Raw genomic sequence first — 60948 nt, 5'->3', positions numbered from 1 at the left:
TGATTCACTTTTTAGCTTCAGCTAGGCGAGTGAAGCGAAGTAACCTTTGGACCATCAGGCGCTCGATTCCAGGGATTTCTTTCCTTGCGCTGCAGAAGCTGCATCTCGAAACAACCGACCCGTTGTGATGGTGAACCGTACAGCACACATACACACACCTTAAGCCGAGCACGGAGCACAACAGTGCCGGCCATTGTGCTGGCTTGCAGGTGGCATTTGAAACTGGCTGGTCAGCACATACCAGGAGTTTGGTGTTTTGGTTTCAACCTGCTGCCAAAAAACCCTGCTTTGGTCTTTTGTCGTTCTGATTCGATTTTGTTCTCCCCCGTCTTCTCCTTTGTAGCCATGACGTCCGTGTGCTTCTAGTGGGGACGTGAAGTGGATCGAGGCTCCTCTCAGCTGTTCGCTGCCCGCAAACCTCGGGGGTTTCAGTAGCGCCGTGGCGCCGGCCGAGTGAACAGGGCGTGTAGTAATACTAGTGCAGTTACCGGGAGAGGTGTAGTTACCCAGCAGCTACAAGGCAGCAGCTATAGCGACGCACGATTGCAAACGGTACCGGTCCGTTCCCTAGTCCCTAGACCCGTCCCGAAGACCCGCCAGTGACAGCGGGCCAGACTTGCTAAACACTCGCGAACCGGACCGGACTCCGCTCCCCGCGATGGACGATCTGCTGCAGGCTGGCCATGTGGTGAAGGAACGATGGAAGGTGTGTCCTCCTGTCTCCAAAACACCGAATCCGACGACTGACACTGTGATACTTTTTTTTATTGTAGGTACTGAAGAAAATTGGTGGCGGCGGCTTCGGCGAAATATACGAGGGCCAGGATCTGATCACCCGGGAGCAGGTGGCGCTGAAGGTGGAGTCGGCCCGCCAGCCCAAGCAGGTCCTCAAGATGGAGGTCGCCGTACTCAAGAAGCTGCAAGGTAACTGGTAAACAAAAACTCGCACAAAACAGGCATCTCCTTTACCGGTTTCCCCCCGTTCGCCGATTTCGTTCCATAGGGAAGGAGCATATCTGCCGCTTCATCGGGTGCGGGCGAAACGATCGCTTCAATTACGTCGTGATGCAGCTGCAGGGGAAGAACCTGGCCGAACTAAGGCGCTCGCAGGCACGTGGTGCCTTCTCGCTCAGCACAACGCTGAGAATTGGCCTCCAAATACTGAAATCGATCGAGTCCATCCATTCGGTCGGCTTTCTTCATCGTGATATAAAACCAGTGAGTATTCCAGCAGTACCAGGAGCGACCCGGCTTTGGTGTATCGCTTGTTCTCGCGCGATTGCCTCTGTTAGTTACAAATCGGTTCAATTTTTAATTCAGAAAATCTAGAACTTGTTTACTCATAAGTATCTCCCCAAGTAACATTTCCAATCCTTTATAGATTTACACAAGTTTCATCAATGTGTTATCATTGTTGTACTAAGTCAAATTGCTCTTATTGAAGCCTTTTTTTGTGCAATTCAGTCTTTAATAATTTCATAACCGGCCATTAAAACTAAACTTGTTGTCAACTTGAAAACTTAGTCAGAGTCTGTGTCTGAAAACCAGTCATATAACATGTGTACTAAAACCATATAGACTTAACGTAGTCTTGTGAGGGAATGCTTACGATTTTTCGACACTTCGATCAAGCGTTCTGTTGTTTATATGCGAAATTAAATATAATGGCACCTAAAACTGCTTTTATATCATATTGTAGAACATAGGGTCGTTACAGTATCGTAATCATAACAACAAACAATTTCTATATTTGTGTAGCCTTACGTAAACATTTGGTGTTAATAGATTTATTGTGTACTTAAGAATGTTCTGCAAATTAGTTTAAGGTAACGAGAAGGCTATTTTCTAGTCTTGAAATGGTTTTAGAGGATGGTTTTAACAACGTTATGTATACCACATGTATGCATACCGCATTTAAAAGTTACTACTCTTGAGATAAAACTTAAAATGTTACTTGGGTCAGCTCGAACTTTTGACGGACATGCCTTTCCGCGAAAAGTTAAATAACCTATGGTCCGGGAATGAGTGTTACAATGTATGTGGTGTAAATGCATAGCATGGTTTATGTTTAATCGATACATTGCGAGACAATCAAAGGTTGTCTTACCTTAGATTGAAATACTTTTGATGTGTTCTAACTGTTTCCATTTCTATCGAAAATCGATAGGCTGTCATCATTTACGTTTGAATGAAAAGAAGATTTTATGTCTACGAATTTACTGATTGTCGGTGCTGAATGACACCTTTTGCAAAACGATCTGGATTGTTATCATCGAAAGGATTCGTTTTAAGTTGTTATTGTACATGGCATGTACTTAACATGGCGCTTCTTGTTAACCATTTTGCGACGCTTCCTGTGCCTGTGTCTTTCTCCCCGCAGAGTAACTTTGCCATAGGAAGACTACCGCTCACTAGTCGTAGGATCTACATGCTAGACTTCGGCTTAGCTAGGCAGTACACAACCGGAACGGGTGAGGTGCGATGTCCTCGAGCGGCGGCAGGATTCCGCGGTACCGTACGGTAAGTAACCCTCCGCGCCTACATCAACAGAGCTCACAGTAATGCCATTGCTCCCTCTCTTCCAGGTACGCTTCATTAAATGCGCACAAAAATCGGGAGATGGGCCGTCAGGACGATCTGTGGTCGTTGTTCTATATGCTTGTTGAGTTTGTTACCGGCCAGCTTCCATGGCGTAAAATTAAGGATAAGGAGCAGGTGGGTTGGCGTGGGACAACCTGTCCGATGCAACTTGATTTCCCGCCGGAAACTAAATATCATTTGCGTTTGCATTCCCCTTGCAGGTGGGAATGTTGAAAGAAAAGTATGATCATCGTTTGCTACTCAAGCACTTGCCTTCGGATTTCAAGTACTTCTTAGAGCATATTCAATCGCTAAACTATGCTGACAAGCCGGATTACGCAGTAAGCACGAACGAAGACACGAGGGATGAGCTGTGGGTTTTAACTAATGCTGGTGTTTCTTTTCTTTTCCCCACATCTTGTCTCCATCAGATGCTAATTTCGCTGTTCGAACGATGCATGAAGCGTCGCGGCGTGAAAGAAACGGACCCGTTCGACTGGGAAAACAACGCGGAGCAAACGTACAGCGCCGGTGGTGAAGCCAAAGCGATCAACGCAGCCGTACCAAAGAGTGAACTAATCAAAAAACATAAAGATATCGAAATGACCGAGGTAAGCGACGCAAAACGCAATATAGTTTGGTGTGCTATTTTAACACCACCCCTTTCTCCCACTTCTTCTAGGAGAAACGTAAGCCGATCGTGGATTCGGCCAAAGTCATGCACACCGAGCCGATAGAGTCGATGAAGCCGCTGCAGCAGAGCGCGGTCACAGCCGCTGCGGCCGCCGCAGCCAAGACGGCTCAGAACAACCACCACGATCCGAACGAGCCGAACGAGCTGAAGATCCAGCAGGAAACCAAGACGGACGCGGCCCTGCCGTCGATCGAGATGGTGGTCGTCAAGGTTAGTGAGGCGTGTCCGTTTTTCCTTTTCCAGTGGTCTCATGGGGGATTTCTACCACATCTCCAAGAAAAGCGTGCAGTACAGTGCGGGTTTTACTTCGACACACTTCCACTATCCGATCAGGACAACTATCTGATGTTGATTTAGAGAGATATTAAGAGAGCATTTATTCCTTCCTTTTATTTTAACTCAGGAAGGATGCAGTAAGTTAAATGCATCGTGCAAAAAGTTAAATGTAGAAACCTTTGATTCGTTTGAAATGATACTCATGTTAACATTTATAACGAAGAGGATCGTTATCTTAAACATTGCAGGATGATTGCAAGAGGTGTTTTTGGCAAAAAGGTGCACATTTAAAATATATTTAAATATATTTAACTGTATTTATATGCCGGTATTATAATACCGTATTTTAGATTTGACGACACTCATATGAAGATCACTGCTATGCAATGAGTAAAATGGGATTTTATATCAAAATTTCGCAGTTTTCTCTAACTATTCTGTTTATCTAGTCTATACAACCTCGGAATCTTGTAACACAATTTTGTGTTGTACTAAATCAATAATTCAATATTTGTTTTAAATCAACCCATGCCAGTAATTGTTTTGGAGATGGTGTTTTGAACCAAACCAACAAAACATTTATTCATAATTTTGTTATTTTTCTTATTGGCAATTCTCTTGTAATTAGCACATTAATGGTAGGATGATTATGATTTTCTAAAATTATAGAAGTTGATGAACTATTTGATGTTGTTTGAACGAGAGAAAGAGAGAGTATTTTTGTAACTCAGGAATATTGCAGTTAATTAAATACGTCGTGACAAATATGTAATGTAGAACCTTTGGATATCAAATTCAGATTTTCAAATGATGCCTGTGTTCACCTTCATAACATCCTTTTGTTATACATCATACATTGCAAATTGATTGCAAGGGATGTTTTTGACAAAAAGGGACACAATAAAGAGCACGCCAAATAGTGTCGTATTTTAGATTTGAGGATATGAACATTAATGCTATGTGATAATCAAAATTTTACGTTCTTTAAAATGTTCTTGGTCGAGAAAACTTTGATATCTTGTAACACAGTTTTGTGTTCAATGTTCAGTTTTTAAAAACATCTGCGAACATATCAATTATTATTTTGGTGATGGCGTTTTGATCCAAAACAATAACACTTTTATTTGCTATTTTGTTATTTTTCTGATCGGCAAATGTTGTAGGGTGAATATGATTTTCTATTAACTCTAGAAGTTGAAGTGAACCCGCACTGTCCAGTGCATCGCTGGCAATCGGAGATGCAAACCTGCGCGCATGCGTCCTGCGTCGGGTTTGCGTTCGGTTAAACGGGTCCTCGGACCATCCATTTCCGTTTTCTCGGATTATCGATGTGTTTTTTCTTTGTACTGAAAACGGTTTTATACAATATTTGTCTCTCTTTTTTCTTCTTTTCTTTTCTTTCTTCTCTGTTTGTTTATTTTTATTCTCCCCTTTATGTTCTTCCGATCTCCAATCATACATATAAAACTGCTTGTCAATGTAATTGTTGCGCGCCCGCATTAACTTGCCCTTTGAACGGAAAAAACAACTTGTTGTCTCTTTGCCTAACTTGTATTGTTGTTAATCGCTGCTTGCTGCTGCCCCTCAACACTATTTTTTCGTTATCCCCGGATGGTTTTCGATGGTGTTGTTGCTTCTTTCGCAATGCAATGTAAACAAACGGGTTTGATTGCGATCCTATTTCTCTTTCGTTTGGCTCTTAATGTTTCCCTCACTGTCGCTTATTTGCCTGCCCTATCCGCCCGCTTTCCGTTCGCTGCTTGTTCGCTGCAGGGTCTAATAAGTTTTCCTATTCACCAGAACGAGATACCGCTGGTGCGGGCCCACACGGAGGTGATGACGAAGCCGGTCAAGCACGGCAGCAACCGGCTACGAATACTGACCGCGCCGCCGGTTAACATCAAGGACTTCACCTCGTCGTCGGGCGACAAGCACCAGCAGCAGCAGCAGCAGCGCGATCAGCAGCAGCCGCATCACCACGCGCCGTTCCACCATGGCAGCAACGACCTCAGCAACGTGTCGATGGACCTGAAGGCGAAGCTGCTGAAGACGGAGGCGGACGACCTGTCCTACTCGCCGGCGGTGGACGGTGGTGGCGGGGGCGGCAACTTGCGCGATCTCGCCCAGCACTGCCATCAGTCGCAGACGACCAGCGCGTCGCAGAAGCACCAGCACCAGTCGCACCCGCTGCAGCAGCTGCGCGACCATCAGCATCAGCGCGACCACGACCAGCAGCAGACGCCGCAGCAGCACCAGCTCCACCAGCTGCAGGAGCAGCTGCAGCGCCAGAGCCACGCGCTCAACAAGAGCCTCCGGTCGCTGGGCAGCTCGACGACCGCCACCAGCAACAAGTACGCCGGCCGCAGCATGCACACCGACGCGGACAAGAGCTGCCGGGACTACTCGATCACGCAGCACGCCATCATCGACGACGATAACGCGAGCCAGCACCAGACGCCCAAGTACCAGGGCGCGCTCACGCTGGCCTCGCAGTGGAAGAGCCAGTTCGACGACTCGGACGACTCCACCGACGGCCTCTGGAAGGGCGAGCAACATTCCGAAAATGCATCGAAGAAGAACTACACTAACCTCAACAACAACAAGAGCAGCATGGCCGCTTCGACCGCCGGCGGCGTGGTCGGCGTCGTCGGCGGCGGGAATCAAGCTCCTCAGGCGTCCCCGCCGGCTCAGCAGCAGCCGCAACCGCCGGCATTTCCAGCCACCAACGCAAACAACGATCCGAAGGCCGAAGCCACCGCCCCCGCCGGAGGGCCCAAGACGAATGGAGTCGGGGGCGGGGAGGAAGCGCCACCGCCGCCGCCGCCCGAAGAGGCCGCGGCGCCGGCCAAGGAGGAGGACGCGGCTGGTGCGGCGAACGGTGTTAGTGGTGCTGGTGCTGGTACCGTGCCGCTGTTCGACAATTCCAAGGTGGTGGCGTCGGTTGCTCCGCCACCACCGCCGCCGGCCACCACCACCACCATCTCGGCGAGCATCATGGCAATACCGCTGGCCGGTGGAGCGGCCGGCTTAGGAACCGCGGACGCGACCGACGCCCTCATGGCCGATGTTACCGGCAATGGCACCGTCGCCACCGTTCCCTATCCACTCCAGTACGATGCCGACGCGGGCGACGAAGCCGGCGAGGAGGAAGAAGAGGAAGAAGTAGAGGAGGAAGAGGAGGAGGAGGAGGAGGAGGAAGAAGAGGACGAAGAGGAAGAGAACGGACCGAGGGGGGTGGGCGTGGTCGGGCTGGTTGGCGGGTACACGGCCGTCGCGGGCGCCCCGGTTGCGGCCGGTGGCAACGCGGAACTATCTAGTAATCTCAAATCTTAACTCACTCTCTCGTTCTCTCTCTACCCCCCCCCTCCTCCCTCCCTCTCACTCTTTCCCACTATCCCTCTTCCTTGCGGGTGTGCAATCTTAGTTCACCAACGCAGCAATAACACGCACGCACGGGTTGCACCGAAAGCCGAAAGCCCCAAAGGTGACATCCTCCACCACAAACGCTTGAACCTTTGTGCTCTCTAACCCGACACGGGCGGGGGGGGGGGGGGGGGGGGGGAACGTACCGGAACTCGTTGCGCAGTGTCCTTCCACTTTTGCAGTAGCTTCAATGTGTTTGAAACTACCCAAATCACACTTGGAACCACTTTGACCGTCGCTGTCAAAGTGTTCGATACGAATACGAAGCATCATAGACCGGAATTATTATTTATAATTAACAGATCGGCGTGGGTTCGAATCCCAACCGAGACCGGACCCTCGAGATGACTGACTACCCACGTACAACAGGGAAACAAGTCTCGTAAGCCCTTAACGGGGCAGGCATGACCAAGTGGTCGTTACGCCAAGAAGAAGAATTATCAGATACAATTTACAATCTTTTAATTATCGCTTTTTTAATCGCTTCAATCTGTGGTACTTGATAAACAGTTGATATAGTGAGGGGATATAGGAGGATAATGAAACGACTTCCAGGGCGAACCGCTAGCGTAACTAGAGAAGATGCAACCGAATGCATTAAACACAGGGAACCGAGGGAGGGAAATGGGAGTGGGGGGGGATAGGTTTGTTTTTTTGAATTGGTTTTCTCCGGTTTTTCTTGCCACCAAAAACCACTGCGCTGCGAAGACGGAACGGAAGTAATGGGGGGAAAAGGGGGGGAGGACAGCAGCAGCAGCAGCAGCAGCATTATTAAAGAGATAAGGATATAAAAGAAAAAAAAAGGGCGGCCAGTTGTGGACGTGGACGTCTACCGCATAAATAGGCTGAGCTTTAAAGCGGCTTGCTGGCAGTGCAATATCGTGCAAAACAAAGACCCCGGGTGGGGGGGGGGGGGGGGAAACACCCCGTCACAGGAGAAGAATCTTACCGCATAAAAACAAAACTAACGTATACACGCACGACGTGTGTGTGTCGCAGACAGACATTTACCACATTTAAGGGCTTTAGAAGAGGAGGAAGAGGTGGGGTTGGAACCGAACCGGGTCGGAAGGAAGGGGTGCGGTGTGTGCATGTGAATGTGTGTGCCTGAGTAATGCAAACCGAGGGATGCGTTTCGGTTTGGCTGCTGGGAGGACACGAGCAGGCCCCAGTGTTGGAATCTAGTGATGGAAAACTGTAGAATCTCCAGTTTAGGTTATATAGTGAGCGCGAATCGGAAAACACATACACACACATACACACGGGCCTAGTGTGTTGCTAACTTATGTTTCGACTGTTCGACGAAACTACGGAGTAAAGAGGGGGGCTGCGTGGGGGAGAGCTTATGCGTTGCGATATTGATATTGAATGCATTTTGATTTTTAAGTTGTTCTGCAGCATCTCCAGTACCAGGGCAGGAGAGTAAGAAAACCGAAAGCGAGAACAAAAAAGAAAAAAAAAACAGCGAGCTGGCCTCCCACAACACCACCAACCACCCAGCCGGCGATCGATTTCTTGTTATTGTTATTTATTATTACCATTACTATTAATACCACTGTGAATTTCATTTTTAAGAATCCTACTGCTTATGTCTTACGTTTCCTTACGGCGAAAGGGATCGATCGAATCGAGACGAGGGAATGTGGGGCACGATGGTAAAACGGATAACCAAAATCACGGACCAATCGGAAACCCCCCACCGCGAAACCGGTGGCTGATCAGAGGCTTAGAACTCCGGGGAGTAGAGGCCCGCTTTCTTCCGTGTAAATGGATCTCGCAGAGTAGAGTGGTAGATAGAGAAGGGGAAGGGCGGGTGTTTTATGTTTTTTATCTTAGATTTGTTTGTGCTTGAAAGGGAGGGAACAATGGGGGGGGGGGGGGGGGGGGTGGAAACGCAGGCACAACACACGAACAGACCACACACACACACACACAAACATACACAGTTGAGGCGGCGGAAATGCAGTCGGATGCATTGCCGGTTTAGCGCTTTGTTGACAGTCAAAAAAAAAACCGTTAAGAAAAATTAAGAGAAGAAAGCGGGGAGAAGGGAAATGGAAACCAAATACCAAGCCATGACAAGGACGAAAACGAAAAAAGGGAATGGGAAAGGAAAGAAATACTATCAGATGAATAATAAAATAAAATAAAGACGAATTAAAAACAAACAAGAAAATTCTACACATGCAATACAACAAAAAAGAAACCAAATCGTAAACGTAAACAAACCAAACGTATGCAAGAAACGAAAAACAAAAACAAAATAAAAAAACACTCTCACGGCGAACTAAATTGCAGAGATGATAAGAAAAATAAATCAATGATAGAGAGTACGGCCGTTGTGCGCTAGTGTGACTTAACAAACAAACAAACGTGGAAAACACGAGGCTACGCTCGGAACACATTTTTTGGAAAGAAATACGAACGCAAGCACTATTAGCGAATGGTTTCAAACAGCTAAAACTACAGCAGTAACTGGATGAACTACAACGACGGGTTTGTATGATTTGGTTGCTTTGACCGCTTACCGTATGTTAAGAGTTTTATATTCCAACGCAATGGATTATCAAGTTTCGTGTTTTTTCGTGATGTGCTTACTTGCACATTGTGTCTATTTTTCAATACAAAATGTCACATTTCATATGATGTTCGGATAAGGTGTAAAACGATGGCAAGCAAAACGAGTGTCACATAATAGAAAAGAACTGAAGAATGGAAAATAATTCACATAATTTACGCAACTCTTATTGGCTCTTAGTGCTTATGCTCTTATTGTTTAGCTCTTTTTCGGCAGTCTTATGCTGCTTCCATTTATATTGAGACACAAATTGTACAAATGTCAACGATTTTTCTTGTTAAACCGGAAAATGCTGGTATTGTGCATTTGAAAGTTTAGTCAAGGGTAGTTTTTTTACTAAAACTCTGAACTAAATAGTTGACCAAGTTCGGCAGCGTGATTATTTAAATTCAATCCGCTGTGGCCAAAACAGTGAACCAACACTTTTGCTTATTTGTTCGCACTTCCACTTTTTCGAGGAGTGAAGATGATGTAATATACTTCGTGTCCACTAAACTCGCCTAATAGGGATTTCTTTTAGTATTCTATCACTTATGAAAAAGGGTTACAAATTCATTGGATGCCTCGTTTCGGCCACGGACCGTGCTGCGGTCCAAACGGCAATAGGAAAGGAAAAATAACTAACTAATTTCGTGTTGGGCAAATAGTTAAGAAACACTTAGGAAAGATTAACATTGTTATATAGAAGCGGTAATCGAGGGCAGGCAGTCAACGAAAGGCTGGAAACTTCGATGAAACATGTCCGTGGCCATCATGGAGATTGTCACTTATTTGAAGCTAAATGGTAACGACTGGCCAAAAACACTGGTCTCTTTACGTCTCGTTTGAAGCACGTTACAAACAGGAGAGAAGTGTATGCCAAAGCTTCTATTCTTTCATTCAAGACTTATGGAAAGGCGTATGGAGAGCTATATAACATGCGTTGCTTTCTAGAAGTGGCGAACTTTATCAGAAACCATCGTACGTTAGGATACACTGGGTTTTGTGACACACCTAGCCACAGACAAACCGGTTAAATATCACCAATATACCCAACACTGCCAACCCTTTCAATGGCCCTAATTTACTATCAATACATTTAAAAAAATGACAAACCTTCAATGCAGGATCTATTCCTACCATTTTAAAGCCCGAACGAAGCACGGTTACTTGTGAAAGCCACGAAAAGAATCGAAAGAAAAAAAACATGTCACCAGAAACCGTTTTGTCGGTCATGACCTCAGCCGAGCTGCTGTAAGAACACCTTATATTTCACAGGCCGTTGAACTAGTTGTGTAAGGTACTAAACTGATGTAACTTTACATAAAAATGCCACTTCATTGATAGTTGTTTTCGCCAATGAAAATGTGTCCATTTTTTTTTTAAACACAAGCAATAGATCCGAAGTATTGAAAATAAATTCACTCCGCACCGTGCAAAACCGTTCCGAAAACTGATATCGTTAGGAACAATACATTTCTAGTTATCCTAGTATCCTTTCATTTCCCCCATACCGAGCTGGTTGCTACGCGACGATGAAACGCAGTGAGATTAGCGGTTTGTGTGTATGTGTGTGATGCGTACAAAGTAGCAGTTTTACATTGATTTCGATGTGGTACAGATTTTATTATAATATGCATATTTTTGTACACGTTTGAAAGCGCATCAATTCTAGTGTTTTCTTACCGGCGTGATCTTTGGAATAAAAATTGAAATATGGAAGCCCTTAACAGCATCTCGCAGAAGCCCAACGGGAGTCAAGGAAAATTTGTTCAATCGCAGCAAGCGTTGCGGTTGACCCTAGAAACACACTTCTGGCCAGTTCTGTCATTAGTGCATTAGTTGAGCTGTTGACCTGGAAGGCTAAAGATGCCGGCAAGAAATATGGAGTTTTTTTTATATTACCTTTACCTATCACTGAAACATTTATTTAAAATGGTTGGCGATCCGGTAAGTTTGCAACATATTTGAAAAGTGAACAAATTCTAACGGATATTGTTTGGGATCGAACCGTTCCAACAGACGAAGCCACCGGAAAACCGACACTGCTCCGATGAACCGGCAACAGCTCAACCACGGGACGGGGCGACTCCAAGCACTTCTCGTGCTACGAGTCCATCGCCATCTGCCCAGTCCCGGCCGTGCTCCCCTGCACCATTTGATGAGCATGAACCGACCACGGCCACGCACGATCTGCACTGCTTCCCTGAACCAATGGATGTGGACCAATCTTCCGTTGCATCGAGCTCATCGTCATCCATTGACCAGCCTAGCCACTGGGAGGAAACACCAGTGGGCCAGGAAACCTACTCTGTGTTTTCCCAACCCTGCTGCCCTGAACCAATGGATGTGGACCAATCGATCTCGGACGCGTCCGTTGGGTCAAGCTCATCTACATCCCTGCCCTGCTGCCCTGAACCTGTGGATGTGGACGAACCCACACAGAGCACTTCCGTTGTGTCGAGCATATCTGCATCCCGTGTCCGACCGAGCATATCGAAGGAATCACTAGCGGATGAGAATGCCCGCTCTGTTCTGTTTCTGCGCCGCTCCCCTGAGCCATCGGATGAGGATTCACCAACGGTCAGGCCGAGTCAATTGGACCAGATGGTAGTACCACTCCGCCGGTCGGCGCGCCTGATGGAAAAGCGGAAACAGAACCACAGCGAGTCACGGGACAGACGTAAACCAACCAAGCGTCTAAGGAGAGAATAATTGATGGAATGTGTCCATCAACGTAACATAAAAACATTTCGACCTAACCAAAACATTTCGAACTAAACAAATCAAAATTGTAAGTGAATCAAAATTGCAAGTGCAAATAAACTCTCATATAACGCTGGTTGGGATAGAAATGTACGTGTGGTTGCACTTGTTTGTTTTGTAAAGTGTCTGCATTTATTTAATTTATTTGTTTCCATTTAAGTTTTAGATCCATTGCCACATTTGCGCAAATGTGGGTGTACAAAGTTCTTCTAAGTCGAGTCGGGGCCGAAAACAAAGAACCGCTGGGGAGGGCAAAGCACAAAACGGGAAAGTCCTAAGTAAAAAGTGAAAAGCCGTTCACACTGCGGCGCACTTTACTAAATGCAGTCGGTTTGGAATTAAATAGTCGCGTAAATTATTCCCTACCACTAGGTCCATTTCTGGGCAATCGAAAGAAACCCGTTTTGAGGAAAGAAACAGAGAGAGGGAGAGAGCAGATTGTTCCTCGGATCGGGGGGATCGGGAAGGACGGTGAACCCGGTTTGATCGGCGGCGATGGGAATGATAGGAGAAATGCAGTACAAACAAAATACGGTACAGAATCCGAAACCGGCTGTTGGCGAACTCTTCGAGGTTATGTTGTGGTGGGTTTCCGATTGGCGTGGTGTGGGGGTGCTTCCAAGGCTTGCCTTTGTCTGGCTGTGTCCTGGGCCACCAGCCAAGTCGGAAGAAATCATCATCTTGTGGTGTAGTCGTCTTCCGCCCGCTGCCGCTACTACTACTGCTCCTCGGGATAGTGAATCTGGCCGAGGTCCCGGCAGAGGCTGTTGTTGGCGAAGGACGAGTTGTAGTTGAACGAGCCGTAGCCGGGCGCGGCGTACTGCGTGTAGGCGGCGGTCGGGAAGATCAGCTCGGCCGGGTTGCCGGCCGCCGCGAACTGGTCGGTGGTGTTCTGCAGGAACGCGGAGTAGTTGGCGGACGAGCAGGCGGCCAGGTGCGGATTGAGCTGGACGGCCGCCTCGCCCGCGTCCGCCGCCCCGTACGCGCCCTCGTACGCGGAGGCGGCCGCCGTGAAGCTCTGGTGCTGGTTCTGCGCGATGTTGTTGTTCATGTCGCTCAGGAACTCGATCGATTGCGTCAGCGCGCTCGGTTCCGTCGCCGGGTTGCGCTTCACGCCACCCGCTTGCTGCTGCTGCTGCTGCTGCTGCTGTTGTACCAACTCCCCGGCGATGATCTTGTCGTAGGTTGCCTTCACGTCGCTAGGTTGATGCGCCTGCTGCTGTTGCTGCTGATGCTTCCGGGCACTGCTGTCGTCTTCGATGATCACGCCGGCCGGCATTGGGTCGTCCGTGCGGTGGTACTTGTGTGCCTTATCGCCGCCACTGCCCGCCAGCAGGAACAGGGCACTCTCTCGCGTCCGGATCGGGCTGGCCATCGAGGCTGTTCCTCGGGCGCTGCCACTTCCACTGCGCATACTTCCGAAGCCACCTTGCTGTTGCTGCTGCTCCGGACTCTCATCCTGTGCCATCGCCAGTGAGCTCACGAAATCAACACCGCCGACGAATAGATGCTCATGACCCTGCTGTTGCTGCTGCTGCTGCTGTTTGTCCTGCTGATCCGGCTGACCCGGACCACCCGAAACCTGCTTTATACTATCGTGCAGCATACTCTCCGACATCTCTATGGCATCCTGCAATGGAGTAATGGCGAGTATTAATACGAGACTGTTGCAAACTTTGCCCTTTCGAAGGACATTACCTTATCGCGCTTGATGCAGCTGAGCATGCTTCCTTTGAGGTCTGGAAGAAATAAGGGAAGCGAAGATAAATTATTAGCACAGTTTCATATAGACTAACCTAGAGCATTAGCCGGGCTTGATCTAAGTCAGTGAAGGCATTTGCCTCCGGAATGTTCGATACAATGAAAATATCGTTTCCAACTACTAGTAAAAGTATAATGTTGTTTTCAAATAACATACCGTATTTTATCGAGTATAGTGCGCATACGAGGATAGTGCCAACCTGAACCAAAACAAAAGTATTGAGGAGTTCATCTTGGTTACTTGCTGCTTGGGTAACTTCCGAATATAGTGCGCAGATAGTATTTCATCAACCTTTTATTTGAAAAAATGCGCACTATACTCGATAAAATACGGTAACCTTTTCCACCGTTTGTAAATGAATTGAAATTAAATAAAAGCGATGGAAAGAAAGAGTAACTGTTTAACTCTCTTTAACTGTTGACAATTTCCCACATTTGAAGTCAAGGCAATAAAGTAAAGGAATCACTCAGCTGTGTGATTATTTCTAAAAACAGATTATAACAACATAATTGATTGCTTTCACGTCTGTTCACTCTCACCGTGTTAAATGGATTAAAGTGCACACGTTTTATGCAAGAAAACCGATTTTAACTTGGCGTTAGCTATTATTACAAAATCCTCTTGTGTTAAAATTCGTGTAGCGGAAATCTGAAGAGTCAAAATTAAAAACTTAAACGCATAAACAAGTTAATGTTACTGTTTAAGGAAATTTTGATGCCATAAAGGTATCATTTGCAATAACAGGCAAAAGTATAAAATTGTTTTCATTTAACTAAGCCGTTCAACAGGTTTTAAAATTATCACCATCGAAAAGAAACCTGTGTGAAGAAAGAGTAACTAGTCGTATTAATGCTGTATTCCCTGATGCTGAGAACATCTTACATTTCAAGGCAAAGCAATAGAGTAAAAACATCAACCAATTGTGTTTGTAGTTATTTCTAACACAAGGATCATAACAACATAATCGATTACTTTCACATCTGTAAACCATTACCGTGTTTTATGAATTATAGTACACACGTTTTAAAGCAAGGAAGTCTATTAATTTTAAGCGTGGGTTATTGTTATAGAATCCTCTTCGTTAAATTCAACTAAAGAAGGGATTCCTTTAAATGCATAAACAACACACTGATCTGCATAATCATGTAAATTAATTGGTTCCAAAAGCTGGACAATTAACAATCAGAAGATCAGGGACGTTTAGTCTTTAAGTTATGTTTGTCGTAAAACTTTACCGTATACAATTCTATACAAGAAATGCAAATTAGTTGGAAATAATCAAACATGAAATTGACAATTAATGTGAAGTCAGAGAAATGCGGTACAATATTGATGTGGATGGGCATAATATTTTCATTAAATCTACGGGAATGAATTTTGAAAGACTAAAACAATCAAGGAAGGTAATGTTTAAATTAACCCCACAACATAAAAAAACCATTCTATTGAAGTTGTCAATGTAAACTGTATCTTTATAGTGCACAGCAATCCAATCTAAACTTGCAATTCTAACGCAGGATAGCAATGAACTCCTTTAGGACCACTTTCAATAAACGTACCAGAAACATTATAAGGTGAACAATGTTTCCAAAAACGTACATGCATTTTGAAAGACTGAAGAAACCAAGGGAATGTGGCTATTTAGGTTTAAAACAACCCAAAAAATCAACATAAAAACGATAGTGTTACAGAACCTGTTAATGTAAACTGTGTCTTAATAGTGCGCAACCCTGTTTTCTATGGAAAAAAGCTGTGTGCTAATATCCATTAAATACGGTAAACTTCCAAGAGTCCAGGACAATATTGAATTTGTTCTTCAAAGACTCATGATTAGATTTTTTTTCGTTGCAAACTATAGCACTACAATTGATCATTTCACTCCAGCGTGGCCAGTGCTTACCAGGATCGTCCTTAACGCGGCGCCGTTTCGAGCTCGTCCCGGACAGCGACTTTTGCGACAGTCCCAGCAACCCGTTGATGCTGTACGATTGAGAGGCGACGTTTTCGACCACCTGCTGCTGTTGTTGCTGTTGTGGAGACTTCATCGCTGCTTCCTGGTCGCCCTTCATCTGTTGATTGAGACACTCCTGCTGCTGTTGCTGACTCTGTTGCTGTTGTTGTTGCTGCTGCTGTTGTTGATTGTTGCGGGATAGGATGCGGGGACTGTCGAGGCCGCTGTTGTCCGATCGCTGCGAGCTGTACTTGGCCTTCTCGGCGGCCTTGTTGCGCACGATGCTAAAATATAGAGAAGAAAAACACGCACAAGTTGTGACATAGGTGCGATGGGGCGGGGGTCCGGAGGTCCCGAGGGAACTGAGTGAGTGTACCGGTTGATGGAGGATACGCTCGGCACGTTGTCGTGCACGCAGATGCCGTCGGCGAGCAGCTTGTCGCGGATCTCCCACGCGAACATGGTCGGATTCTGGAGCTTGTAGGCGGCGATCGCTTCCACCACCGGCGGCGTGGCCACCTTCGGCTTCGAGCCGCCGATCACGCCCGCCTTAAAGCTGCCCGTTTCGTAGTACCTGCAACGGGGAAAGGGGAGTGGTCGGTCAGTGTGTTGTGTTGCGTGTGTTATGGCAAACACCCTCCGGCCTCATACCTGGACAGGATCTTCGAGACGCAGCCGTGGCTGACGCGCAGCTGGCGCGAAATGTCGCACGGCCGGATGCCGTTGTGTGCCAGCTCGACGATCCGCTGCCGGACCAGATCGGGCAGCGGGCGCCCGTTCACGAACACCCCGCCGAGCTGATTGACCCCGCCATGGCCTGCACCGTGTCCCGCAAGCGCACATCCGGTGTTGGCGGTGAGAGACAAAAACGTACAGTAAAATGCCACCACAGGGTGAGCACCACGCAAGAGCAAAACAAAGAAATCGGACGAGGGAGGAATGTTCGGGTTACCCCAAAAACAACAAACAAAAAACAGGGTGGGAACATTACAAATCATAAAGTCAAAGTGGGGAAAGGGAAGTAGAAAGAACGAAAACGAAATAGAAAATAAAAGAAACATTGCGTTAAAAAATTGTTGGCGTACAGAGAGGGAACTTTTTCTCGCGCAATGGGAGATTTTTTAGGGGCTTCGGGGCTGGCTGGCTGGGGGAGGCTATGGAAAATGGTAGCTGTTGCGTTTATCTTGAACTTTCCCACTTGAACTCGGCACCCCCAAAAAGCCATCCCCGAACCACGCAACCCGAGCACCCCTTTAATAAAGCGCAAACTCGATATGCAAGCGAACGTATTTATGCTAAAGGGGTGGGGAGGGTAGGAAGGTGTTAGGTGAAGAAAGATTAGAAACATTTATGCTAGTGCATTTGATTAAACAAAAAAAAACATATATAAAGGTTAGGCTGAGGGAAGGCGACATGTCATAAATTATTTATAAAATATAAAAAACAAGATTACGAAACGAGGGAAGAAAAGAAAATGGCAAATGTTAAAACGTAAAACAAACGTGTGCCACACCAAAGCGCGCGGCACACGTTTCAAAATCGGGCAATAGACGGACAAATGTAAGATCTTCATTTCTCATGAAATTTCCACGCTGTAGTTTCATGCGCGTTACCATATTTGTTTTCTCCCGTTTCGCGCGAGGTTTGTTAAATGGTACTTTGTTAGCTTTTTCAACCCCACGTGTGTGTGTATGTCGCCTTTTTCCTTTTTTTTTTCGTTGGAAAAGAAAAAGAGCGCGCATCCCACGCGGGGGTCAGAGCAACGGACAAAATGTACAGTAGAATGCAATGCACTAGACGTAAATGTAAGATCAGTCGGTTGTAGGGACACATGTATGTAGCAGGTTAGCCTGTTTTTTTTTGCTGGACGAGGACTTAACGACCGTAAGGGATGGAATGTTAGCTGGCCCCCAGGCAGCAGGTGGGAAACGACGACGGCGACAACGGCGGCGACGACAGGCCGGAGGAGGGAATTTAAATGAACGTTGGCACGCAACGGAAGCGAAGGGAGCAAAAGGGCCCCGCAAAAGGCGTACGTGAGTGTGGGTTCGTGTTTAGCAGTTAAAAAGACACATTAAAAACGGAGAAGGAAGTGGATTGTGTATGTATATATGCACGTCGAAAAGGTTTCCCCCCACATCGGTGTACTGTTCTCCGTTGCTTTTCTGTTTTCTTCCTTTCTTTTGCCTTCTTTACTCTCCCGTTTTTCCAGCGGTTCTGTCCTCCCTTTTGGGTAGCTTTTCTTCCTCAGCAACGGCTGTTTTTCTTGTAGCTTCAACCCATCCCTCTTGTTGGCTATTTTCTTGTCTTTTAAGTTCGTCGGTCCTTTATGCTGCGCGCCCCGCGTCCGCTTGCTTCTCCTGCTTTACCACCCCCTTTTGCTGCCTCTTTTTTACCATCATTTTCTCCAATGTTTTTGTTCTTTTCTCGTGCTCTCTTGTGCCTGTTGTTTTCTTCTCGTTTCTTGTGTCTAAATGATGCCGTCAAACCGTTGTAACACCATTTTCGTCCTTTTCAACTCGCACAGAATGTCCCATCTGTCGTTTACATCAAGGAACGCATCTCCCGGACACTCAACTTTCCCGCCGAAAGCGCGTTTTTTTTTGTCGGATTAAAAGACCATCCCACAAGACGCGCTCGAGATCGGGCAGCAAAACAAAAACGACAAAATCACCTGCAACAAGCCCAAGCCCTATCGGCAAGGCGATGCCGGGTGGCTTTAAATTGTTGTACAGGTCAGTGAGTAGGCGCAAAAGGCCAACAGCACACAGTGTCGGAAAGGACGATCGTGCGCGTGTGTGTGTACCCTGGATGGGGTAGCTGAAGGGAAATTTATTTATGTTTTATCTTCTTATTCGGGCATTGTTCCGGTGACTAGTTTTACCCCCGGTCGGAGCCACGGGAAAGAAGAGAAAATTGCTGGAAAAATACCTCACACACACACAAACACATAAAGCATACACAACGGTGGCGATCTGTCGGCGCACCGACATGGGAGTGGTAAGGCCCATCAAACAGGCGAGAGTGGGTGAGGAGCAACATGACTCGAATATGGGGGAAATGTGAATAAACTTTTGCTTCTACCAAACCCTGACTGGGGGTATTTTTTTCTCTTCTTGCAAACGGATGACTACAACCTGAGGTAAACGAGGAACGCAGAGCCCTACGAACAAAAAAAAATCCATCTTGATTAAACCTGAACGTTAAGCGATGGAGGATCATCTACGAATGATATAAAATACTCGTTTTTGTTTATTTGTCAAACCAGAATGGAAATTGTCGTCGGAAGGTGCTTTGGAGCGAAATGAGCCAGCATGAAATACTTGCGTGGCTCCAAACAAAGCATGGAAAATGCCAGAACATCTTTACGATATTATTGCATGACGATCATCTCACTTTTACATCAAACCACGAAAAGTAATTATGAGTGTAACATGTGCCTTCACATTTGGTATCATTGTGGTGCTTTCTTTCCTGTCTAAACCTGCCTGAGGAAGCATTTGATATCACAAAGACCTTTGAAACCGGTGAAATCCTAGCTTAGTTCCTCGGCATCGTAAGACAGTTCCGAATAGAACGATGCTGGAACAAGCATCAAAGAGAGCTGACAAACTGCTCCAAAAATAAAATTAAACATTTGATAATTTTTCCATCCTTAAGAGAGGTCAACTCCCCAAGGAAATCGGTTTGTGGTACCACATACAGGATGCAATAGAGGAGGTCTAATCAACATTTGATGACCACGAGACGAAACCAGAAGCGTAAGAGACAAAAGTCCATTAGCGATTTCAAAAAAAAAAAACAAACCACCATAGAGAAAAATGTTTATGAGGTACTTTAAAAACTTGGAGTATTAGAGACAACACCACCTGCTTTCGGGATGGAGTTTGGTGGCAACGATTGTAAGTAAATAGTTCCAAAATGTCCATGCGTTTTGCTAGGTTTCCTTGTAGGTAATCCGGGAATAGGTCAAACCGGACGTCCTTCGCTCGCCTGCATCATGGCTTTCCTTTAAGAAAATGCCTCTCTGTCTCGATTTGTTTTACAAACTCGCTGACCGCTTTGTCAAACGTTGTCACCGAAGACCACCGGTATCTGTGTGTCGGCCCACAATGTCCCTTTCGAGAGCTTCATAAAGGTTTCATGCAGGATTGGATCTGTTTTCTTGCAAAATGTCACAATCCTCTTCCGTGGGGCATTTTCTTTGGTACTGGTGGTTGGTACATCGCACACCATGTGGTAGCTGCGTACATTACTTATCCGGCACTGGCATTATCTGCTGAGGAGGGTTTTCCTCGCCCTAAAAAAAGAAGACAGTACGAACTTACGCACCATAGTAGTTTGGCGGGTGCGTCATGCGATCGTGGTAGTCACCGTCAGCGTCGCAACAGCTACCCCCTTATGGCATCCCCCTTCCCCGGCATCCGGCAGCTAAAAAACCACGGCGGTTGATGGACCTTGAACTTGTTTGATGACCTGCGTCGTGTGAGTTGATCGTTGCCCGTTGAGAACGATGAGAGATTCCCCAGCGTACCGGGGCAATATAAGTGCATGTTGGTGTGTGTGTGTGTGCCGCTCGGATTTACGCACTCTGAGGGGGGGAAGGTGGAGGCAGGGCGGTGGTGCACACCTAAAGCCGCGCGTGCCCCTGAAAAACTCACGCCTTCCATCGATCGCGCCCGCGCACACACATTAACAGCACCGGATGTTGAGCGGGCACGGAAAGTGGCGGGGACACGGAGGGTAGGCAGCTGCACGTCCCCACGCCCCTGTTCCCATCCGCGCGCCTTTCCAGCACACCACAAGAACAAAGCGCGCTTCGAAAGTGCTTCCAAGATGCCACCGCGAAACCAAGTGGCGCCCCGCGGATCCAAGTTGATGGGTGAGGCGGGAGAAGGAAGGGGCCACGGCGAACGAGGGCGAACAAGAAGGGTAAGAGAAGCTGCTCAGACGCACACACACACACATATAGTAACACACCCGCGCGCCGTTCGGTTCATCGTTTCCTTTTACTTCCTCCTAGACCCGCCGCGCCATCGTCATCTCCAGGCCTACGCACCTCACCTGCCCCTCACCTGTCGCACCGCCGCCTTTTGCCGGGAGCCCCTGCCTCGCGCGTCGCAGTGAGTTAGCTTAGGTTGTTACTTGTTGTTGTTTTATGGGTTTCTTGTTCTCTTTTCCGATGGAGAAGATGCGCTTGTGTCAGTGGTAAGAGAATCTGGTAAGCCACCACCACGGGCGGACGGTGTGGCGCGGCTTGAAGCGGGAAAAAGGGAATGGACGGAGGGTGGGGGGAAATGTTAATGCATGCGCGGTTTGGGAAAACTGGAAGGGAATGGAAACAAAAAAAAGTCAAGCAAACGGCCACCTCTCGCTTGCTCTTTCACTCGCCGCGGCCAAACGGTAGAAACCTGAGACGGGCTGTTACGGGCAGGGTAGTGCAGAGTGGCGGGTTTGGGGGGGATGCGGCAGGATGGCGATCGGGAGCCATATTGCACCTATGGGCTGCTGCCCCGCCGGTCCCCCGTTGTGCAATGAGACAAAATGTAAGAGATCATTTGCAAGAACCGACGAGCTTTCCGAAGAGGGGCGAGCTCCTCCACCACCATCTCCGGGACGCGGCGGCGCCCTCCTCCACGGGGCTCAGCACCAGAAGGGAACGTATGATGAAGATCACCGCTGTGATGTTTGAGAACGCTGCGCTATTCCTTCTTCTTCTTCTTCGCGTTCCACAAGTGCTTCCGAGCACTCCGGGCGCCATCTTAGATTCGTTTCGTCCCGTGGGGCCATTCCTACGATCAGCCAGGTCGGCGATCCGCACTGGAGCAGAGGATCGAGCACATCCGAACTTTTTTTTACTACCGAACGATTGTCCTTACGCCGCGACACATAACCTTTCACTGCTTGCGCTGCACCTGAACTAGTGTGAGGTAGTTCGCACTGACAAAGATCGGGCGGCCCAGACTCCAAAGTGTGTCCGCCGGGGAACTAAACCGAGGCGATCGCGCACTTGTGCTGCTTCTTTCTGCGCCGAAACCGACCGACTACGGAATATCGCATCCGCCCAGTCAAACTGTCTCACTATCCTCTGAGCGAACGTACACCGAAACACCGATCACGCCAAACCCGTCCGTGCGTGCGCCCTCGGCAAGAGGCTTAGGCAAACAAGCTGAACGTAAACGAAGCGCCAAGCGAACTACCCTCGACGAACACTGCCGTGGACTGCCGCTGCGGGCTTGCCAATCATCATGGCGGCCATTCTGTAGAACGCGCACGCACACACCCATGCCTAGGCGCCACCGCGCAGTTCGTTGGAAACGCGAAGAACGCGAGAGCGAGGACGCACACACGCTTTTCGAAACGGAGGCATTCAGACGGTTGATGTGCCTGGAGTACAGTGTGCGGCGCAGCTATGACACTGGTGCATTACTGTGCATCGACTTTTCGTGCCGATCATTAGATCGCTGGATAGGATGTCTTCATCGAACGACTTCATCGAGTGATTTACGACACAAAAGGCGCCGTAAAAAACACTCGCTTTCTAAGCTATAAACAAAGGACATCTAAATAGAAGTGTTGCTAATTTTTTCATTAATTTTCATTCCAATCTTTCCAGGTCTGGTCTAGCGTGTCTTCATCGAAGGATTTGCGAACATAGTTATGTTATGCTTTCACGTACCTTGAAAGTGTATGGTTCAACATCTGAAAATTATCCCCAGCCGTTTTCCCAGCTAGAAAAGAAACGACATTGCTCAATGGCGGTTTGATGCACCATTTTATCTGCCAAATAGCATTCAAAAGACATATTTGCCCTCTATATAGGAACGAAATTCATTCCTAAGACCAGACAAAATGGAGTTGTTGCACATTTGGTCATAAACTTTCTTTTCCAATCATAGTATCTTTGTCAAGGATCCCTTCATCGAGAGATTTTGGAAGTGGTGACACGGTTGTACCTCTACCCGCACAAATATTGGTTATAAAATAGGAGGTTTTGTACCCCGATGGAGCCAGTGGCGGCATAAGGCTTTCGATCATTTAACGTTTATTGGTGGCCATCTGAAAATTACTCTATGAAAATTCACTATGCGAGTCGGGGTATATCCTCCTACGCTAAGTCGAACTCTTTGTTCCCTTACTCGTAATCAGAGGCATACTGACTCTGTCCGAACTCCTATCGTCCTTTAGGACCGACTATGATGGCCATATGTCCATGAAAATTATCCATAAAACCTTCCCTTATGTTGTTTTTCTGGACGAAATTCATTCCTTAGATCACACAAAATGGTACAAGTATGTGCATAACGTCTACTGACGAATTAAATTAGTGATCCTATATCCAATCAATTGGGAGCTTTCACAAATTTAATAGAAACTGCAACAATAAAGAACATCGTCGATAGTAACTCATTTTTAACATTTTTTAACAATTCCATCCGATATGAAAAGCTTGTTAAAATTAATAGCAAATAGCGAATATTTAGAAAAGTTTGCTCATGCGAGCAGGTTCATAATCGGGTTCGAAAAAATAAAAAGAATAAATATAAAGTATGAGATGAAAAACTTTTCATGATAAAATATTTAGTTTTTCCCTCGCAATTTCAATACGGGTTTTCTAAAACAGGTTCGTTATGATCATAAAATAAAAGCAACGGTGTTATGCTTAAGGTGCACACTGTAGATCATTTAAACGGCATCGCGATCGTCCATCCTGCGGCGGCGTTGCTATGGCAGACAACGTTTTTCTGTTGTTCGCCGCCATGACACCGCGCCATCGGCGCACTGCGTGTGTGTGTTCGTAAGTCTGCGCGCTTTCCCGGAGGGGTCCATACGGTGGTGTAGCTAATTACGCACCTGTGTGGACCTGTGTCCCCCGGCAGCGGCTACGAGGGTAAAAGTGGCAAGCCCAACAAGTCGGTCCGCCAACCGACACAGAGGGCAATAGTCCCAGCGACAACCGGACGTGCAACAAAAGAACAGGAAGCTGCGTTCCCCCACGCTACCGACGTGAAGTTCCCGCACAAAGTCATTGCACGTCATTTACGGAGGGAAACAGAGCTGACAGGAAGGATTTCCCACCAACACACATAAAACACCTCTCGGTGGGGAGAGGAAAACATAAAAGAAGGAAAAACTGAAGACGACGCCTAGGAAACGGAGGATAAACGGACAAAAAGATGCAGGACGGAGCACTGAAAACTGAAAAAGGGGGAATCTACAAAACAAGGGGACACGACATATGAAATAGCAACGGCAATCAATGACAATCTCCCCGTACAGGTGTAATACTCCAGTATATTCTGCTTGCAGTTAAACGAATTGTAGTGCATCGTGTGCAGCTGGATCGTCGGAGGGGAAAGAAGAAAACATTTGTAGCAAAAGCAAATCGTTCGATCGATCCCTTTTCCGGCAGGATTAGGGTTTTCAGGCCACCCTTAGAAACCGTTTGTTGTTAGTTAGTTAGCCGCACACCCGAACAATTGGATGTCACACCGCCATTCGGTTGTTGTTGGAAAACGGGAAAACACACACGATCGCTTCGCAAACAATGTGTTGGGAGTTTGTTTTATATAGTTATCATACACCGGAAAAGTTCAAGCAAGGTTGACACACATAGATTAGGGCTAAAGGTATTCCATTGTAACAAATACTTACCAAACATTTGCGTCCATACGTTTCCAAGGCGTCATAGTTACTTTATCGGAGCCGGGTTGGCTTGCACGCGCTAAAGGTTCCTTCAATTTGCCGATCGAAGCCATACAATGTACGGCCACTGCTAGATGATGTGAGTAGGAAATCAGGGCCTAAAATATCTTCGGAAAAGGGATTATTACCGTCGAAAGATAGGTTTCTTTCCGATCGATTGTGAACGTAAATATTGACATGACAAAAACCCCGGTCTTGGTTTATCTCTTCCCGAACTGCGGGTTGAGGCAAACTGAAGCAAACATTTAGTTGGCGTTTCGGGATGAGGGTAGCTAGTTTCGCGTGGAAAAGAATCCTTCGTCGAAAGCATCCTTTTCTTTGGCCGCGAGATGGGCGAGCATCATTCGCACCGAAGCAGTTCCTTCAGTTGACAGGCGCGTGCGGTCGTCACTCAACCGTAACACGTGCTCCTTTTGCTGTTGGGGTGGCGATTGAAGGTTGAATTTTTGTCACCGTGCGCCCTGCTGGGAAAAATGCTAAATCTTTTGGCTTTTCGTAGGATGCTGGAGCAAAACGGAAATGGAAAAAAACAATCCGCCAGCAATCAGTCGCCCCCGCCGGTGGCCCGCTTTCCGGCGATCGCAGGAAAAACGGCTCGCGATGGTCGGTTTTCAAATTTAGCGATTGCGATGCGGGAAAACCCTTGGACGCGCAAACATTTTGAACGCAGCTTTGCAGGCCTTTGGCCGCTCGAAACGATAACGAAAACGGGTTTCTCCGGTGCACCAACACTCCAGCCCGAGGTGGCCGCGTTACCTTGGCGCAAAGATTTTCCAGTGTCACTACGGATGTTGCAGCCGTTGTTGGCAGCCAAACAAATAGATGCACGACGCGATTATGGCACACACTGCCGGACCGATATACACTCACTACACGCAGATTGCACCGAACGCTCTACAATGATTGCCGCACGCGAGCGCATCTCGCGATTTTCCAACCCCCTTCTGGTGCTCCGGACCCTTTGTGTGCCGAAGAAGAACGACATCATCTCTCTCTCTTTCTCCATGTGTTTTCCCTCCTTGGAGAAAAAGGACCTCGATGTTTTCTCTCTCGTTCTCTCTTTCTCTTTTTACTCTCTCTTTCCCACAGAAACATGCCCACACATACTACATAAATTTCCCTTTTCCCTAACAAACCGACACACACTGGCAAACGTCGTATTTCGCTTTCGGGGTGAAACGGCGTGCTCTCGGGCTCAAACGCGGCAGCATAGGACGGGAAATTCACGAGTTTTCCTTCGCCCCGCTGTCATCCGCGACTGACAGGGAAATCCGCACGCGTGTGGGAAAATGGCGTAGGGATTTTCGCCGCTGCGAAAAATAAACCTTCGCGTTTGCCGTACGAAAACTTAACATGCTTTATATTGCATTGTTTTACAGAAAATTGAGAAGAGAAGAATAGAGATTTACTAAATTACTCCCAGCATGGACTTTACATCGGCGTATATTTGACAGTTGATAAAACAACATAAAATACTTATAAACCATTTATGGTTTAATTTCTGTTAAACAATGATGGTACATGTAATTTTATAACTTAAGCAGGTTTAAAACAACCTTGTAGACCACGAGTCCAATATGTATCTTGTTTTTATTTAAACAATTGAGATATAGTATCGAAATTAGAATGACAAATTACTCCCTGTTTGGGCTTTAAAACGGCAACAGTTGATAAAATAAATTAAACGGCTAAAAAGCCATGAAATGGCAGTGAAACCATGCTGAATTTGTTTCAGTAACTTATGAAACTGTTTCAAGAACCTTGTAAAAGACGAGACAATCGAGTATTATAGGCAAAACGACAAAGTTTAACAGACGTCATGTAGATCAATCAATGTAAACTTAATATTGCTAATCTGGAACAACACCTTCGATAAGGTTAAATTTCTTACTGTCGTGATGAAGAGTGGATATCTAAACAAAACACAAAGGAAATAAGGGTGAGAGTTAATAAAACGAGAAGCAACATTATCCATCGTAATCGAAAAACAATCTAAATACATTCGGATACATGTCCAAATAATAGTAGACGCACGACCAACACGTTTTGTTTTTCTGTTTTTTTTAGTTTCTTTTTTTTATCTAACTAAATTCTTAATATTTGCGATCTTTTGTTTTAGGAACTTTCACATTACATTTGATGCGGGGATTTTCGACTCATTGTCTTAGAATTTTATAACTGAAGTTGTCTTTGTCTAATAGTAAAGGAAAAATTTATTATTAGTTTTAAAGAAAAAAACTATCCTTAAAAAAACGGTTTGAACGTATATATGACTATAAGTTATAGACAATCTTGTAAAATAATGTATAAAAAAAACAAAAATAACGATATTTCACTAGCAAATGAAGGCGAGGAAGTTAACACGACGGATGGGGATTGGAGAGCAGGAACGCGACCCGATCCCGATCGTGCGTGGTGACTGTGAACTTACACAGTTCGAATGGGGCTTCAAAACAAACTACTTGTAAGATGGGGCAAGAGGGTACCGTTGCTGTTGGGACAGTACGTGTTTGTGAGTGTGTGTGTGGAATGATTAGAAATGCTACACATTATTTTAAAAAAGAAAACAAAACAGAAGCAAAATTGAAACTGAAAATGGCCTCTGTCGGAGCGGGCAGAACGACAACTGCGCACAAACACGCAGCTGCAGCATGAAGCCTACGAAAAAGAAGAGAGGTTAACCGGAAGCTACTGGACGAGTTAGCTGGTTACTGGAAGCAATGCGCTCCGACAGAGGGCGGAAGGGAAGTCAGCGGCAGCATCAGCGGGGGTCGGGACACGCTGGGAAAAGTCGAATGCGGCCGAGCCGTGCTAGTGCTGCATGCTTGCCGGCGGTCCACGCCAGCCGGTCCACGGCTCCTAGAAGGGGCAGTCGTTCTCGCGGGGCTGGAACTCGCGTCGGCTGACGTCCAGGCTGGAGTCCGAGTCCTCGCTGCCGCTGGTGAACGAGTGGGCGATCTGGGCCGCGGCCAGCTGCGCCTTCGCCGACCGCTTGTTGCTCTCCTCCTTGAAGCAGTGGTTCTTCTGGTGACGGATCAGCTCGTAGTAGCGCTGGAACACGAGGTTGCACTTCTTGCAGGTGTAGTTGATGTTGATTGCCTTCTTCTCGTCCGTCTCGAACGTCGGGTTGGGCTGGTTCTCGTAAATCTTGCGCTGCTTCTGGCGAGCATTCTGTCGAAGGTAGAGAGCAGTGTGCGTTAGTCAACATCAAAACGGTGACATCCAATAAAGCAATCAGAACAAAGAGTTGATCCATGAACCACAGGAGTTAAAAGAAGCATGGAATTAGACACAGTTGGTGAATGAACTACAGAACACTATCTTCTGGTAATATCTTTTACATAAGGAACCTGATCCTGACATTCGCTGTTAGGATGTGATTATCGAAACAGGCTTAAACGGAATGGTTGAGAGTTGGCAAAATGGTTTCAAATACTCAGAATACCAAATACTCTACTATCCTAATTACCTATCTAACGCCAAAGGAATGGAGAGTTAGAACAAAATGGCTTCAAATAGTCAGAATACCAAATACTCTATTATGTTAGTTGCCTCACCAACGTCAAGGTAATGGAAACTCAATTCTAGATTGTAGCGTACGTCGGTAGGCACTTACCTGGAACCACACCACTATCACGCGGGGTGAAAGCATCAGCAGCTTGCTCAAGTACTCCAGATCGCTGTCCTTTGGGTAGGAGTTATTCTCGAAGAACTCCTGCAGCACCTTGATCTGGTAGTCGGTGAAGCGCGTCCGGTTCGCCCGCTTGCCGTTCGAGCAGGTGATTGGCTGCGTCTGCGGCGGCATCGTGTGCAGCCCCATCGAGTTGGGCGACGAGATGACGGGACTGTCGATCGGGCTCGGTATCTTCATGTCTTCGAGCAGCGTGCCACCGCCGCCACCACCACCGCCAGCACCAGTGCCTCCGCCACCACCGGCAGCACCACCGCTCCCGGGAGTACTGCCAGCCGTCGGCGGTGTGGCCATGTGCTTCTTCAGTGAGATGGCGCTCGGAGGTCGCATCGGCATCGGGCTGGAGTTCGACGAGTCGAGCTGCAAGTCCGCCGGCGTTGGACTATCGTTCGACGACTCGGACTTGATCTTTTTCTTCTTACCCCCGCCACCTCCACCGCCGCCGCCGCCACCGCCGGTAAGTGGGCCAGTGCCAACATTACCCCCACCACCAACTCCACCACCAGGAGCAGGCCCACCGATACCGACACTGCTCAAGACACCACCGGCTCCACCGCCCGCACCGGGCATCGTGACCGCACCGACGGCCGCCCCGAGTGCCACCGCATCGGCCGCCGCACGCTGAAAGTAGTCCGACACGGAGCTGACCGCGTCGTGGCTGCTGAAGTCCGCGCCGACGAAGCTGTCCGGGAAGAGGCTCTTGTTGAGCTGGAAGGCGGCGCCGACCAGATCCGGGTGGCCGGCCGCCGACTGCTGGTGCTTGCTGAGCGACTCCAGCAGCGACTTGGAGATGTTCTGCTTCATCGCCTCGTTCAGCGCCTTGCTCATGTCGCTCGAGTTCTGCGAGCAGGAGTTGTCCTGCGACGTCTCGACCGACTTGAACGACGTCTCGAGGTCGGTTACCTTCGTCTCGCCGGTACGTTCGTACTCCTCGACGTTCAGCTTGGTCGACGGTGGGATGCTGAAGTTGTACGGGCTGTCCTTGTTGCGCTGGCGCTCCTTGAACAGCGTGTTGCGGAACCAGTGCTTCACCACCTTCTGCGGCAGGTTCGCCTTGATCGACATCTCCTGGATGCTTTCCTCGCTCGGCGAGTTGTTGATGTCGAAGTGCGACCGGAGGATGCGCAGCTGCTCGTCGGTGATGCGCGTGCGGGCCCGCTTCTGCGTGCACGGCTGCTGGCCACCCTGCTGCGGCGGCTGTGGTCCCATCTTCGGGTCCAGCCCGTGCGGCAGCAGGTTGTTCAGGTCGAGCGGCTTGCCGTTCAGATTGACCGGTGCACAGACGCCCGGCGGTGGACCGTGCTTGCCCGCCTTCCCGCCGCCCACTCCGACACTGTTCGCGCCCAGGCTGCCGACGCCCCCGTCGGAAATGCCCACGCCCGGCGAACCGTCCGGCTTACCACCGCCGGAACCGTCCACCTTGCCCGCCGGCACACCGCCAAAGTTGAGCTGCGGCGCCAGATTGAGGTAGCTCAGCGACATCAGATGGTGGAAGTGCATGAAGTTGAGCACGTTCAGCGCGTTCGGGTTGAGCTTGGCGTTCGGATCGGAGGCGGCGAACTGCAGCAGCGACGCGTTCTTCAGGAAGTTCGGATCCATCAGGTTGGCGGTGGGATCGAGGGCCGGCATGAGCGGACTCTTCGCACCCAGCAGCGCGTCGGACGCGTTCAGCGCGTCGAACCCGGACAGTGCGTTCACCTTCACCAGGTCGTTCATGAGCGCCTGGTGTTGGTAGGCGGCGGCCGCCGCCGCTGCCGCTGCCGCAGCTGCACCGTCGTTGAAGGAGGCGGCTGCAGCGGCACTGTCCTGGACGGCCGCGGCCGCCGCCGCCGCATCCAGAAGCTTCTTCTTGTGCGCCAAACACTCCGGGTTGAGGTCGAGATGCGCCTCGAGCATCAGCTTGCCGGGGAACATCTGGTAGCAGCACTCGCACACACAGATCTCCGGCTTGTCTCCTCCACCGACGGCCGGCACTCCGCAGAACAGCGGTCCCGCTCCGAGCTGCCCCATCGCTTGTAGTTGCTGCTGCTGTTGCTGAAGCTGCTGTTGCTGCTGTTGCTGCTGCTGCTGCTCGGAAGGCGACTTTAGCTTGCGCATGGAGTTTTCATCCAGCAGATTCGGCGACTGATCGTGGCTTTCCGGAATCGGATGGATAAGCGGGAACTCGCTGCCTGCCTTCTTCTTCGGCCCATCGGCGGCGGCTCCCTGTGGGGATGGTTGCTGCTGCTGCTGCTGGGACGCCGTGGACGCGTTGCTCGATTGCTGTCCGGAGAAGAGACCTCGCTCCTGCAGCCGACAGGCGCGCGTCTGATGCAGCACACTGCGCATATGAATGTCCAGCGTGCTGCCCTGCGTGTACGCGACGTTGCAGATGTCGCACTTGAACTTCTTCCGGGCCGACTCCTTCTCGTCGCTGATGTCCTTGCGCTTCTCGCCGCCACTCGCCCCCGATCCCAGACACCCGTCGACGGCGAACATCGGCATCGAGAAGGGCGTGGCCGCCTTGTCGCTGAACGATCCACCGAGGGACGCCGACGCACCCACCTCCCGCACGAGGCTCGACGGCGAGGGTGAGTTCTTACCCCGCTCCAAGCTGCCACCGTCGCTGTCGCTGGCCCCCAGCAGCGAACCGGTGAACATTTGCGCGAAACCCTTCTCCGCCTTCAGCTTCTTCAGCTTGTTCAGATGCGACACGCTGTTGTAGTGCACCAGCAGGATGTTCTTCTGCGTGAAGCTCTCCATGCAGATGGTGCACTTGAACGGGCGGTTCGGGTTGGTGAACTTCTCCGACTTGATGTCGTAGAAGATGGACGCCGAGCCGGACGCGGGCAGCTGCTGGGTTTGCAGCCCCGAGCCCGAGTGGGCCTGCTGCTGCTGCTGGTGGCCGCCGCCGGTGCCCGACTGCTGCTTGCCGAGCGCTGGGAACGACCCGAGCAGCGACCCATCGGGCGATGCCTTGTCGTCCCGCGGCATATGACAGGCGGTGGCCAGGTGGCGCTCGAGGGCGGCCGCATCCGTGAACGAAAACTGGCAGTCGCCGCACGCATACCGACCCCCGTCCAGCGTGCCGCTCCCGTCGAGGCTCTTGTCGTAGTAGAAGCTGCTGCTCTTCGAGCTGACCGACTTCTCGCTCAGCCGATCCTCGTCCACACTATCCCGGGCGTCCCGCCCGCCCGACCGATCCGACCGCGGACTCAGCCCATTGCGTTGCTGCTGCTGCTGCTGCTGCTGCTGCTGACTGTGGAGCATCTTGCGCTTGAGGTCCTTGAAGAACAGGATGGAGGTGTCGGGCGAGGCGATACCGGGCGGGGACGGTTTCGACTGCAGCGCCTCCTGCGGGTGCTTCTCGGCGATGTGCGCCGTCAGCGAGTTGATGTTCTTGAAGTGATGATCACAGTAGAAGCACTTGGTCGACTCGCGCAGCGAGTGGTAGAACAGGTGCCGGCTCAGCTTCTCGTGCGTCTTGAACGCGAACGGGCACTGGCGGCAGCGGTACTTGTAGGTGTGATGCTCGGAGATCAGAAAGTTGAGATGGCTTGCCTTGAAGTGCTGGTTCAGGTCGGCGAGGTTGTCGAACGCGTCCTTGCAGTCGTGCAGGAAGCAGGCGAGATCGTCCGAGTCGGCGCTCCGCTTGAAGTGGTTGCTCTCGTTGCAGTGGATCTTCAGGTCGACCATCGAGTCGAACGACGCCTTGCAGAGCGCGCACCGGATGTTCGGCACGCCACCGCCGCCGCCGCCCGGCGACACCGACCCTTCCTTGCCGGCCGACCCGACCGGAGAGACAGCCGGCGACGGCGGCTGGTGTTGATGATGGTGGTGGTGATGATGGTGCTTCTCGATCGGACTGCTGCTGTTGCTGGGCGACTTGCCGGACGAGGCCAGCCCGCCGCCGTTCGTGGAGGAGGTGGTGGTTTTCAGAAATTGCGAGGTATCCACCAGCTTCAGCAGTCGATTGAGCCCATCCATCTTGATGTTGTGCACGCGCAGCACGTGCGTCTCTACGTTCACCTGATCGAGAAACGTTTCCGAGCAGAGCGGGCACGTCAGATGTTGCTGCAGCAGCTGCTGCGGTTGTCGCTCCAATGGCGGAGACTTTGCGGCCGTCACTCCTTCGCTCAGTTCATGACCCTGTTGTTGTTGCTGCTGCTGCTGCTGCTTGGTCGCAGCCTGGTACTGCTCCAGCATCTCCGCCAGACTGCCGTGCTTCAGATCGTTGCAGTTCTCCTTCAGCGCGAACGAGTCGCTCATGAACGTCACCTTCTCGATGAGGCGCAGGTTCTGGGCGCACCGAGCCTCGGTCAGCGTGCGCAAGTAGTCGAACGGTTTCTTCTGCAGCGATGGCACATTGGGCGCTAGCTCGCTCGCACCGCCCAGCAGCTCGTTGCCGACCAGGTTGTGGCTCGCCAGCAGGTGCTGCATCACGTTCGCCTTCTTCGACGAGAACTTGTTGCACACGCTGCACACCAGGCAGCGGTCCTTGCAGCCCGCCGCCTGCTTGTTGTTGCTGGCCGCGTTCTCGCCGTTCCACATCTTCTTCTCCTGCAGTATGCTGCACAGCCCGTTGTCCGCCGTATCCATTGCATCTTGGGCGTCCAGGCCTGCTTTCATCGGGTTGGGGGCGAGGAAATAGAAAAGGAGAGCTTTGTGAAAAACGCGTGCATTTCATTTCCTTTCGCTAAACGTCACTTCCAGCGTTCTTTCGTTTCACGTTCCATTCGGACGCATGCAGAGAAGGTGATGCAATCCAACACTTTGTCCCTTTCTCGGGTAGCTTGGTCCTCCCAACATCGATAACATTTCGTGTTGCAACGGTTGCTGTTATCGTTGCCATACACAAAACAAACTATTTTGAAAATAAAATCCCTATCTTCCGGACGGTTCGGAACCGTCTTGCCTCGGACCAAGGAAGTATTGCACCGCAAACATGCTTGTTTGTTTATACCTTCCCCCTCGTTCCCCGCATACCCCCATTGTCGTTGCAACACCGCTCCACTGCAATCGAGTGAAAACTTAAACAAACATCCAGGTCGGCCGTTCTCGACTTGCAGAAACGACGCGCGATAAGCGTTTCCTTCCTTGCGTCGACGTTGTTGCTCGACTTTTCCAGGTCAGGTCCGGCCCGATCGGTGCGAAACAACAAGCAAAAATGGCAACCAAGCCTTTGCTATCTGCCTTAGCCAAAACAAAAAGTAGCAGCACGACGAAAGTTTACAATATTTACACGGCGCGCAACGAAAGGGGAATAGATGCGATTAGGATACGCTTGCACAGCGTAATATGCGCAGCGAACATATTATTATTCGCCGCATATCTTTCGAACAGAAAATCTAAAGGTTACCCCAACAGGGGTTGGCAAACCTTCATTAGAATCACAAACTAGAATGATGAATGTTACATACATTCTTGCTTCGAATTATCTTGCTGTCAAATTGAAACATCCTGCAGCAAACGTAATAGAGTTGTTTCAAACCATAAAAAGTGGATTAAATGATATAGGCGCTTCGTAAAAAGAAGTGTTCAACGCAAATCGATACACCGTCACGACATAATCAATACCCAATGCATGAATATACAAAACGAATACAAAAAGGCAATCTTCATTCTTGGCTTGGAGTTACATCAATTTCAGAAAAGTCGGGAAAATAGTAGTTTTCAGATTGAACAAGTATGAACTCAGGAAACTTAAGGTTAAAAAACGAACCTAAAATCACAATTAACATATTGACTGCCAAGCGTTTTAGGCACACTTTTTTAGTACAATATGTTTTAATAAAATTTGTTTAAAACATTTATTAAAACGACGGTTTTCGAAGGTTAAGCAAAGATTTAGCTTCCCAAAGAGCTTGTTTTCAATAATACTATAGTTTTGATGCTGCCTTTTCCATTTTTTTTCAGCAGAAGAAGTAAAACAGATGGAGGAAAATAGAAATACATTTTCATTCATTGTTAGAGGGGTTTTCAGATGATATTATAACAGTAGCAGCATTATTTCTAACTGCGGCACATGCTATTCCGAGAGGATCAGTTTATTTTATAAAGCGAGCATGTTTATTATAGCTGTGTCGGTAGAAATGATAATCGTACCAGTTGATGTTATACAGTCGGTATTATAACGTTGTTTTTTATGGTTGATGCAACCCGATCTTTTCACTTCTAACACGTTGACTGCCTTGGCTATCATTTTTGATAGCCAGCTGCCATTAGTTCTAAAAAGTTTTTGTCCCACAAGTAAATAAAAAAGACAACATAAAAATTAACGTAATATTAAAAATTAATCCTTTGGGAAGGCAAGTCTTTGCTTAGCCTCAGAAAACCGCTTGGTAGTCAATGTGGCAAGTTTGCAGCGGCAGCCAGTAGAGCTTGCCGACCCCTGCATAATAGGTACGAAATGGTACTGCGTGGACAGAAACTCTACTCTATTCCTACATCCGATCCGGGAAGCATTGAATTGCAAAAGCAATAAAAAAAAACCTCCAAATAATCCCCGTGCTGCGTCTTCGCGAGAGGGGGAAAAAGTAAACAGGAAACAGCGTACATTCGATAAAAACGAGCCTCGGGTGAAGCGACCAACATACCAAGCGGGAGAGCTAGAGGCAGCAAACTCCTTAGGGCGAAAACGTGTCCGAGAGCGTACACCCTTTTCTGCTAAAGGTTGTCACTTGGGTGATAAATGAAGAGGAAAAGGTTGGACCGAAGACTGGCTGAAGGGCAGTAGACAGAGAGAGAGAGAGGGAGAGAGATAGAGCAAAGGTAGACAAGACAAACAAATAAGGGGTGAAAAAAACAGAAACGGCCAAAGGCGAAGCAAAGGGTCCAAAAAATCCTCCCGCAGGATGGGAGAAAAACGGAAAGGCCCAGAAATGTGTGAATGAAATTGTGTGGCCCTTTCATGTGACGATTCGTATGGGAGCCACCCGGTCCTTTCCGCCCTCCCTCCCATTCCTTCCCTCCCTTAGTACCTTTTTATTCTTGCCAGCGAACGAAAACGTGAGTGGTTCACGCGCGCATAAAACCGTTCGCTTGGCGCATAACCGGATGGAGGCCCAACGGAAAGAAGCTATTGTCAGCACAACTAAACCAGCATATACACACACACACAGAAGTGCATGTATGTGTGTATATTTATACGCCTGTAGTTGTACATGTAGCGAGTGCGTGCGCGGATAGGAAACCTCCTGGAGGTGCGATTGTTTGATTATTAACGCCGTCGGTTCGGCTCGCTCGCTCGCGCAAAGGGAAATTGTGCGACGTTTGCGCGAGTCATAAAAATTAACGCGGTCCTCGGGACAACCGAAGCGGTCCGTAATGCGCACAAAGCTCGCATAATTTCAGCGGCCATCGGTTTGCACAATCAATTCGCGAAAAAACGGCACTCTGAGTAATGATAATATTCAATCACGCAGTACCGGTAAACGTGATTTCACTCGTGGCTTCCGGTACACGGAGGTAGCTTGTTCGTAAAAATAAAACCCAAAAACCAAAGCTGCAAATACACGGCATGTGCGCAAAATGCGCAAATGAGCCCACTAGGTTTGCTAAAACCCAAAAATAAAATATACAAAACAATATAAACACACTTAAACGCTAAAAAACAAACAGAACAAACACAGCTAAGCTACATACACAATTCGCGGTTGTCGTAACGCATTGCGTCGTGCACGGTTTTCTGGTGCAAAAATTTAAAACATAGGGACACTGTAAAAAGTCAAACGGGTAACTTAAGTAGCACAAGTAGCACGGCTAGGTTATGTCGCTCCGCTAGAACGCTTCGAACAGATCCCGGGACGCGCTCCGATTGATTTATGGCAAGCGCGAGAATTATACATATATATATCCTGACGGACGGCTGTCAGAACTTGCACTGACGCTTGTGCGCGTGTAAAAAATATGCTGCCGGCCGCTCCGGCCGCCGATCCGATCGAGCCGTCCCTTTCTCAGTTGGCCGCACCGTCCCGCTCTTGCCGGGGATTAAACAAACCTCGATCGGGATCGAGTATCTTTCGCCCTTGGCCCTCAGCATGGGCACACCTCAGCTCAGCGGCGCTGCCTGAGTGTGCGTGCCCGGTTCCTCCTATGTTTACGGGGCTGGGCTTTTAACTGTATCGATTATGTTGCGGTTCGCCTCTTGCGCACACCACCACCACACCACCGCCCGGGGTCGGATCGGAGCAGGGAGCCAACGGTGCACGAGTGCACGAGTACCGACGAGAACATGATCGGGCGGTAACGCTCATCCACCAAACCAAGCCAGCATTCCCTTTCCTTTCTTTGCAAACATGAATGCATGGTCCAAGAGGAACATTCATTCTGTCCCAGGGAGAACGGAGGGAAGCGAATGAAGGGACGGTAATGGAGAAACGAAGAAAACAAAAAAACCATATCCCTAGAGTAACATCCCTAACAAGGGACGCGAAGGCTCGGCTCTGGAAGAGTGTGTGGGCGACTGACTGTGGGTTTTATATTGGGTTTGATTTTAATTTATACAGTTTTTTACAGCCTCCTGGCCAGAACTGGGACACATCAACCTCAACAGCGAAGCGCATAGAAGAGAAAACAACAAAATAAAAAGGTGGAAGGGCATTTTTCCTACCGAGGGGAAAATGACAACGCTGGAACGCGTTCGTCTCTTTTTCATTATCTCCTTCTAATTCCCATCTCTGCCTTTCTCTGCGTTCAAGTGCAATTCCTCGGGAGAGATGAGGCTCATGAGCTCGATCTTGAGCTCGAGAGCGTTGAGAAACGGAGTGCATTATGCAGGCCGTTGCATCGCTCATTAAATGTTTCAAACATGCAGGTTCTATTCTGCTCGTCGCGGCAAGCATTCTAGGTTCATGTTTAACATAGTTTTACTCATCTTATTCCGATGATGGCATGTTTGCACATGGTTATTGATACATTTTTTTTCTTCTTAAGTTAACGATGTTTAACATAGTTTTACTCATCTTATTCCGATGCCGTAAGACTACACCTTCAACATAAATATTTCATAAACCCGAAATTGGCTTAAAATATCCCCCCACCATTAGCTTTTGTTTAGTTCCTTAAGATATGTGGAGAGAACATAGAAACACATTCTGTGGTATAGCAAACTGATTTCTTTACATCTTTTCTAATTGCGCAAAGAAGCAAAACAATATTAATAATTCGCAAAGCCCGTTAAACACTTGCTTTTGTACACTTTGTTGAAAATTGTGCACCAAAACAGAGTTGTCCATCTTGAGGAGTTTGTTTGGAGACGAATGGCTACGAAAATCTAATCCTAGGCTTCCTCTTCTTTCATCAAATCACAAAACCAAAGATAGATATTATCCGACAACACGTTTCAATTGGTTCAACCGGCATAAATTTAAACTGTTCGTATGTTTAACCAATTTTGCCACGTTCAAAATGGACGTGGAGAGATCAATTGGAAGAAAGATGGCGGTACGATTTAGTCCGATGATGTGCGGGTTGGTTGCTTAGAGTGAAAAATAAGACCAGCAAAATCGCTCGAAAATTAAATCAATAGGCACATTGGTTAACAGTTTAAAATAACACTAAATAATGTCAAATTTCAAGAAAATGTAATTGATTTATCAAAACCGCAAAGGAAATGCTATTGATAGAAAATCTTTTTAGGTAATAAAAACGGCAATACTAAATTCATTTTCAGAAACATCAACAGACAGTAGTGAAAATCGAAAAGATCGCCATTTTCCATCGGCTAACAATAGTAACGCTGCTTGATTGTGAACACTTTATATAGTGTCCAATATGTTCTCATTCACTTTTTTATCGAGCCGAAGAGTAATTTTTGAAGAAAAACGTAGGGAAATTATAGGAGAAAGATGATAAAGTATTTAAACAAGATGATGTAGATCAGCAAATTGGAACCATAACCAAAAACGGGTAAATTCGACTGATTTTTTAGTCAAGAATGATTGGCGTCCCAGATCACCAGGATCTCAATCCAACGAATTATTATGCGTGACCAGTTCAACGCCGCAATCCTTCAAATTTGAGAATAAAATATGGTAAAAGTAGCTGGTAAACAAATTTGTTGGCGGTATTATTCCAAAACAAATGGTGTTTTTGTTCTATAAAAGTATGACTTTCGCTTAAAAAACGACCAAGGAACCCGGATTTAATGTTATCAAATAATTGGTTATTGAATTTGTATGAGAACATGTTGGACACTGTGTAGTTTGTTAGTAAACAACTTGCACAAACGTCACGACGGTATCAAGCAATGCGGCTCAGAAAGAAATAAAGAGAAGAACGCTAAAATTGTGCAACCCACCTTTGGCCGTCAGCTTGAAAATGTTACGCAGCCCGAGCAGGTTGATGTTCTGCTCCACCTTGCAGCTCTTCTTCAGATGGTGTATCATGTAGTAGATGTGGTCGGTTTTGAAGCCGCACGGCACGCAGGTCAGCATCAGCTGGTTGACGCCAGCGGCGCGGTTCGGCGAGGACGAACACGACGACGACGACGCGGACACGGACTGGTGCTTCCCTCCTCCTCCTCCTCCTCCTCCTCCTCCTCCATCTGCAAGTAGCATCATTTGCATCAGCAAGACTCGTGAGGCAGTGGTGGTCGCGTTGGTGTTGGGATGCGGATGGTTGTGGTTAGGTGGCCGCGGGTAGTAGTAGGTTAGTGGTTCGCACTTGCCTTCGCCTTTGACCGGACCGGCACCGGACCGTTCGCTCGCGATGAGCAGCAGGTAGTCGAAGCAGATCCGCCGGAAGATGTGCTTCTCCGACAGGCTGTGGATGCCGATCTTCTCCAGCGAGGTCGTGTAGAAGTTGCAGCAGTTGCACTTGAGCTGCACGTTGTCGGGGCACGAGGAAGATGTGGCTAGAATGAGCGAAAAGAGGTGGCAGAATCGTACAGAAGGTTCACTAGAAGACCAAGATGTAGTTATTGAACACCCTAAACACAAATTATCCCGGTTTTCCATACCCTCTCCCATACACGCAGAACCATTTTCTTCAACCAACATGGCTCTCTACTTAAGGCTCCTGTCACAAACTTCAAGTGTTTTGTAACTCGAATCCTCTAATGTGATGCCGTCCAGACCTATCCAGACCTAAACCCACTATTAGCTTGGCTCGAGTCTTTTATCTCTGGCCGGAAATTAAATTGGAATCTGGTGTTGCCGCAAGGTTCCTTGGTCTATTGTTATTTCTCTTGTTTGTAACTGATGTTTGTCATACACTTCCTTCCAATTCATTGCTTATGTTTACCGATGACCACAAATCGTTCAGTCCCATATCCTCTATTACTGAGTATCTTTTCTTCCAACTACTCATTGATGAGTTGTCCTTGTGGTACTCTTCAAATGGCAGAATATGCATATAAACTATATCATCAAGGATCTTGGTATCAGGGTTGATGATCGGCATTCTTTAGCTTTGCCTCAAGACCAAATTGTAAATAAGGCATACAAACTCTTGGACTCATTGGACGTACGGTATCTGATTTTACATATCCTTATATGTCGTAAAACCCTCGCATGCAGGCTGGTCAGGTCACATCTGGAGTTCGCTAGAGTCATATGGTCTCAAGCCTGAGCCAGGTCTGAGGCCTCTATCTCAGCAATACCTTCAAAAAAAAACAAAACAACCTCACTACTCGCTACTTACGATCGGTGTCGATACCGTTGGTGCCGGCAAAGTCGCGCTCGATCAGCTCGGTCTTCGGCTCGAGCAGCAGCATTAGCGGAGATCGGGAAATTTCGCTGACGCTAGGCATCTCATCGTAGGCAAATTTCGATTCCTCCGCCAATGGGAATATCAGCTGCAGCTTCTTGAACAGCTCGGGCGCGACGACCTGGCGCAGCTTGGCCGCGGACTTGTCGCGCCCCTCGAGCAGGTGCACCAGCAGGTCCAGCCGCTTCAGGTGCTGCTCGGACTTGAGGTGGCGCTCGTGGTCGTGCACCCGCTGCCCGCACAGCAGACACTCCTGGCCGCCGCCGGCGAGCAGGATCGTATCGAGCGCGCTGCTCGACCGGTCCTTGATGACGTGCCGCTTCAGCTCCTCGAGGTTGTTCGTCTCGAAGTCGGCGCACACCAGGCAGCTGTAGTAGGTGGACGGATCGAGCGACAGTCGGATCGGGGGCTCGAAGTGCAGCGGGTTCTTGTCCTCGTCCAGCTGGTACTGCTGATGCTGGTGATAGTCCCGCTCGGTGCCGCCGGCCTCGCTGCCCGCGCCGCTGAACGGCGACGGTTGGTTCAGGAACAGCGAGTCGGGCGTCACCGTGTCCAGCGGCGTGCCGGCGAACGGTGACGAGGGCATCGACAGCGGCTTCAGGCAGTTGTTGCCGCCATTGCCGCCGGCGCCGCCCGTTCCACCACCCGACGATGCCGCCGTTGCCGCTGCTACTGCGGCCGCCGCCGCCGCCGCCGTGTACTCGTCGACGCGCGTCATCGGCGAGTCCTCCTTCAGCGTGTTGAGATTGATCGCACTCAGATAGTCGAGGTTGTCCGACTGCGACAGACTCTGCAGGCTCTTCAGCTGGTTGAAGCTGGACTGGAACGAGTTCAGGTTGCTGATATGTTTTTCGCTCGTCATATGGATGCGCAGGTTGCGCGCGATGTTCGTATCGTAGTTGCAGATGTCACACTTGAAGAAGGACTTCGGACGCCCGCCGACCGCACTCTCGTATCCAACGCCGCCCCCACCTCCACCTCCACCACCACCACCACCAGCGCTGCCACCAACACCGGCAGCTTGCATGCCGCCGTCCTTCGACTGGCCTCCGGCGCCTCCAACGCCCACAACACCGCCGCCACCACCGTTCCCCGCGCCACCCAGCTTGGCCGACATGGACGAGAGCGGACCGCTGGCCGCGGCTGCCGCCGCCGCCGCCATGTACTGGCTGCGCGAGCTGTTCACCACCTTCTCGTTCGCCTGGAGCGTCGCCAGGTTGAGGAAGCTCTGGCTGCCCTTGTTCATCATGCCATTCAGGTCCTGCATGTTGTTCAGGTGCTTGTCGCTCTGCATGTGGATCGACAGGTTGCCCTTGGTGGTGGTCGAGTAGTTGCAGATGTCGCACCGGTACGGCTTGTACCCGCACGTGTACGACTCGCCGCGGGCCAGACGCGGATGGGCCTGCCCGGCCAGGCAGTAGCTGCACGCCGTCTCGCCGTCCGGATGCTTCTCGCGCATGTGGATCTCGAGCGTCTCCTGGTACTTGTAGTGCCAGTTGCACTGCGGACACTTGAGCGTCTTGCACGAGTTGCGCGTCGAGATGTTCGGGCTGAAGTTGCTGTTCCGGAACGCAGTCGATGGTTCACTGCAAAGGGGGGATATGTTATATTACAATGTAACTCTCGGTTTAACGTTACGTTCGGTTAGTTGTTTTATCATGTTATATTAGTGTTGAATAGAATGCCTGTGCTATTTGGTTAACTAATTGCTCAAGTCTTTTAAATAAGCCGTATGTGCTACTCTTTAAACTCAGTCTATCGTATTAAAAACGTCAACTCAGATACATTTAGCTAATAGTTTTTTTAGCTTGAATCAGGCAAAACTGTTTAACATGGAACAACCCGGGTTTTAGTTTCATTTATTTTAAGGTTCCCCTGCTCTGCTGCCGACGAGTCGCTGGAGCATGTTTGGGTAAAGATGCAAATACAGAGGCGTACTCAGGACCAGAGATCTACTTCGGATGCATCTATTTACCATGCTAAAATAAAATTGTTTTCTGAGATTTCAACGTTCCTGTCCTACTGGTAACTCCTACCAACCCTCAATCAAGTACAGCTACATCCTCGAGCTATAGCTCCGGCCCTTGCGAACTGTTTGCCAAGCAATTTTCCAGTGTCTATGCCGGACCGGCGAGCGGTGAGCTGAACAGGCGATACTAACTACTCCCGCCGACATCGTAGATAGTAGCTGAAGAACAGAAATATAGATCTATGCACTGTGCTCAATACAATCAGGAAGTAGAAGCCATCTTTTGTTTCCAAGACCAGACGGCATTCCCGCGGTTTGTGCTATCGAAAGTGCAGTATCGTCCTTGCTCTCTTAGTGCTACAATTGTTTAATTTGTCTGAAAACTCGTCAGCCTTCCCGGCAGCAATTGTCTTCAAACTATCGTAGGACCTCCTTTCTAAGTGCATGTGCCAAGGTTATGGAGTGGATTGTATACTTTACAATTCCCTTAAATATACGTTCATTCTCTACTAACCTACTATCGTTCGTAACATTTATTGCCTCAAAATTAGAAGCCTGCTCGTAGGTAGATGTAGTTTATACTGACTTTGACATTCGCAGTCGACCGTATCCATCACTTTCGGTCGCTAAACTCATTTAGCATTTATCTGATAGGTTTTAGGCACTGCCGTTGTTGGCTTAACCTTTCATTTGGCATCAAAATTGCTCTTCATTTTTCACAACCTTTCTTCCCTACGTCTGGGGTTCTTCAAGGTAATGTATTGAGTCCTTTTCTTTTCATTTTTTACATTCATGATTTTAGCGTTTTCCGTCTCCCCGGTTGTTTCCGGTGCTCAGAAAAAAATAACTTGAATTGGTTCAATCCTATCCATCGCGTTGGTTTTGCTGTACCTTTCTGCTACCTACTCCTTTCTCGTACACCTTTAGTCATTTCAACATGCCGTACAATCCCGTTAAACTCATCGAAACCACCCTCCAAGAATATCTCCAAACCTAATCCTATACAGAGTTATACCAAATAAGGAAGATGTTAAGTCTGCTGGGAATCAACTTGCATTTCTTCAAGGCAACACTATACAACAGTACTAGTATTACATTATGTGTAAACATTAAACTGATTAAATTGAAACCATTACCATTTTTGCCACATGATATTGTAACAACTATTCTTTGATCTTACTAAAACATTCAAAAGAACAGCACTTAGGATAGGATATGCCGGTAAGCAAATTTACAAGGGAGTCTCGAAGTTTAAATAATTCAACTTCCTTCGCTCCTCTTGAGCACTATGAATCCTTAATCGAATATTTTATTCTTGCCATGTTAATATGCAATCGCAATTGAGCAAGTTCTAACCTAAAACCAATGAAAAACATGCTGCTGGAAATAACATCTGACATTGTTATGCAAAATCGAATAGCTGAGGGGTAAACTCGCATGCTTGGTTAGTTGTTAAATGTGGCGTAGTGAAGGTAAACGAGACTTACGGTTCCAGCTTCTTCACGCTGATCTGATGGTCGTTCTTCATCTCAACGTCGCCCATGTCCATGGCATCTGGCCGGAAGTTGTTCGCCAGCAGCTGCTTGTACAGATCGACCGGGCTGTACTTCTTCAGGTGGAAGTCACCGGCAGCGTTTATATCGAGGCCGCTGGCACCACCGCCGCCGCCTCCGCCACCACCACCACCAACACCACCATTGCCACCGCCCGCTCCGCCACCGGCCTTATTGGAAGCTGCTGCAGCCGCTGCCGCCGCAGCCGCCGCCAGCGGGTTCAGCTTCATGTCCGCCGCCGAGCTGATCAGCTCGAGGAACTTGTTCGGCTTGCCGTACAGATTCTCCACCGAGCCAACCGACGACAGCATCTTCTGCTGGTTGAGAAAATCGGTCAGCAGCTTCCCGCTGACGGCGGCGGCGGCAGCAGCGGCAGCCGACGAGTTGGCCCCGCCACTCCCGACCAGCGACGAACCGCTGGAGCCGGCCGCCTTCTTCTCCTCGGCCGAGGCAGCGGCGGCGGCGGCGGCGGCTGCAGCGGCGGCGACCGCCGCACTCTCATTCATCGCCAGCTTCCAGCTCTGCTGCAGCTTGCTGTCCATCTCGTACAGCAGCGCGTTGTTGGCGGCGGCAGCGGCAGCGGCCAGCTTCGGGAAGCCGCCACCACCGTCGACGAACCCGATGGCACCGGGCGAGAACGGTTCCACCGGATGGGACACATGCTGCTGCAGATGGTGCTGCTGCTGCTGCAATTGCTGTTGTTGCTGCTGATGGTGATGTTGCTGCTGTTGCTGCTGCTGTTGTTGTTGATGCACGTGGTGCTGTAGTTGCTGCTGTTGTGATATCAACCCAAGAATGCCATTGTTTGGATTGCTGCTGCTTCCCCCCACGACATTGCTGCTGTGATTGCCGTTGATGGTGTTGACGGCGCTACTATTCAGCGTGGAGCTGCTGTTGATGTTGCCACCGTTGTTACTGCTGGCGCTACTACTGCTACTGCTGCTGCTGCTGACGCTGCTACTGCTACTGTTACTGCTGTTGCTCCCGGCACTGTTTCCCATGCCAGCTCCATTATTATTGCTATTGGTCTTGTATCTCTCTTCACCCTCGACGTGCTTCCTACCGCTACTGTTGGCTGAAGATTTCTCTTCGAAAGGAACCAGGAAAAAGAACTGCTTCTCCGCGTTCGTCTGTATGATGGCACTGCTGTAGTTCTTCTCCAGCAGCATTCGCTCGTAATCGTTCAGTGTGAGGCTGTGCTCGATTTTGGCATGCGCTATGAAGGACCGGCAGGTGCCGAAGCTGAGCTTGCAGCTGAAGCACATCAGGATCGCCTTGTGGTTACTGGTCGAGCCACCGACACCGGCGGTGGCAGTAACGCCCGCAGCGTCCGTCTCCGACGCTGACGGCGATCGTGTGATGAGGTTCTGCGCCTGCTCCACCGCCTGCTGCTGCTGTTGGTGCTGCTGTTGCTGCTGCTGCTGCTGCTGCTGGTGATGGCCGTCCCCGGTCCGTGCTGCGTCGTCGGCGTCGGTCACGCCGAAAGTGCCGCCCACCACCGGTGCGTCGCTCTCCTTGCTGAACGAGACAATTCGGAAGGAATGTGTGCGAGGATTCGAATTGTTGTCGTTCTTGGGAGAGGCCACCGGGTCGATGATGCACGTGTTGTCGCTGCAGATGATGCGCCCATGGAAACGCTCCACGTCCTTCTGGTAGGGTTCGGGCAGAGCGGTCTTCACAGTGTTGCCGATGCTGTTGCTCGCTGCGGTCGATGCGGATGCGGTTTGGCCCTACAAGAGTCAAAGCAAAAGAACAACGTCTTAATCCGCTCTTCTTGACTCGCCCTCCACCGTTACACCCTACCTACCTTGTCGACAAAAAGTTGTATAATGCCTTTATTGTCTACCGGCTTGGACAACAGTCTGAAGATCGCTTTGCTCAGTGAATCGTTCGGTACTGGACCTATGGTATCGTTGCATAGCTTCAGTATACGCGATTCCCTATGCTTCAGATAGAACTGAATTTTGGTGGAGAATTTTGTGTGCTTGCGTGAAGTCATTCTGTTTTATTCGTTTTGATTTTCTCTAACTCCTGACCTAACGATGAGCTTCTTTGCAGTTTGTCTTTTTTTTGTTGTGTATATAATGCTTGTTTTGCTCGTATTGTTTGTAGGTAATAGTATATATAGTATATGTATATATATATATATTTGTTAAGTTATAATTATAGTTAAAAGTAATTTATAAATAATGCGAGGTTTATAATTTTGTAAAACTTTTTCTAAAGTTTAAATCTTAAAATGTATTTTTTCTCGTAATTTCATTATAACTAAGTTGTTCGTTTCATTAAATAGGGATATCCTGCAAATGGGGAAAAAGAAAGAGTAACGACGGACCCAAGGGATTGGCGGCAGTGGGATTTGGGTGTCCATCAAGAGAGGGGGCGAAAAGATACACGCGAAAAATTAGGACTCGGTTCCGACAGATAAACGCATGGCCAACGATTGCTTGTTCAAGATGATCCAATACACTTTCAGAACGAAGGAACCGCACACTTTCTCGCAGGTGTGGCTCCTTCCACTGGTTCCATTCTATGTATTCTTGGTGACACATTTTGTGATATTATGCACGGAACGCTGTAAGTTATAGGAAAGAGAGAAAACAAACACTTTGTTCCGGCTTTGGCTCGTTGCGAGCAAATGCAATTTCACCGGAGTGAATTTGCAGTGGAGTTTTTCTGCTTCGCTTTTCGCTTTGTTTTTCGAAATTTCAATCGTAAAACAAAAACAAGTTGGTAATAAGGTAACATGATATGTTTCAAAAGTAAGCTATGCACCAACAAAAATCCTCCTTATAGGAAATAGCACAAAGATATGGAGAAACCGTTTTAACTCGGTTAAACGCGTCCATCTGAGGGCGAATATCGGAAAAATCCTCCAGGACGCATCCTTGCGCGCATGAGATAAAGCCTCGGAAAAAGCGTATCAATCGTAACTATGCGTAGAGCACTTGGTTCAAGAGAATCGTAGAGAGCACTGTTTTCAAGAGAATCATATTTTAAAAAATGTAGAATACATATAATGGTTGTACAAGATGAATAATAATAACAAAATAACACATGTTTGACTAGTTTCATACATTTATTGATCGCCCAGAGACAAATGCTTGTTCAAGAGAATCCATTCTTTGCGTGTGTTTGTGTGTGTTGCTTTTATGAAGCAAAATTTTAACGCAATTACGCTACACTTCATATTGGAAAACATTAATGAAATATTTATAAATACATAATATAATATAATATAATATATATGAATATAATATGGTAATAAAAGGAATTTATGATACAGGATTGGAGTGGAGGATTTTAAATGATGGTGTTATTACTTGGAACGGTGATTTACAGGTGACAATTCGGTAGGTTAATGGGGGAAGCAAAAATGGGAGGACTTCTGAAAGGAGGAGGATTGAGTAGTAAGAAAAATTCAGTTTATTTATAAATTCCAACAACTGTACTTGTTAATTATTGTTTATATAAATATGTTATATTTTAAAAATGAACATAAATACCGCTACCAAGGAAAAATCACAGTCATTGCTTTCCCGAACGAAAGAATATTTAATTAGCTTACGGTTCGCCAGCAAACTGGTTGCACATTTCCGTGGGTGTACAGATCGTGTCAAGATTCAACTACGCGTGCACATTTAAAAAAAAGTTACATGAACTGTAAAACCTGCGCGCGTCCCGTCTCCTCTCGCGACGCGTTGATTGCCCTTATTTCAAGTACGATATCGCGGGGGAAACGACCGTATCCGAGCGAGGGAGGAACAGATTGGAAATGGAAAAGGATGCCACACTACGCAGAACACAGGCGCACCGACATATTTCTTGGATACGAGGGGACAAAAATGGTTCGCGCGTTCAAATAACGAAGGGGTGTGCATTTAACATACCGAAGAAAAAAAAAGGTCCACCATGTTGGACGGGGGTGATAGTAGCGTTGGCTTCTTTTTTGGCACATTGTGTGCAGTTGAAGTCTTCGTTTTGATAGCTTTGTTTTATTGTAGCATGATGCGCCTGCATTTTTTCTCCAAACCTGCGTTGACACGGGCCACCACGGGAACAGATGCAAGTACACCGCGCGAGTTGCATTTTTCTTTTTCAACGACAATTAGCAAAACGGTGTGGGGCAAACGGAAACGGAAAGCTACAGGCAGATTCCATTTGATTGCTGCGATTGAATTGATGAGACGACGAGAGGTGGGAGTGGCCGTTTAAATGCTAACTACCCTTACCCCTTGCGGTAAAACCACCCCCGCGGGTCTCTCCACAAAAATACGTACTTTCTCGCCGAGCTTGACACTTCACGGGACGGGGAGGAGGATGGATCTCTCGGGGCCTCGTGCATTTCACATGTTCCGTCCACCATCGATGATATTCGGTCGGAAAATCAACTAAGACAGGCCATCGGATTTGCTTTCCGGGCACGGTGGGTTTTTTGGCCGAGGTTCACTTGTGCCCCCATAGTAACAAAACCAGTTTACGTATACACACACACACACTGCACCACGCACATCCCACTCTACCTCTTACCGAACGGACAGATGGATGGGCAGGCCCTGGGATCGGACCTGAGCAAAATTTGCGGTGCTGAAAAAGCCCATTTTCCTGGCCGTTGCACGGGGTTGCAAGATGAAATCCAAACTCTAATCACACTTGGGGCCACAGGGCCGTACGGTGAACGAACTTAATGCTAGGGTTTACTAAATAAGCGAAGTAATTCAGAACCATTGAAAAACTAACGTTGAACGAACGAGCGAAGTCGTTGAAGTTGCGACGCTGCTTTGCCTGTTCTTTGCTTTGCTGCAGAGCTTGGTTGTGAAATGCGCAGATACACCAGTCGTTCGCAATTGCACTACCTGGTACCGATGTCAGCCACGTGATGGCGCTGCAAGCGAGTGAGATGTTTAATCCTTCCGTTGGCGCTGTGTTTTCTTATCCAAATATATTGTTAAAATGCATATTATTATGTTGATTTTAACACGCAGTCGTTCAAATGATATTTATCAACGTATAAGTATGTTTTATGAGCATTATAGGGCTGTGTACTTTTGGTTCAATATTTTAACTCAACCGACTTTACATGAACCAACACTTCCGAGGCCTATCAAAAAAAGCGCAATAGTTTTATAAAAATATATTGATGCATCTATTGAGTTCTTTTTAAATTTTAATACGATAAAATGTTATAGATTGTGTGAATTATTTTTCTACTTCGGAAAACTCTCGCCACCGAGCTGTCAAAATGGCGGGTGGGCGTAATCGCCGAGATTGGCCTACCCTACGACAGCTGCGGCCGACCGGGCGCATTTCACCGTCGAGTCCAATTTTCTCGCTCGTTGTTTGCTAGTGTATCTCTATTTGAAAACATTCGCGCATTGATAAAACAAGTGTAGTGAATAAAAATACGGTTCTTCGGTTGCTCGCTCCGGCATCTCCATCCCCAAATGGAACATGACTTCAGGTATTAGTCGTTCCCGTGCCGACCAGTCCAGTATTCTGTAGCGAAAAAGGGGATTCTTTCCTGGAAACGGTGATTCTGTCCCTCTAGCTGTTTGTGCGTATCTCGGGAGGGTTTTTCTTCCCGTGCGGTCCCGTGAAAAGTATTTTCTCCACACCACCGTACGGGCATTCCGGAAGCATTTGGTGGAAGTTTTTCCTTGTCTTTTTTTTTTTTTGATTTCTCGTTTTGCTGTTCCTCTGGTACTCGCTTTCCACTCCAGTATTTTCCCTCCCGCTACCCCGAGTGCGAACGTGCTATATTGGTTTGTGGTTTGGAAGGGGGTTTAATAATATAAAAGCTAGAGAGGAAAATGTAGGGTATCTTTTTTTTTATTCCTTTCGTTCCTCATCTTGCCCACCCTCCTGGCAGAATAGTTTCTTTCCGCTACCCCCGCACCATCAACATCCCCCCCTCAGCCCTTTGTGGAAGAAAAACAAATTATTACGGGCTGGCCAACGAGAGGCAGTACGTGGGTTTTTCGCGGTGTACGAAAATAGCTTGCCAGAAAACAAAGTTATAAGTTTGTCCGACGACGACGACGACGACGACGGACGGGACGAAAAACTCGCAAGTGCAAATAACATCAACGCCATTTCGGCGGCGCAGCATGGCAGGACAGCGACGGAGTGTGCGGCCAGCCTTTTGCCCGAGCGAGCCTTTGACAGGGGCCCGTAGGTTTCAGCCGTAGGGAAAGGACAGATTATATAAATCCACCAAACGATAAACGCACATTTCCGAGACTGAAGGAAATCGTGCGTAGTCATCGTATTGCGCTCCGAAACGTCACGTCGACGAAGATGCGTACTTGCAGCTTAGAACCCAAAAAAAAAACTCGTTGACACGAAATCCGTGTAAGGTGTAAAAGGGGAAGACACGGCTCCGTTTCCGGTAGGTTCAGGGTGCAAGGTGCAGGGACGAAAGGCAAAGGCAACGGTGCGTACGTGAGTTGCGTGCGTGTATGTGTGCGCGCGCGCGCGTGTGTGTGTTGAGTTGAGTTGAGTTGCGTGTGAATAGTGAAGAAACAGGAAAAAAAATTAACGTTCGTGCGTGTAGTGCGCGGGGTAAAGGGGGGCGGAGGGTTAGAGGATTGGGAAAGTATGTGGGTGATTAAAGGTCGCTTACTGCGAGATAAATAACAAGAGAAAAAAAAAACCGAAGGACTAAGAAATTTAGAAAAAGGGAAAGCATATACCATAGGTTTGTTTTGGGGGAGCGTAGAAGGGGAAGGACATCCAGGAAAGGAGGCACATCGGGAAAGATGTTTTACGTGCTACAAGATACACAGGACGACTACTGCGACCCTGTCGCCAGCCGAATGCAAATGTGCGTCTCGTGTAGCGAAACCGAGCAAAAATCATAATAATTAATCATCATGCCGCGTAGCACCATCAGTGTTTTTCACGCAGTCCTGCTAATATTCTGTCTCTGTATGTTTCTTTTTCTTCATCTCTTTCTCTCTCTCTCTCTCTCTCTCTCTCTCTCTCTCTCTCTCTCTTTCTTTTTTTCGTGGGTGTTTTTTTTGTTTTTTAATTCTTCTTATTTACTTTTTGGCATTCCGTGTATGTTCCGACCGCCCGGTCCGTCCGAATTTCTGTTCCAACCAACCAACCAACCAACCCACCACCCCCTTCGCTCCATGGGCTTCTCATCAGTAAAAACATGAACAACCACTCATTGACCTCTTAGAACCGTTGAATCGCACACGATGGAGCAATGCAATAACGATCGTCCTTGTGTTATCAGTAGTGGAAACTTTTTTCCTCAGAATTCCAAGTCGAAACAGCAGCAGCAGCAGCAGCATTCGCAGCATCAGCAGCAACAGCAACACCAGCACCAACAGCACCAGCAGCAGCACCAACAGCACCAACAGCACTCACAGGCAATCAGCAAGCATCTAACGCAAAAGGATGACCCGCACCTGCACAGCCCGCACCAGGACCAGTCGTCACTCGGCGAGATCGAGGTGATTCTCGTGCAGCAGCACAAACAGGACGCCCTATCGGTGATCATCCATCCGCAGGAGAGCATGCAGCAGATCAACATGTGCCTGGGCAGCCAGAACCCGGGCTCGGTCGACTCGATGATGTCGTCCGACTTCCAGACGCTCTCGCCGATGCACGACCGCGACTCGCCGGTCAGCCTCAGCACGAACACCTCGTACGCGACGCTCACGCCGCTACAACCGCTGCCACCCATCTCGACGATGTCGGACAAGTTCGCCTACTCGATCGGGGGCAACATCTGCGAGGCATTCCCGGGCATCGGCAGCGGGGCGGTCGGCGTCAACATCGAGATCAACTCGTGCTACAACCTGGAGAAGCTCGGCGTCATCCACTCGCCGGTGCATCTCGGCTCGGTGCAGGAGCTCTCGCCGGACGTGCAGGACGTGCTGCAGCAGGAGAAGCATCAGCATCACCAGCATCACCAGCACGTCGTGCTGAAGGATAGTGGCAAGCTACCGGACCATCTCACCACCACCAGCAGCACCACCAACACCACCACCAACACCAATCACCACCATCACAACAACAACAACAACAACAACAGCAACAACAGCAACAACAACAACATCGGTGCCGCCTCTGCCTCGTCGTCCTGCTCCTCCGACAAGGAGCTCGACGATGGCAAGGGCGAGTGCATTCTAGTCTCTCGTGCCTCACCGCTGCCCTCGAGCCTCGACGATCGGTTCCTGGGCGGGGGAAGTGGTGGAGGAGGTGGTGGCGGTGGGAAATCGTCCGAGCACGGGCGGCATCCGAAGGACGACAGCGATCAGTACACGGTGGGCACGGTGCAATATCTCGACCAGCACTCGGACGTGGTGCTGCACAGCGGTACCAACGGGTCCGGGCCGGGCGGAGGGGGCAGCGGTGGTGGTGGTGGGGGCAGCGGTCTCGGGAGTGTGCTTGCTGGCGGTGGCAAAGATCACCATCAGCACCATCACCATCAGGCGGTGTTTCTTAACAAGTCTTTCAGTTCAAAAACCAACAACATAAGCGACCTTAATCTGTGTAAAGAGATTGTTATCGACGACGTGTACGACGAGTCCGAGCTCGACCACGTCAAGCTGGAGGAGAAGAAGCTAGAGGAATCGTGCAATCAGCAGCTGGCGAACGGGATCGGAGGCGGCGGCAGCAGCAGCAGCGGGGGCAAGAGCTCGTCCTGCGTGTCGCTCGGTGGCGACGTCGGCTGCATCAACGGCGACATCGAGGAGATCAACACCAAGGAGCTGGCGCACCGGATCAGCTCCGAGCTGAAGCGCTACAGCATCCCGCAGGCCATCTTCGCGCAAAGGGTCCTCTGCCGGTCGCAGGGCACGCTGTCCGACCTGCTGCGGAACCCCAAACCCTGGTCGAAGCTGAAGTCTGGCCGCGAGACGTTCCGCCGGATGTATAAATGGATACAGGAGCCAGAATATCAGCGAATGTCCGCACTGAGGCTCGCAGGTACCCCTTTGCTCATTACCGTGCCGTAGTGCTATATTGCCCGTAGACTATCTTTCTGCACTCCTACTGTCATGTGGTTAAATGGATTCCGTTCCGTACAGCAACATCCTGCACTGGCAATACCATACACTAATTGCAACTTGAAGTAACGACACACTTTTCTTCTTGGCACCTCCTTGGAACATTAAACTTTTTGACTGCTCAACAAGAGCCAAGACATACATGTAATAAGGCATTTCTCCGCAAGTCAAATTGAAACGCACTTTTTTTATTGCGACAGATTAGTCAGTCAACATTATGTAGCTCAACGTTTAGTTAAACGACGTACAGAAAAGGATGACAAAAACTCACGCAAGTGGTTTTCAAACTGGGAAAAGTATTTAGAACATTTTCCATTCGCTTGGATTTCATACCAACGCATTGTTCTGCGATAATTCCCTTGTTGGATGTCAGCAAACATACTTTGCTCGTCAATGAAGTGCCAAATGCCAAACCTGTGATATTCGTGTCTGTTATTTTCCAATTTCGGCCAATGTTTATGTGTGCGGAAAAGTATTGAACATTTGTAACCGCTATCGGTTGCGATTAAATTCAACTTCTTTTGAAAAAACAAAAAAAAACAAATACCACAAACGTTTACCAACGCTGTTCCCTAAATGGCTGTGCACATTGTGTTACATCACTGTATTGTACGTGTTTAACACAGTTTATTTATTTATTATTTTATTACTTATGATTTAGCATCTAAGCACACCACCGCAATTAAATGGCTTTGATGTGAAAATATAAATTAGCTTGTTGTTTTTATTTTGTATTTCCCCCCCCCCCCCCCCCCCCCCCCAATTTTCCGTTTTTTCTCTCCTTCGCCCTGTATCACAGTACTACATAGCTGTCGTGAAGCTGCGAGTCGATGTCGAGTCCGGGTTCCATCCCGAATCCTGCTGCCTAGGTTGCTTTCTGTTTGCCAGTGTGCTTGCATTGTTGTTCCTTTTGTGTTTTTACTCTTATTTTCAGTTTCACTAGATTTTATACGAGAAAGCTCGGCACTTTCGCTGCTTGCCGGTTGTGTACCGGGTTGATAGATGTGTTCTTTTGTTGTTGATTATGGTAACTATTCAATGTGCATTTTTCATACCAACGTGAGATAGAACTGGACCGTTTAATAACTTATTTCTCTTTCTCTTTTACTTTCTTCTTCCATTCTAGCAACTCAATCGGCGAAACCAGGTTAATGTTTTTTACTTGCTTGCTCCATCCATTTCTCCATCCCACGGAAACCGTTGCAGGTGGCCGTATCATCCCGCTAAACATCCCTATTGCCACCTACCTCCACCGTGTTACATTGTCACAGCCCGAATTCCCCTCGCTTCCCATACTCACCTGAACTGATAACAATAATTAATTTCTTATTTCTATAACTACATGTCTATTCATCTTCTCTGTAATCAACACCGTATCGTAACCTCGTCACGCTCTCGTCTGGATTGCTTCTACTAATCACACACACTAACAGTTAACTCTAAGAAGCCGGAGGAACCGGAACCTCACGTTATGATGGGACACACGAAAAAACCTCGACTGGTGTTTACAGATCTGCAGAGAAGGACCCTTCAGGCAATTTTCAAAGTATGCGGTGGTTGTTTTCTTGCTTCAACTCTTTATCGCCGTTGCTCATCAGTTCAAGTAGTGGTTCAAGAGTGTCGACCAGAGCGTTTGCTTTGCTTGCCCTTGGATCTCTATTGAAAAGTTTATGTTTTTTCCGTTCTTTATTTTTTGTGCCTTTCTTCGGTTTAAGATCGCTTTCTCACAGCTTACGTTGAGCCCTCTCGCGTTCCTGTCCTGAACGGAGTAAAGGTTTCGGTTGCTTGCGAATAATTCAAAATTAAATGCAACTGCACAGAGAGCTCCGTAAGAAAGTGAATTGTTGTTAGTTTTATTTGCAAGTTTCACCGTGTTTCCTATGCTTTATTATGATTTGGTTCGTTTCGTAAACATATCGAGCAAGTATCGTGAGCATGTATGGCAAGTAATACGAAGAGTAAAACGAAATTAACAGCTGATTGTGCTACGAATTGCAGGAAACTAAGCGGCCTTCAAAGGAGATGCAAGTTACTATCGCACGCCAGCTGGGCCTGGAGCCCACCACGGTCGGCAACTTCTTCATGAACGCCCGGCGACGCTCGATGGATAAGTGGAAGGACGAATCGTCGAAAGGCCGGGGCGGTAGCGACAATGTTATACTAGAGCACCTGAAGGACGATTCGTCCGATGAGAATCTGGGCTACGATAGTGCGTTCGTGTCCGGCGACGGCCCGCTGGAGCACAACTATCAGCAGCACGTTCTCAACTAAGCAAATCTTAAATCAATTCCCTTATTTAATTTATTAAATTAACTAGAAAAAAGAAACTAATACAAAGACAAGAAAGATAAAAAAAAATCCGAAAGCAAAATCACTACAAAAATTTAGTAGAACAAGATGCCCCCGGATGCGAGGATGTTGACACTTGAAGAAGTTGACTTAAGGCGGACGGAGGAAAAGTTGAAACAAGTTAGAATGAAATCAATGCTAGATAAAGCAAACCAAATGAAAAGATTTAAAAAAAACAACAGCAAGCAGCTACCACAAAAACATAAACATACACACGAACAAATACACATATATACACAAACACAAAAGAAGCACTCACACGCATACTGAAAATGTACACTTTCAGCCAGAAGTAATTGCAAATGAAGATTAAGTAGGATTATTCAAAGTAATTGGAGCAACAAAAAAAGGTAAAATATATGTAAGGCGCAAAATCGGAATAAAACAAAAGCTGCAAAGAGAATGTTCTAATTTCCAACAAATCACGTCTGGAAAAGAGAAATGTGGAAGAAACAAGTCAAGCTAGAAAGGAAACATAAAACATCGTAGTTGTGTGCTAACAAAAAGAAAGCTTGTGAGATAATATTGTATGAATTTTCCGTTTTGTTTGCTGATCAAATGAAGTACGTTTGGTTTCAATTTATCCGTAAATTGAACTAATAATTAAACAAAAGTAATATGAGGGACGGTAGTTGAAAAACGTAAACAAACAAACTCGTTCATGAGCACTTTTCGTCGAAACAGTACATTCCTCTAGCTTTACACACCTTGTATTACGTTACGTGACGATAGATTGACTTATTTTAATGAAGAAAGAAGAAAAAACACACATTGACACCTATACTGACACAGAATACCAAACATATAATTGAAAGCCTCCCGTAGAGTTTGGCTGTCTATCCCCCCTCCCCCCCTCTCTATCGCACGCGGAAGTACTACCGATTTTCCCGGAGAAGAAAAAAAAATTAGCGAAAGAGACATCAACAAACAAATGAAAAACAAATCCTGCAAAATGTAACTCACCAACAACTAGGAGTAGTAAAAAAAACACAACTGAAAACCAAGCAAAACCAAACAAGAGAAAATTCCAAAAATTGTACATGTACTGTAAAATTGAATGCCGTATTATTAAATGATTTCAAACAAATAGAGAAGATAACAAAAAAAAACAAGTAGTTCCTTCATGTTGGCCGCCTGACTCACTATATCCTTTTTCATTGTCTACTTTACTTCAAATTTCGAAAAATGTATTCAAATGGAACAGTTGAACCTTGAAGGAGCACATTTTTCGGAAGTAGTCTGTACTTTTTACATCTTATCTCAATTCCTTTAGTAGCATTGATATCCTGATGGACTTAATACCTTTTTTAAAACGAACGTTTGATTTGAACGTTTCGTTTTTCATTAGGCTCTAGCAAGGAATTCTATCGGATCGATCCTTTTTGAATAATAAGAAGAGCTTGACCCACACTTTTCGTGCAACCTGATTTTGAAAAACATGTAGAAAAACGTTTTTGCAAACTGTTCTGGTGGCGGAATATGTTTGAATGTTATATGATTTAGTGGTTATTTCTAGCAGGATAACCCACTTTCTTGATCTTCGTAAAAAGTGAAATGTCCTTCGATTTACTTAGTTATACTTTATATCTGGTGCCTTTTTGTTCATTTAATTTAGAGTTTCACGTTTGACACACGTGCAGGATGGGGCACCCTGTGTCAGGCAGCGGCTGTCATCAGGCGCCCTGTGCCGTATTGTTCATCGGTCGCCAATCTGTTTTAAACGCCTGCGCAGCATCGCGCGGCCACGGTGTTGTGCTTGATGTGTTTGAGTGTAATGTGCCGCCTCGCGACGGCTGGCGGTACGTACGTGTGAGCTATATGTGTGTGTTGGCCACGCGCCCTTTCCCAAGATGGTGCGGGAAAACGGTGACGGCAGGGGGTTGGGAAAAACACGGGGAAAAATCGATCAACCAGAAACGCTCTCCCGCACGCATTGTGTGAGGGATCGCGATTGTATTACTAAACATCGTCCAGGGTGCGTAAATGTGCGAGTGTGCGAAAGTGTGTGTGTTTCCCGTGCGTTTATGCCCTTTTCCCTGTGCTATCCCCTCATCGGTTGGGCACCCCACGCAATGGACATCCCTGTGCAGCCCCACACCCCCGCGCCAAGCCATTCACGAACGTATTTTTACCCCGTTTGTGACCGCGCTCCACCAATACCAGGAACGCGGGGAAAACGCGAGGATAATGGCGAGCTGGCGTAGTTTATGGTTGCACTAGCGCCACTCTATCCCTCCCCCTCGCGCGCTCTCTCCAACCCCTTTCGCTGCTCCCCGGTTTGCTTTGTACGCTTTTCAGTTTCGTTCTTCCGCTTGCTTCTGTTATCTTCTGTTTTTATAGTGCTCACAGGGAGGGAGTGTTGTTTGGGATTGTGTCCCGTGTGTCCACCACCAAAAAAAAAACGTTACTTTCTCCCAATGCCGTGGAACCGCGAGCACACCGGGGGCACCTTTGTTTCGTTAGTGCGCGTGCGGCGGATTTAGTTTCCCCCGTTGTTCTTTTTTTTTTGGCTCTTTCGTTTTTTCCCGAACGAGGGAGAGAGAGAGGGAGAGTTCGGTTTTAGGCAAGGGTTGTTTTTCCCCTCTCTCTCTCTCTTTCTTTTTGTTGTTGCAAGCCACCCCGTCCGATGCACCCCCTTCGGTGTGTAGCAAAGCGGGAGGGAGAGAGAACGAGAGAGAGAGAGAGTTAGTGAGCTAGGGACCGCGAAAAAAGCGCTGTCCGGGGGGTGGGGGTGGTGGGAGCGGCGGGTGGTCTCCGCGGCAGTGTAGTGGTGTTTTAAAAAATAAAAACAAATATCGCCGTCAACCCGCCGTCGCTGGCCGACGGCACGAGTAATTGCTGCTGGGTGCTGGGCAGTGACAGACAAGCAAGTGATACCGAAGTGTGTATTTTTCCTCCCGTATTCTAGCACGTGCACGCAAACACGGTGTTTTTCACGGCGGTCGGCACGGGGTTAGCTTCCGGCGCGGCACACAGCACCGGTAGGCGGCCAGTGGACGCACACAACAAACACGCGCACGCACAGATCCAAAGGGCCGGATGGCCGTCCGGAGTGCGACTCCGGGAGTCGGAAATCGGAACAGCCTTCAAACCGAAACGTCAACGGTCCCAACCATCAACCTCGCAACGTAATCAACCAGCAGCAGCAGCAGCAGCAGCAGCAAAACAATCGGCCGCAAACACAACTGCCTCGGACGGCAACCACAACAACAACAACACCTGGAATTTGATAACAACAATTAATCGCACAACACACGCACGACAAACGGAACGCCAAACACCGCCGGAGTCACTTCCTGTGACGGATACAACCCCGGCCCACGGTGCGGGGCCCGCTCGTCCTTCCCCGGACCACCTCGGGCCACACACACACACACACCACCCGGCAGGCGTCAGTTTTTTTTAAATTGTTGTGTCGTTGTGTTCCCGGTCGCTGTTAAAACAACAACAAATAGGTTAGTACCAGCAACACTTTTTTTTTCCTTTTCACAATAAGTTGTTACACACATTGTATGTTGTTTGTCCATTTTGATCGCTTGCTCCTCGACCGCAAGTCCGATGCCTGTTTCTTGTTATGTTGATTGCCTTTCTACCTCCTTTTCACTCTTTAACGCACTTTCCGCATCAGTGCGTTCCGTGTTTACGGTAACGGGGGGCATTATGCATCTTAGTGTTGCTTAGTGTGATCTTAAGCGTTGATGAACTATGTACAGTACATTGTATGAGATAAATAACACACTGAAAAAGAGATGCAATTTTTTTAACCAAATAATTTCCAGTACCAGCTACTCAGCAATGCTGGATAAATTATTTCCCGGTACTCAATTTCTAACCACCTCGTCGAACAGGTTAACCAAATCGAATTACACGTGCATATTTGGCTTCGGATCCCCTGTTCGTAAGAGCTAACTATCCACGTAGATAAAGGGAAACAAATACTAAGTCGCTTAAATGATTCGTGGGCAACCCCTCCATTTGCATTTTTTAAATAAATACAGGATTCGTGACGAATTTTTGCAGTAAATTTGAACAAGTCGTTTTTCACCATGTCACAATTTTCAGATAAATTTTACAGCACTAAAATGGTCAATAATACGCAGAGATTCAACCTAAGAGAGCAATCGTCACGCGTCCTTGTATGTAAAACAAAAAATCAGTACAGGAGTTTTGGTAATGAAGATCTCCCCAGAATGGTTGGTTTGATCGTCATAAAAGAAGGAATCAAATGTTATCATTTCTCAAAGACTTTTTGGATCTTGAAACACACTTGTTAAAACTGCGATTTGGGGGTTGAATGTACGCAAAAATTCGATCAACCCTGCATAGCACGTTTGTCCCGAGACGCTCACTACATAAATAAAAAGAAGAGTCTTGACAGTGCAGTTCAAAGAAGGTTACGAGCCTTCTCAACTATAGTAGAACATTTTCTCGAATTCCTGGGATGTTGTTTTCTAGAAGTGATCATTATATTGATGTAGACAGTAATTCAGAGATAGATGCATGAATCTTTCAATGAAGGATTCATGAAGAATTGTTAAGGGAGACCCTTATTTTGGTCGTTGGATCCATGCATGCCTGCGTTGGAAAGATTTCTGAAAGTTTGGAAAGCCTCATACATGTTTGATTAATCTACAGCAATAACGATCGTTTAGTTTTCGATGGCATTCGTACGGTTTGACTTACCAACGACGTTAGCGTTAACAGGAAGCTGTTAACTGTTAGGTGTTGGAAAATAGTTGCCAAAAAAGTTGTGTTTGAGTATTGAGGAAAACTCAAACTGCTCGAACTTATCGATCGTTATCAAATAAACGATCTTTTATTAGCTATTTATTGGAGCTATTTATTGGTGTGCATAGTGTTTTATTGATTGAATCTGAAGCTTTTATTCCGAAAGAAGACTGCCAAAGCTAATCGATCGTTATCGAATAAACGATCGTTTATTAGCTATTTATTGGACGATTTGATTTGATAACGATCGATTAGCTTTGGCGTCTTCTTTCGGAATAAAGGCGTTCGATTCAGTCAGCAAAACATTATGCACGCCGAAAGGAAGATGGAGACCAACTGTGGCTCGATGGAGCCCCACTGTGCCCTACATTGTTTGGCGTATGTTGCTCCTGTCGTCCCACTGTGCGGTTGCAATTTTTCCGCGCAAGGCGTTGGGAATAAAAAGAAAATATTATCAAAATGAACACCAGATGATTACGAAGGAAACTCTGGAGGAGTGCGATCGTCGGAGATGTAGTTTTCGGTACGCTTTACCGATCTTACACGTGCCTGTAGGAGAAAGCGACGCGTGTGACACGTGTGTGTGTGTGGGTGTGTGAGCTTAGCATTTATGCTTGGTGTGTGGCATATTACTGCTGGTGATGCTGGTCAGTTATTTGGCAAACAACACTCGAAACCTGCCTGGGGATGCATCCTTGCAGCCGAGTGCATTCGCTTAGCAACGCTCTTCACGCACACGCGCACACACGTTAACGCATAGGCGCACTTGAAAAAGGGCTCCAAAACGAGAGGCTCCGAAAGCATTCCCGATTCGCCTTGACAGTGAGGTTCGAGGGCTGCACAAATCAACGGCATTCGTTCTCGGGGGCTGACATATGCATTTTAACCCCTCTATAAATCCGTCTCCCATTTCCGTCAACCCTTTCCACCTATCTGTAGTGCATTTGCGAACGAGTTTCACCGAGCCAGGACGATGTACTTTGCATTCGGAGCGCAAAGGTACTTCGGCGATCTGGTCCAGCGAAGCCTTTGGTCAGTTTTCCCGGACAATAAAAGGGTCCGCGGGGGGTGACTTCGGGAGCCCATCCTGTTCCTTTCAACCCCCATCCCCCATTGACCACACGAAGCTCAGAGTGCAGCCCGAACGGAACGTGCCGAAGAACGATTGGCCGAAACCCAAACGAACAACCCCTTTTCTCCTTCGACCCTCGTCGGGTTCGGTTTGGGGGTTT

At 47.9% G+C, this 60948-nt stretch overlaps 4 protein-coding genes across 6 annotated transcripts; 2 read left to right on the top strand and 2 right to left on the bottom strand.

Moving 5' to 3' along the window:
• The first annotated feature begins 658 nt into the window (after nucleotides 1-658).
• On the top strand, nucleotides 659-6883 carry LOC131291080 (tau-tubulin kinase homolog Asator). The gene is made up of 9 exons (XM_058320269.1): nucleotides 659-706; nucleotides 774-924; nucleotides 1004-1218; nucleotides 2381-2520; nucleotides 2586-2715; nucleotides 2802-2921; nucleotides 3012-3191; nucleotides 3263-3484; nucleotides 5324-6883. The coding sequence occupies exons 1-9, from the start codon at nucleotides 659-661 to the stop codon at nucleotides 6881-6883; spliced, it is 2766 nt and encodes a 921-aa protein (XP_058176252.1).
• Nucleotides 6884-12988: 6105 nt separating this feature from the next.
• Nucleotides 12989-24339, bottom strand: LOC131290718 (putative uncharacterized protein DDB_G0271606). Its single transcript, XM_058319885.1, has 6 exons — nucleotides 24288-24339; nucleotides 16661-16826; nucleotides 16386-16583; nucleotides 15959-16293; nucleotides 13995-14035; nucleotides 12989-13926 (listed from the first exon to the last, which is right to left on the bottom strand). The coding sequence occupies exons 1-6, from the start codon at nucleotides 24337-24339 to the stop codon at nucleotides 13015-13017; spliced, it is 1704 nt and encodes a 567-aa protein (XP_058175868.1). The 3' UTR covers nucleotides 12989-13014.
• Nucleotides 24340-27574: 3235 nt separating this feature from the next.
• On the bottom strand, nucleotides 27575-45615 carry LOC131290847 (zinc finger protein 2). The gene is made up of 9 exons (XM_058320031.1): nucleotides 45424-45615; nucleotides 43551-45346; nucleotides 41109-41680; nucleotides 40029-41072; nucleotides 39077-39240; nucleotides 38686-38893; nucleotides 28661-33004; nucleotides 28332-28588; nucleotides 27575-27886 (listed from the first exon to the last, which is right to left on the bottom strand). The coding sequence occupies exons 1-9, from the start codon at nucleotides 45613-45615 to the stop codon at nucleotides 27575-27577; spliced, it is 8889 nt and encodes a 2962-aa protein (XP_058176014.1).
• Nucleotides 45616-48968: 3353 nt separating this feature from the next.
• LOC131290663 (homeobox protein onecut) lies at nucleotides 48969-54927 on the top strand. Of its 3 annotated transcripts, XM_058319826.1 has the most exons (6): nucleotides 50330-50439; nucleotides 50803-50905; nucleotides 50981-52559; nucleotides 53766-53786; nucleotides 54073-54185; nucleotides 54638-54927. In XM_058319826.1, the coding sequence occupies exons 1-6, from the start codon at nucleotides 50375-50377 to the stop codon at nucleotides 54908-54910; spliced, it is 2154 nt and encodes a 717-aa protein (XP_058175809.1). In that variant the 5' UTR covers nucleotides 50330-50374; the 3' UTR covers nucleotides 54911-54927. The 3 variants fall into 3 exon arrangements, with proteins under 3 accessions (XP_058175808.1, XP_058175810.1, XP_058175809.1); XM_058319825.1 differs by lacking the exon at nucleotides 50330-50439 and adding an exon at nucleotides 48969-49077 and having other exon boundaries at nucleotides 50769-52559; XM_058319827.1 differs by lacking the exon at nucleotides 50330-50439 and adding an exon at nucleotides 48986-49077 and having other exon boundaries at nucleotides 50860-52559.
• The last annotated feature ends 6021 nt before the right edge of the window (nucleotides 54928-60948 follow it).

This window comes from Anopheles ziemanni, chromosome X (assembly GCF_943734765.1).
Source record: "Anopheles ziemanni chromosome X, idAnoZiCoDA_A2_x.2, whole genome shotgun sequence".
Classification (NCBI taxonomy): domain Eukaryota; kingdom Metazoa; phylum Arthropoda; class Insecta; order Diptera; family Culicidae; genus Anopheles; species Anopheles ziemanni.
The sequence above is the reverse complement of the archived record's forward strand: the minus strand, read 5'-3'. Positions and strand labels throughout refer to the sequence as shown.

Excerpts from the sequence above, each read along its gene's own strand:
- LOC131291080 (XM_058320269.1), top strand. The coding sequence starts at position 659 with ATGGACGATCTGCTGCAGGCTGGCCATGTGGTGAAGGAACGATGGAAG. Across the intron at positions 2,521-2,585 it reads GGATTCCGCGGTACCGTACG|GTACGCTTCATTAAATGCGC; the intron begins GTAAGTAACCCT and ends CCTCTCTTCCAG. Across the intron at positions 2,716-2,801 it reads AAATTAAGGATAAGGAGCAG|GTGGGAATGTTGAAAGAAAA; the intron begins GTGGGTTGGCGT and ends TTCCCCTTGCAG.
- LOC131290718 (XM_058319885.1), bottom strand. The coding sequence starts at position 24,339 with ATGCACTACAATTCGTTTAACTGCAAGCAGAATATACTGGAGTATTAC. Across the intron at positions 16,294-16,385 it reads AGCGTATCCTCCATCAACCG|CATCGTGCGCAACAAGGCCG; the intron begins GTACACTCACTC and ends TCTATATTTTAG. Across the intron at positions 14,036-15,958 it reads CCGCGTTAAGGACGATCCTG|ACCTCAAAGGAAGCATGCTC; the intron begins GTAAGCACTGGC and ends TATTTCTTCCAG.
- LOC131290663 (XM_058319826.1), top strand. The coding sequence starts at position 50,375 with ATGTTTTACGTGCTACAAGATACACAGGACGACTACTGCGACCCTGTC. Across the intron at positions 53,787-54,072 it reads AACTCAATCGGCGAAACCAG|TTAACTCTAAGAAGCCGGAG; the intron begins GTTAATGTTTTT and ends ACACACTAACAG. Across the intron at positions 54,186-54,637 it reads CCCTTCAGGCAATTTTCAAA|GAAACTAAGCGGCCTTCAAA; the intron begins GTATGCGGTGGT and ends TACGAATTGCAG.
- LOC131290847 (XM_058320031.1), bottom strand. The coding sequence starts at position 45,615 with ATGACTTCACGCAAGCACACAAAATTCTCCACCAAAATTCAGTTCTAT. Across the intron at positions 45,347-45,423 it reads TACAACTTTTTGTCGACAAG|GGCCAAACCGCATCCGCATC; the intron begins GTAGGTAGGGTG and ends TGACTCTTGTAG. Across the intron at positions 41,073-41,108 it reads CGGCGGCATGCAAGCTGCCG|GTGGAGGTGGGGGCGGCGTT; the intron begins GTGTTGGTGGCA and ends GTGGTGGTGGAG.